Genomic DNA, 60,948 nt, shown 5'->3' with positions numbered 1-60,948 from the left:
GGACTTGGGAGCTGGTTCACGTTCTGGCTCCTACACTTACTACCTGCGTGAGCTTGGGCAAGACACATCATTTCTGAGCCTCAGTTTCTCCATCTGGAAAATGGGAATTAAAAAGTACCTCTTACCAACCAAGGAAAGGGCTTTGTCGTGCTTAAATTGCCCTAGAATTCTGGATCTGGTCCCGCTCAGGAAGTCTTTGGGGTGTCGCTGAGTTTTTAGAACTAGGGTCTCTTCTTGAATGTATCATGGAGGACTGGTGAGCAGGTACTAGTTTGGCTGCTAGCATCCCTATTTAGAGAAGAGGCTGCAGAGAGGGTTTCTAGAAAGGCACAAGTGCATGTAACAAAAGGGCCTTGCTCGCCAATTCGGAGGATGCACAGACATTCGGGTATGATGGCTCTGTGATTAAGAGAGGCTGGTGATTGGCTGCATAGCTGGAACTGTGGTTTATTCAGACAGCTCTAATAGGCCAGAGTTGGGCCCAGATCTTTCCTGTCTAGTTTCGGCAGACTGCTGAGGAGGAGAACGATGTAAATGTCCCCAAATGGAGAAATGGGTCTTGCCCCTTTTCTGTCCCCACCCCCTCCACCCCAAAGGGCTGCCTCAAGTGACACAGGAGCTCGTTGCTTCTGTTTCTTCAACGGTTTCTAAGTAGAAGAGTGTTGGAGATGGATATGAGCAAGAGCTCTTGAAAAGTGGGCTGCCAGGTCGTCATTGAGTCACTCCAAGTTTATGTTTTCTATACCAGTACTAATTCATCTTTTCTCTGATGATTATTAACCAGGCCTCTCCAAGTCTGTCCAGGGCCAAGGGAGCTGAAGGAGCACTGTCATGAAGACATCTTAATGTTTGTCTAGAGAATTCCCTCACTGTGTGGGTGGGCGAGGCATGGAAGTAGCAGAAGGGAGCCTAGGGAGGAAGTAGGTGTCAGTAGCCAAAGAAAAGGGAAGGCTTCTAAACATAGTGCTGACGTCTGAAGCCCTAGGTGCTGCTTCAGCACCCCATTCACCAAAAGAAAATGAATCAAACCACAGTTGTTCTCTGGGTAGGATGGCTGATTTGCCTCTTTGTATTGGGAAACAAACTTATTTACTGCAGCTTAATTTAATTTTGGCTTGGATTGGTTTAGAAATGACACTGAGTCTCAATTTCATACATATACACACACATATTCATATATACACACATATATATACATATATAATAAGCATTTATTATTAAAATAGTAATAAAAGTAAGTGATAGTACAAGTCTCAGTAAGTAAGCAATAATATTATAAGTCTCAATAGGTATCATAGGTCTCATTAAGTAAATCTCAAACAGTAGTTCTCAATCAATAATAACTTAAGTCTCAATTTGTATCAGATCTTACCACAGTTGATCATCACCATCTGGGAAATCATCTACATCTGTATCATGCAGCTGGCGAGTCCTGGGTTCAGTGTCCAGAGTCCCAACAAGAAACTCCTGGGCTAGGTGTCCATATCATAGGGGAGACTCTAAAGATGGCTCAGGACTACTGGCCTTTACTAATGCCTTCTAACAAAGAAGGCAGTTTACCAAATAAATTCATGATCAATGGGAAAGGAGCTGTTCTCAAAACATCCTTGAGAGCATTCTTGTTTATGAGTATTTGGTTCCTGGAAAGGTATCCAGCCCTTCCTGGGAGCAAATACCATAAACAGTCCTTCAACTTCTAGTTAGGAGTAAGGTTAACATGAAAAAAGTCAGGGTCAAATTGCTGGCATACTGAGCCAGGTCAGAAAGTCATTTTGAATTCATTCATCACACTCTTTGGCAGAAAATGCCAGTAGGTATGCCTGTGAGACCTAGCCAGGGAGCCTAGGCCTGTTGGGTATTATTTACACTCTGTCCTTCCAGCATTTTTCAAAATAATAGCTATAAAAGTTGGTTGTAAGTACATCTCTTGAAGGATTTCTCCCTCTCATCCATATGGTTGGCCTCTGTGACTTGTATAAGACCTGCTCCTGTGTGCCCAGAAGAACAGGGTTGTTTTCTGAGGCCTCACTGGAGTTTGACTGGGAAGTCTTATTCAGGTCTGGTCCTAAATTAGTTAAGCCACCATGAAACTGCCCTGGAATGAGAGTTGTCCAGTCTTTCCTTAAACTTCTGAGCTTCAGGATACTGAGTGTCTACATTAACCCACCAGTAGCGGGAGCAAAATGGGGTAAAACTAGCAGATTCCATGAAGGGAGAGGAAGGAGGGGACTATGGGCTAGAGTTGTGAGAAAACCTAGAACTTTTAGAATAGGAGCCTCAAATCCACAACATCAAGCTGCTTGATCCTCCCCTTCACCCCCATCCCACCCCCACGGCCTGCCATAGAGTTCTTTTTCCTGTTGCTCAGCTGACTCAGATGAACAAATCTATGGAAGCATACTAATCCCCTTCCCTTTCAGAAATAATAAATCATGCTTTTACTCAATATTGGTCTAAAAATCCTCCTCCTCAATTGAGTGAGAATCTAATTAGTTTTCCCTTGAATAAAATATTTAATGTCAAGTAAACAGTGTCCTGTTTTAAAGTTCACTTGTGTCTGACTCTTCGTGACCCCATTTGGGGTTGTCCTAGCAAAGATACCGGAGTAGTTTGCCATTTCTTTCTCTAGCTCACTTTTTAAATTATTTTTTTCCTCCAGCTCATTTTACAGATGAAGAACTGAGGTAAACAGAGTTAAGTGACTTGCCCAGAATAATACAGCTAGTGAGCATCTGAGGCCAGATTTGAACTCACATGAAATAAAAATACATTTGGATTCAGAACGCAGAACTGGTAACAGTGGATGGAAGTTTTTAAAAAACAAATTTAGGTTTGATATCAGGAAGAATGTTTACAATTAGACCTGTGATTATGTGATGCTTTAGTTCCCAGCTGACCTAAGTGGGCAGAGTTTCAGGCCTGGAGTCAGGAAGACTCATCTTCCTGAGTCCAAATCCAGCCTTGGAAGCTTACTAACTTTGTGACCCCAGGTAAGTCACAGGGCCCCGTTTGCCTCAGTTTCCTCATTTGTAAAATGAGCTGGAGAAAGAAATGGCAAACCAGGCCAGTATCTCTGCCAAGAAAACCCAAATGAGGTCACAAAGAGTTAGACGTGACTGAAAATGACTGAGCAACGACAAAAAGAAAAAGGGAAATCGGTCAAGCAGTGAGTACAACTTGGAATAATTTCCTGCATGTTCTTTGACACTCATGCCATAGGTTGTGAATCGCTTACATTGTCTTTATTTCAGAGTGTTGGGTGGTTTGCATGAACTCTACTTCTTGGATCCTGTTGTGACAGGAAAGGAGAATGAATACCATAACTCTTAGGCAGAGTTTAGACAGAGATCTCTTTAAAATACACCTGTAGACTCTAAGGATGATGAAAGAGAGGTATATGTTAGAAAAAGATGCAGAAATCTCACGGGATATAGCAGAGGCAGGTAAAGCCAAAATCATGTTCAATTTGGCTCGGAATTTAGGGGGTTTCTTTACTTCCTGTACTTCTAGTGGTAGCTGCTAGTCAGGTTTCATTTTTTATTTCCATAATCTGCCAAGCATCTGATGACATTTAATACTTCTCTCCCTCCCTATTGGAAGACATTTCAGTTAGTCATTTCCCCCAAGGAGGTGGAGGAGGGTCAGTTCTCAGGAGGTACAACCAGTTGGGAGTGGGGCAGGAGAATCTGAAGAGAGAAAGTGTTAATTAAGCCCTTCAGATGATCTTCCTTCTTCATCTCCTCATGACATCAGTCACTCAAGGAGGCGATGCCAGTGAGTACCCAAAAGTTAGGCTCTCCCTCGCCGCCCCCCCCCTAGCTTGGATTGGGCAGTCCAGCAACTACAAGTTTTCTTCTCAAAACATGTGATGAAATTGTGGGCTGGCTAGCCGGTGCCAAGCAAGGGTATTTTTGTTTTACCCAGTGTCTGAGGGAGGAATAGAACAGTTTTTCAGTTCTTTTGGGGGAGGATTTAAATTTCCTTTTGCTTCCGAGTGGGTGAAAATCACTCCAGGATGCCTTTCCCAGCACCTTTCTCCCTCCTACCTTGCTTCTTTTCCTTCCCTTCTTTCTGCTTTTCCTTCCTGCCCTTGGCTCCTTCTCTTATCTTCCCTTCTGGCTTGGTTGTATAGCTGGCATTAGGGGGAAGGAGAATCATCCCACTTCATTATTTTCCCCTCACTTTAAGCTGAATCTTAGACCAAAGGACACAGGGGGACACTAGGACATACAGAGAGGTTAGGAACATTGTGAGAGGCAGCAGAGAGTATTTTAAAGTGGGTGGAGGAGTGACCTCAGAGTCAAGAAACCCAGGTCCAGTCCTGCCTCTGACCCACACAGGCTAGGACCGGGGTGAGGAACTTTTGGCCTCGAGGCCACATGAGGCCCTCTAGGTCCTCAAGTGACTGAGTGAATCCAGATTCTGTGAAGTTTGGATTCAGTCAAAGGGCCGAACTTGAGGACCTAGAGGGCCACATGCGGCCTGAGACCTCAGGTTCCCCACCCCTGGGCTGGGTGATCATGGGAAACTCCTTCACCACTCCAAGGTTCAGATAAGTTGGGGAACCTGAATGGGTGGAGGGAGTTTCCCAATTCCACACTGGCATATCTTGTAGAAATGGAAATCACAGGTCTGTACCAAAAGGGAATGAGAATGTTTTGGAGGCAGAGATTTGCCTTCCTTTTTCTCTGGAAGAGATGAGGGCAAGGGAGTACATTCCAGGAAGCATAGAAGCATCCATGATTTGCTCCAAATATATGGAAGGTAGATTGAGCTTGCCCCTAAAAAATTAACGGCTTCTCAAACTGGTGTTAGGGATCTCAGGGAAGAAGTTGGGAGTTAGTTCTCCACATCTGCTGACTTTTTTTTTTTATGTCCCGGGCCTATGATTTCCAAGGGAAAGTCCCCGGTAGAAAATTCCAAGTTTGGAAACTGCCTCCCTGGATACTGATCTCAAAGTAATCTGTGCGTCTAATCTCAGAGAGTTTCATGGGAGTGCTGAGAATCTGTGACCTCTCCATCATCATGGTGACATTGCTGGAATGTGTCGGAGACTGGGTTTGAACCCCCAGTCTTCCTGGCTCCAAGGCCTAGACTCTTTCTGCTTTGTCAAACTGCCTCTCATTGCTAAGATTTGGGGTCATGAAAGAGAATTTCAGAGTGAGAAGGAGACTTAGAGGTCATTTGGCCTCTCCTGAATATTTTACAGATGAAGAAACTGAGGCCTACAGGATCGCAATGACTCCCTCAGACTGGTTAGTGGCAGAGCCATGCTTAGGATGCTAGTCTCCTGAATTTATTCATTGCCTTTTGAATTGCTTCTTTAAACTGCAGAATTCTTAACAGCATTTAGTGGTGAGGAAAATTAGGTCTTCAGCTGGGTGGGCAGGGATAGCAAAGGATTCTGGGCTCCTTCATCTCCTTGCATTTATTATCTTTCCTATAGCTTAAAGATACCAAGAGGGAAACTAGCTGTGGGCAGGAAAGGCAGGACTGAACTTGGAGTCAGGAGAGATCTGGGTTTGAATCTCCATTCCCATATTTACTAGATTGATATTTACTGATATCCAGAGAAGATAAGTGATGCGTCCATCATCAAACCCATATTAAAGTTTCCTTGTGCCTTGCGGCAGCTAAGTGGTACAGTGGATATAGTGCTTAGCCTAGAGTCAGGAAGATCTGAGTTCAAATCCTACCTTAGGCACTTACTAGCTGTATGACCCTGAGCAAGTCACTTCCCCTCTATCTGCCTCAGTTTCCTCAACTGCAAAATGGGAATAATAATGTCACCTATTTCAGACAATATTTGTAAAGCCCTTAGCACAGTACCTGGCACATAGTGGGGTAACTAATAAATGCTTGTTCCCCTGTCACCCCATTCTTAAAATGGGAGTCAATAAAATTTGTGCTACTTGGGTCCCAAGGTCCTTGTGAGGAAAGTGCTTTGTAAACCATAAAGTGCTATCTAAATGTGAGCTACTTCTACATAGAGGCGGGTAGGAGGCAAGAAGATAGCACAAGGGAACAGCTGCCCAAAGTACCTTCTCTACCAGCCTAAAATTTCTCATTAGAGTCACTAAAGAATTAATTGACAAAAGGTGGCTCAGTGGGTAGAGTGCCAGGCCTGGAGTCAAAAAGACTCATCTTCATGAGTTTAAATTTGGCTTTAGACACTTACTTACTGTGTGACCTTGGGCAAGTCACTTAATCCTGCTTGCCTCAGTTTCCCCATCTGTAAAATGAGCTAGAAAAGGAAGTGACAACCCACTGTAGTATCTCTGCCAAGAAAACCCCAAATGGGGTCATGAAGCGCTGGACATTACTGAAACAACCGAACAATGACGGAAGGGAAACATTGCTAGATCTCGACTTTGTTCCCTGGATGTGGCCTCTCAAAAACATTGCTCACCATTAATTTTTTGAATTATCTGCTTCATAGTTGGAGACCTAAAGGAAGGAATGGAGGGAATAAGCATTTATATGGTGCCTACTGTGTGCCTGTACTGTGCTCATTTCACCCTCACAACCACCCTGAGAGATAGGTGAGGTTACTATGCGTATTTTTACCTTTGATGAAACGGAGGCAGTCTTGGGTGGCAAGTCAAGTCAACAAGCATTTATTAAGCCTTTACTATGTGCCAGGCACTGTGCTAAATACTCCAGGTACAAATAGAACAAAAAAGAATGATAATCCCTGCCCTTAAGGAGCTTAAAGAGGACATACAAAAGGAAGCTGGAAGGATATGGAGGAATAGGAGGCACCCCTAGGGAACGAGGAAAAAAGTCTAGGAAGTAGGGAAGGAGGAGTGTAGGTTAGAGAAGGAAAGAGTGTGTACGGATAGCCTGGGCCTTTCAGGAGAAACTGCACTATCAGAGGAAGGGGCCCCGCGGGCAGAGGGCTCTTTGAAGGTGAGAAGGCTTGCGGAGAATGGTGTGGAAGCCAGGTGAAAGGGATATAGATAGGAGCTCTCAACACGGGTTTCATCTGCTTTAACAGCTTTCTTCAGGGCTGTTCTAATTGGGAGCTTCGAAGATTTTGGTAGCAGAGGTAATGCGGAGAGGAAGAGTCACCATGTGAACAAGCTTTGGGAGCGGTGGGAGTAAGCAAGGGGAGAGCTGGGCAGCCTGTACAGAAATCTCCGGTGCAGACTGGCACCTACCATTCCTTGTACCTGCAGAATTTTATATGAAGAAAAGTGGGTCAAACTTTTCACAGCTAACCTTGTTTCCTTGTTTCAGATTGCACAAAGTCATGCACAGTTGGTTAATCTAGGTCAACAGGCTGTACGCATACATGCAATTTTCTCCCCTGTAAGTACAGAGTATGGGCGTGTGTTCACTCTGTCACAGGCCATCCTAAGAAGCAGTCAGATGATGTGGTGGATAAAGCTTCTGGCCTGGAGTCAAGGAGACCTGAGTTCAAATCCAGCCCCAGAGACTTACTAGCTGTGTGACCTTGGGCAAGTCACTCAGCCTCCTAGGAGGTAACTAGATGGTTCAGTGGATGGAGTGCTGGGCCTAGAGTCAGGAAGATCTGATTTCCAATCCAGCCTTAGACACTTGCTAGCTGTGTGATCTTGGGCAAGTCTGCCTGCCTCACTTTCCCCAAGTATAAAATGGAGATAATAATAGCACCTATCTCCCAGGGTTGTCAAGAAGGTCAAATATTTGTACAGCATTTATCACAGTGCCTGGCACAGAGTAGGCACAACATGGTGCTAATTATTATGATCATCCTCATACAATGATAGTCTTTGGGGATGGAAAAGTGAATTTGCAATGGGTCAATGATCAATTAATCAACAAGCATCTATTATGTATTAGGGAGTGTGCCAAGCACTGGGAATATAAATAGGGAGACAGTTCCTGCCTTCAAAGAGGTTACATTTCTCTTGGGGGGAGGGTAGGGAGAGATGTATCATGAATGACACTGTTCTATCATGGCTTAGACTGATATCACAAACTACCTCCTAAGAGATGAGTTTGCCATCTGTCTACCTTCAATCATTCCTGAATTAGAAAGATTAACATTTTTTAAACGGGCCCTCATTACGCTATTCATTATATACTACATTATTTATTATATATTATATTATTACATGTTATACATGTGATAACTACTTTTAGCCATTATGACAATCTTTATCTGTTTCCGTGGAGCTAGTCAATGTTTGGAGGCTTGTCTCTTGAAAGAGAAATTCCCCCAGGATAGTATTCCTTCCCCAGGCCCTCTCCTTAGATATATGTGGCTATGGCTTAGTGTCTACGGAGCTGGCTTCAAAGCCAAGAAGACCTCAGTTTGGGTTTGCCTCTGGCACATACTGGCTGTGTGACCCTGGGCAAATCATCCTCTTGATGCCTTTAGGCAACTCTAAGACCAGAAGGCCACAAGCTACTTGTAGTTAGCTTCTCTAAAGCTCCCTATTCCAGTGAAATCACAGGGTCCATGCTGATCTTTGATTCCCCTGTATTTCCATCACCTACGTTTCTCACTGATGTCTTTCACTGTTTTTTTCCTTTGCATGCTTGTGGTTTTCATGACTATTGTTCTCTGAGTTCTCTTTTTTTACTCTATGCCGGGTTCCAATGAGCTTTCTATCTCATTTTTGTTATTTGCAATGGTGCAACATTATTCCATTAATTCGTATGCCACAATTTGTTCACCCATTCTCCAACTGATAGCCACTTGTTTCTTTTTTGGGGAGCAGGTGGCAGGTAGGCTACCACACACACAGCAAAGCAATACTATGAAGATTTTGGTCTATGTGGGCTATTTTCTTCTATGTTTGACTGGTTAGGGGCATATGCTCAGCAGAGGTAATAACACTAGGCCAAAGGATATGTACAATTTAACTCTCATTTTAGGGCACAAAGAAATTTAATGAAATGTCCAAAGACCTACGCTAGTTAGCGCTGTAAGTAGGGCTAAGACTCAAGTCTCATTCCCAGTCCAGACTTCTTTTCACCACATTCTTTTGTCTCAAAGAATCACAGAGGGAACACTTTTGGGATTAGGATGGTGAACTCATCAGACACAAGAAAAGAGGAAGCCTTCTTCTCTAAGGTCCCTAGGCCATGTTCTCACTCTCTTATCTGAGAGATTTTAGGAGGTCAAAGGGAGGTTGGGCCTATAAAGACTCCAGTCCACTTCTGGATATCTCTAGTAGTGAGCAGGAAGCAGTTTTTGCTTTAGGTGAAGGATAAAGAAACATGATTATCATTTTTGGTTTGTACAGTTACCTGCCATAGAATATTGTGGCTATATACATAGTATTGTTATATAGTGGCAAGAATACTGGAGTTGGGGTTCTCGACGTCATTTTTTACTTTTTATCTCCAGTGCCTAGCATAATGCCAAAGGCACTTAATAAAGGCTTGTTTGCTTAACTGATTGAGCTGGTTATGAGACCTGGGGTTGATATCTCTTTAGCTGCAAAATGAGAGTTAGATTAGCTGGGCTCTGAGGTCCCTTCCAGCTAGAACTGGAAGCTCTAGAGCTCTAGGGCAATGATCCTTTTTAAAATTTAATTTTGATTTAATTTTTTCTCAGTATATTTAGACAAACATTTTTAAAATTTGTTTTTAAAAATTTTGAGTTTCAAATTTTCTCCTTCCCTCCTTTCTTCTCTCCAGGAGAAAGCAAGCAATTTGATATAGATTATACATACATAGTCATCCAAAAAATTTCCATATTAACCATGTTGCCAAAGAAAGCACAGACCAAAAAACCCACAAGAATAACAAAGAAAGTTTAAAAAGTGTGCTTCAATGCATTCATATGCCATCTGTTCTTTCTCTGGAGATGAATAGCATTTTTCATCGTAGGTCCTTTGGAATTGTCTTGGATCATTGTATTGCTGAGAATAGCTAAGTCATTCATAGTTGATCATCTTACAATATTGTGTTACTATATACAGTTTCCTCCTGGTTCTGCTCATTTCAATTTGCATCAGTTCATGTAAGTCTTACCAGGTTTTTTTGAGAGCATCCTGCTCATTATTTCTTATACCACAATACTATTCCATTACATTCATATACCACCACTTGTTCAGCCATTCTCCAATTGATGGGCATCCCTTCAATTTCTAATTCTTTACTACCACAAAAAGAGCTGCTATAAATATTTTTGTACTGATAGGCCTTTTCCTTTTTCTTTAATCCCTTTGGGGTATAGATCTAGTAGTGGTATTGCTAGATCAGAGGGTATGCACAGTTTTATAGCCCTTTGGGCATAATTCCAAACTGTAGAGCTATGATCCTTTGACCTGCCTCTTCTATGTACTAGTTGAGTGACAAGCAGGCAAGTCATTTTACTTTCTCTGTTTCCTCTTCTGTAAAATGGGGTTAATAGAAGTTATACCATCTCCCTCAAAGGGCTATTGTGGGAATTCAATGCTGTAATCTGTAAAAGTGCTTTATAAACCTAAGGCCCTATACAAGTGTAAGTCATTAGTCATCTCCCTACCCCCCATCACCCCACCACCCACAACCCCTGCCTAACACTGCTGTCTTTGTTCTAGAATAAAGACTGAGGGAAGGTCATTGGATTTAGGTAACCTTTAAGAGAACAATGGGACGTGCAATGTATTATAGTAATTTTTCTTAAGAAAATAGGGTGAACCTGAAACTTGTAAAGTTTGGGGGTCAGAGGAGAAACCAATTACTTTCATTCAAAATAATTCCTCCCCAGGCCAGCAATAGTATCTGAAATTCTCAGTTATGTCTTTTGGAGCCATCGAGAATCATGGTTATCTTAATCATTAAATTAAAGTTTGCTTTTATGGTAGGGGACAACACATTCACTGGGATTCAATTTATTCTTATTAATACTCATTATCTCCTCCTGGAGAGCTGTAAGGGTATGGAAAGAAAGTGGAAAAAATACAGAACATTGTCAGAGTACCTGAATAGTCAAAGGCATTGGACACTTGGACATGTGAACTGACGATATCCATTACAGGTGAAATAAACCTAGAACTAAAGGATTGGTTTGAAGGGTACCAAGACCAAGTCTACACACTTCACATTTTTGCCTAGGCCAACACTTGACTGTGTGTAGGTATTTACGGGATCACGACTTGCTTTACAGCATAACTAAATTGGTGCAATAATGAGTTGTGTAATCATGGGATTTTTCTGTCTGTGATGTGGAGGAAGAAGAGACCTGGCATGTTTGAGGGGAATGCCAGCAGGTCTGGATCTGACTCTAGACACGAACAAGTTACTTGGTAGATCTTCCTGTACTGGCCATTTTATAAATCAATTTTCCTCTCCTATCTCCAGAAATCTTTAAATCCTACTTACTGCAGAGTCGGTAAGAATCAACCACATAGTCTACTCTACTCAATTCAACCAATATATCACTGTACCTCTCCTATACTAAGGGCTGAGGGGAATTCAAATAAATTTGACACACTGACCAAGCCTCCAGGAATTTACAGCTTACAAGGGAGGGGTGAGACAAGCTCACAAACAGGCATAGTACAAAGTAGTGAATGGCCATAAAAGATGTATTTTAAAGGTACTACAGGAGTTCAGAATAAGGCATCCTATCTGTTTGGGACTTATCTGGGAAGCCTTCATGAAAGAGGAGACATTTGAGGAAAGCTTTAAAAGGTGGGTATAATTTTGATAGGCATCTTGAGATATATTTACATTTGGTAGCTAGGTGGCAAAGTAGAGTATGGGGTACCTGGAATTCAAATCCAGCCTCAGACATTTATAGCTGTATGACCCTGAATAATTCACTTGATCTCTTTCAAACTCACATCCCTCCTCTATAATAATAATGACATCTATCTTTTAAGGTTGTCAAGAGGATAAAATGAGATAACATTTGTAAAGCTTTTTGCAAACCTTAGAGCACTATATACATGCTGGTTATTAATATTTAGAGATCAGGGAGGAAAAGGAAATGAGAGAACACTGATAGAGACAGGAGGAAAACCAGGATGATAATATAATAAAAGCCAATGGAGACACGAATTTCAAGAAAGAGTCCATGGTCAATATGGTTAAGGGCTGCAGAGAGGTTGAGGAGAATGTGGGCTGAGAAAAGGCTGTTGTTGATTTCTTTGTTCCAAGGGAGAGCTGGAGGGGGAGGGGTGCAGGGCTAGCGTATGTCATTAGGAAATGACAGTGATTTTTTTTTAAGAGCAGCAATAAAACACTTTGTTTCAAAAGAAAAAAAAAAGAAAGGCTATTGGATTTAGTGATTAAGAAAGAGGTTACAGCTAATTTTCAAAAACTCAGTTTCAATAGAGTGGTGGGAACAAAAATCAGTTCGCAAATATGGAATGAGTAGGTAGAGATGAAGTAGAAAGTACAGTATTACCAAATTACTAAATTACCAGTATTATCAAAATTATTTCATTAATTTTTTTTTGATAGAGTTACTAGTATGGTAGTTTACATAAATGATGTAGAGTAGTATATGCAACCTATGGCTAAGGATCTCTGTTCTGAGTACACATGGATGGATGGGGTTCAATCATGGAGGTTTCTCTGAGCAATGGCTCAGCCCCCAACAAGAGATTCACGTCCTGGGAACACCTAAGTTTGGCTCATGTCTCTCTCTCTAAGGACTATGCTTCTATGCTCCCCTGCAATCATTGAAACGAACAAAACATTTAACAAGAACAGGTTTTTCATGAAAATACGTTTTGCATGACTACACCTGTACAACCTATATCAAATTGCTTGCTTTCTCAGTGAAGGAGGGAGGGGTGGGAGAGAGAGAATTTGGAACTCAAAAAGTTTTTTAAATGAATGTTAAGAATTGTTTTTACTGGGGGCAGCTAGGTGGTGCAGTGGATAGAGCACCGGCCCTGGATTCAGGAGGACCTGAGTTCAAATCTGACCTCAGACATATAACACTTACTAGCTGTGTGACCCTGGGTAAGTCACTTAACCCCATTGCCTAGTCCCCTCCCAAAATTGTTTTTACATGTAATTGGGAAAAATAAAAAAATATTAAATTGAAAAACATAACAGGTTTTTAAAAGCAGGAATAACACAGAGAAAATAGAAATAGCTCCCTACTAAGAGTGAGCCTCCTTCCCCCTAGAATTTAGTACCATCCCCCCTGAAATTCACAATCAGCACTTACTCAATACATTTTAGGACTTCAGTGGAGAAGAAGCCTACTTCTCTTTGGAGTCCATTTACTTGCTTCTCTCTATGCTGGGCACCCTAACTTCCTCTGAAACTTAGTTTCTGAGGTCTGGCTCTCCTTTGCATTGTTGTCAGCTGTCAGCGTTATTGCAACTAAAGGCTGCTTCCTTTGGGGCTTTGTGGGCCCCTAGAAATTTTGTTCATTCAAAGCAAGTAGAAATGAGCCCCTCAAGACAGCTGACTGGTGGTGGAAAAAAACCTAAAACTTTTCCCCTTTTCTCAATAACACACATCAGGTGATGTTCAGATAAGCTGTCCTGGCTCCTCTGGAGATGTCCAAAGCACCTGCTCTGTGCATCCAGATGGCCACATGACATTTAGCAATCTCGCTCACTCATAATATCCTCATGGAGAAGATGAGAAGAGTGATGAGCCGGATGAGCTCCCTAACCATAGTGAGGCAGAGTCATGAGCAGTGGAATTACTGGTGCCTGGAATGATGTTCATTTGGAGGGAGGTCTCTAGTGAAATGTGAGTATGATGCTCAGTTCTTGGCAGTGCCTGCTAAGAGGAGTAATAACAAATTGGGGCCAATTTCGGAAGAAGGTAGTTAGGGTAGGGATAAATCTGGAGAGCAGGCTGTATAAGGATTCATTGAAGGAACTAAGAGTATTGAGAGGAAAAGATGCTGGGTGAAGGAGGGGGAGACATGGTAATTGTCTTAAAATATTTGAAAGGCTCTTGTCATCATTGGAACTTTTATTTAGCCCTTTCAGGGTTACAAAATGACGTTCCTCATAATTGTCCGATGACTGTTGTCCTCATTTTATAGGTGAGAAAACTGAGGCCCACAGAGATTGTGCCTTACTCATAATCACATAGTTAGTGAGTATCAGAATGAGAATTCTGACCCAAGTCTCCTACTTCAAATCCAGCATTCACTCTTTCTATGACACCAAAACACTCTCATGTTGGAGAAGCTATAGACTCACTGTGTTTTTCCTACAGAGAACAGAATCAATGTCAACGCGTGGAAGTTACGGAGATAAAGACTTGGGCTCAGTTTTACTTTTATGAACAAGGAGAGCTCCATTGTAATGAATGCTACAGGTGTCCAAACAGTGGTTGGATGACTTCATCTGTCAGGGATGTTTCATATATGTATAATATTTGTGTGTATAAATGTGTTTCAGCAGACTGCCAAAGGGGTCCATGACACACAAAAATGCTAAGAACCCCTGATCTACAGAGAAAAATTCTCAGTGGAGGCCAAGTCTGACAAGACTGCTTCAACCTTTAAAACTCCTTCCAACTCTAAGAGTCTAACTTTTCAAAGGACATTTGACAGTGAAGAGAAGGAGAGGGACCCTAGCTTGAGTGGTTGACAAAGCTGAGGGAAAGAATTTTGTTGTTGTTTTAGGATAGGGGAGACCTGAGCATATTTGTAGGGAAGGGGCCAGTAGAAAGGAAGAGACTGAAGTTACAAGAGACAAAAGGGATAATTAATAGAACGAGGTCCCAGAAGAGGTAAGGAGATAGGATCAAAACACAGGTGGAAGGATTAGCCTGGCCAAAGATGAATAACTTGTTATTCTGAGCCTGGAGTGAAAAAGATGAAGGAGGATGAAGATAAAAGAGATTCTTAGGTAGAAAGGGGAGAAGGAAAATTCTTTGTTGTAAAGGATGGCTCTCTGGGAGAAGAAAGGGAGGGGATACAGGGGGAAATTTAGATGATAGAAAAAAACTCCAAAACATCAATAAAATTTATTTAAAAAATACAAAGGAGTTTATAGTATCATGGGATTTAGGGCCAGAAAGAACCTCAGAGATGACTTAATACAGCCACCTCATTTCATTTGATAGTTATCATGGCAGAGTGGATAGAGTGTCGGAATTAGAATCAGGATTGGACCTGAGTTCAAGTCTAGACTCTTCCATTTTATGATTGGTATGGCTGTAGGCAAACCATTTTTCAAGGCCAGTTCAAAATCTATGAACCTGTAACTTTATTTTCCCCACCTGTAACATAAAGAGTTGGACTGGATGACCTCTAAGGTCCCTCCATCTCTAATATTCTATGATCCCTGTAGATGAGATTGTCTGCTCAAAGGGAGAAGGCCTTGAGAATAGAAAAGATTCAAAATAGCTCCTAACTAAATGAAACAAGGGCACCAGCCAGAGACAAATAAAAGGATTACTAAGCAAAGGAAAGGACCCTACTAAAATCCACTTTGTAGTGGACAGAGTCTAGAGAATTATCAAGGCAAAAGTTGCTGTTTGTCCATTTTCAAAGAGACCAGTGACATCATGGCTTGACTCCTATGTGAATGGAATTTAAGTGAGGCAAAGTTGCCCAAAGTTGTGAGCCTCACTCTCCCTTCCTGAGTCATCTAAGACCAGTGTCAAGACAAAGGTCAAGATGATGGCAATGGCCCAGGATGCAGTGGATGACCTTGGTGTCTTCAATGTCTGACCAAGCTCCGAGTGCTCCATAGCTGCCATTGGAACAAATTGGTCTTATCGGCTCATTCCACCAGTGGAAGTCTTCACAGGCTCGGGGTAGACACCCCTCTAGTGGCTTAAAGGCCAAGGAATAAGGGATTCCATTGTGGTGACAAGCATATCATTGAAATGGCTGGCTATGGGATGGCTTAAATAGGTAAGCGGAGCCAGAGGAGCGATAGTCTGGGAGAATAAGAAAGAGTTGAGGGATGAGATTGGGATGATAATCATAATAACTATTCATTTATAGAGTCACTATAAAAACACTTTGTAAGTAATGACTCACATTTATACAGAGAATCCTGAAAGTCTTAGTGCAGTTTTAAGTGTTAATAACCGTGTACAGTAACTGTATAAATGTGAGTCTTTACTTAAAAGGACTTTATTAAAAAATTAGAAACTGAGGGGGTGCCCATCAATTGGGAAATGGCTGAACAAGTTATGGCACATATATGTGATGGAATGCTATTATGCTATAAAAAATGGTGATGGGAATGGTTTAATAAAACCTGGGAAAACTTGTATGAACTGATTCAAAGTGAGGTGAGCAGAATGAGAACATTTTATACAACAACAGCCATATTATAAAGATAATCATCTTTGAACAACTTAAGAACTCTGAAAAACACAATGGAATCAATCCAAAAGCCTCATGATGAAACATAATACCTCCTTCCAGATAGAAAGCCAGTGAACTCAGAGTGTAGACTGAATCACATTTTTGGAGGACATGGCTAATGCAGGAATTTGTCTTACTTGACTATACATATTTGTAACAGGTTTTGTTTTTCTTGCTTTCTTGATGGGTAGAGGAGAGGAAGAAGATGGGGAGGGAGAATTTGGAACTGAAAATAAAATAAAATTGAATTGAGAAAAAACCCAAAGTACTTTGTTAGCAACAACTCTGTGACTTGATAACAAGAATTACGATATCTGTTTTCCAGATGAGGATATGCCTTTAGAAGGGTGAAATGACTTATCCAAAGTCACATTAGTAGAAAATGTCAGAGCCAGGATTCAAACCCTGATCCTCTAATTCCAGGGCTTGACCCTTGCTATAAGTTGGTCTCACTGCTCTACCATAAGATCTCTTTTTTAAATTTAACATTTTATTTTTCCCCAATTGCATGTAAAAACAGTTTTTAACATTCATTTTTATTTTATTAATTTTTTAAAAAATTATTTATTTGTTTCTAGTTTTCAACATTTACTTCTATAAGATTTTGAGTTCTAAATTTTTCCACCTCCCTCCACTCCCCTCTCCCCAAAATAGCGTGCAATCTGATATAGGTTATACATGTACAATCATATTAAACATATTTCTACATTAGGCATGTTGTAAAGAAGAATTAGAACCAAAAGGAAAAACCATGAGAAAGAAGAAACAAAAAAAGAGAGAGAGAGAGAAAATAGTATGCTTCAGTCTGCATTCAGACACCATACCTCTTTCTCTGGATATGGATAGCATTTTCCATCACAAGTCTTTTGGAATTGTCTTGGATACTTGTATTGCTGAGAAGGGTTGTCTGTCAAAGTTGATCACTGTACAATCAACATTCATTTTTAACACTGAGTTCCAAATTCTCTCCCTCCTTCCCCACCTCCCTCATTGAGAAGGCAAGCAATTTGATATAGGTTATACATGCGTACCCATGTAAAACATATTTCCATATTAGTCATGTTATAAAAGAAAACATAGACCAAAATAAAAACCCAAGAAAAATAAAGTTAAAAAAAGCATACTTCGATCTACATTCATATTCCATCAGTTCTTTTTCTGGAGATGGATGGCATTTTTCATGCTATGTCCTTCAGAGATGCATAAGACCTCTTAAGGAAGAAGAGAACCATACTTTGGAGCTCTGCCCTGGGATTGACTTGTTCTGACTGGTGAGTGGGTGGGTGAGTGAATGAAAATTCTATATCTAGGAAGCCCCAGACCAAGCTTCAAAACCTAACCCTCCATCTATCCATCGGGAAACCAGGTCCTATCCAGGCATCTTGCCACCTGTTCTGCTACAACCATATCTTTCTCCCCAACCCCAACCTTTCTCTTTTTCTGGCTCTGGGATAGTAATTGAATCAATACTATCTGTAAAGGGGAGGACAATCAGTTGCCCTGTGTGACAACTTAGAACAATCAACTGTTTACTAATAATTTCTGTGATTATTATTACTAAAATTCTCTGCTCTGATCACCATTCTGCTATATGTACTTGTTGAGTCATTTCAGTCATGTCTGACTCTTCATGACCCCATTTAGGGTTTCTTGGCAAAGATACTAGTATGGCTTGCTGTTTCCTTCTCTAGCTCATTTTACAGATGAGGAAACTGAGTTAAACAGGGTGAAGTGACTTACCAAGGGTCACACAGCTAGCAAGTATCTGAGGTCACATTTGAACTCAGGAAGATGAGTCTTCTTGACTCCAGGCCCAGCACTCCATCTATTCTACCACCTAGCTGCCAAATGTATTATAGTCCTTCTATTACAGTTCTTAGCCTTTATAATTCTTAGCCTGGGGTTTGCAAACTTATAAAAACTCTTTTGATAAATGTATTTCAATAACTGGTTTCTTTGTAATCCTACATATTTTATTTTATTCATTTGAAAACATTATTCAAAAAAGGGATTCCTAGGTTTCACCAGACTATCAGAAAAGCCTGTAGAGCACAAAAAAAGTTCAGGACAGGTTAAGGTTCAGGTTAAGTTCCCATTAGAATGTAAGCTCTTTGGGGGCAGGGACTGCCCACATTCTGTATTTGTATCTTAAGTGCTTAGCATAGTTCCTGGCACATAGCAAGCACTATGTAAATACCATTTCATTCATTCATGCTCCCTACAAGGTCTCAGCTACTTCCTTCCTACTAGTGGGTGACACTCACCAGAAGCCAATCCCTGCTCGAGTGTCCAACTCCTCTAAATAAAGTTCTTTGCCAGACCTCTGTTCCCTTCATCCCTGCTATGGGGGATTGCTCAGTGATGCTTTCTGAACATTCTTTTCCACTGGCAGGACGTGGTTCCTGCTCTTCCTTCAATTATCTTCCTCTTTTCTCTCACAGACTTCAAAGCAAGGAGATATGATGGAAACTTTCCATCCAAGTCTCCTTTCAAGTCATCAGTCTTTGTTACCCCTTTCCTTCTCCCTATGTGACAGGAATTTCTCTATTTTCACCCTACCACCAAAAATACTACTTTGTTAATGAAGGAATATTTTGTCCCTGAAATGTTAATTCATTTCTTCCTCCTGGTTCTTATCTTCCTTACATTATTTTGCTTTAGATTCTTCTCCCCATAGAGGGTCTCTCTCTCTCTCTCTCTCTCTCTCTCTCTCTCTCTCTCTCTCTCTCTCTCTTCTCTCTCTCTCTCTCTCTCTCTCTTTAATCTGTGTCTCTGACAGTGTAAGAGGATTTTTAAAAAAGAAAAAAAAATCCTCCCACATTTGCAGCCACGTATAGACATAAGGAAACATTTCATTTTTAAGCTGCTATCTGAACCTGTTTATCTTTCTTCTGTTTGATGAATTTGCGTGCTGAATATCCTACTCATCTCTAGTTTCCTTTGAAGTGGTACAGTGGAAAAAGTGATGGATTTTGAGTCAGGGAAACCAGGTTCAACTCAGGCTCTTTTACTTACTACTTGTGTGACCTTGGACTCTCTGGATCTTTGTCTGATGCTAAATTCCCATCATGCCTTAATCCTTCTAAGTGGATTCCTCATCTTCAACGTGCTCTCCATTCACTCCTCAGTGCCTTCCCAGACTTGTCTCTGGCTATACTTTCCTACCTTCTTAATCTCAATCCCTTAACGAACTAGTTAAACTCTGAACTAGTTCTCCCCTTGAATTCTTTTCTCTCTTGTCCTATTGCTAATTGTGCCTTGCCAAATCCTACGCCTGGATTATTCTTACCACGCACCTCCTCCACTCCTTCTCACATGTAGCTGATCAAAGCTGGGTATAAGTCATGCAAAGTTCTTACTGGGTACACTACAAACTTATGTTACTTAATCTCAACTGAGTTCCCACTGCAACAATTGTCTTTCTCTGGTTATTCCAATTCCTCTCTTCTCTCCTCAAATCTTCCACCACTGCCCCTTAGTAGAGGAGCTCACCTCATACTATGCTGAAAAAATTGAGGCCATCTGATGAAAGCTCCCTCTTTCCCCCCTTGTAATCTCACAACCCTTTCATATCATCCTCCACTAACTCTTCCCTTACTCTGTTTTCTGATGAAGAGGTGAGTCACAAACCCTTTTCCTGACCAAAGCCAGTCCCTCCATATGTACTCTTAATCCTACCCCCTCCTGTTTTATCCAGCAGATTGCCCCTCTATCCTCCAGTCTCTCCCCATCTACTGCTACCTTTCCTGCTGACCACAAATACCCCCAAGTTTCTCCCATCCTTTAAAAAAAACCCCTTTATTAGATCCTCTTATCCCTGCTAGCTCTCATGCTATATCTTTCTTCCCTTTCTCAGACAAATACATTGAAAAACTCTTTCATCTCATTGCCTCCACCTCCTCTCCTCTCAATCTCTTCTAAACCCTCTGCCATATGGCTTCCAACTTCATCATTCAACAACTAAAACTGCTCTCTAAATAAGTAGGCTTCCACAAGCAATATGGACAGTGGACCGAGCTTAACCATTTCACAGCTGAAAGATATAGAAAATATAAGACCCCACTAGTATTTATTGTTTGTTGATTAAGAAAAATACATTTAATTTGGTAGAACAAAATGCTACCTCACAGACTATTTTATGTGATGTTTCCTACCTGTACTTTGAGATATTCCAAGATTCCTTGGACCATGTATCAACACTGTTCAATGACTCTCAGAGAAATGCACGTTCACCAAAGGCATTCATCATGGTGATGGAGAAGATCTAGCACATTGTCCAGGTTGAAGAGGGATTTCCAATGGATGGTGAGGTTCTCTACCTGCTCCTGTTTGATTGCATCAATCCCTAGAACTTTGAAATTCCTAAATCAATCTAGAACTCCTAGAAGAGATCTGTGATATATCAAAAGTTATCTGTGATATCTTTTGATTGATTACTTAAAGAACCTTCCATCCACACAGGAAAGATCAGTTGGATAAAGACTATCTGTTGGCCAGATTTCAACATGTATCAGGATGATAAAGAGCTTGTTCAACAGTCTGTATACATGGGATAAATTATACAGATGGACAACGAGCTGGGTCCAGGATTGAATAGAAGGAAAGGGCTTTCAGGAAGCTATAACATGGCTTTTACTGACTCAAAGCACCCCATGAAAGCAAAGGTCCTTCTTTTTCAGTATTAACGTTTTTACTGGTGTTGCTGTATGACAGAGAAGCAGTATAGCCTAGTAGATAATACTAATAGCTGGTACTCATATAGTGCTGTAAGGTTTGCAAAGCAATTTCCACATGTTATCTCATTTCATCCTCACAACAATGCTGTGAGGTAGGTATTATTATTATCCTCATTTTACAAGTGAGGAAACAGAGACACATAGTAGGTACTTAATAAATGCTGGTTGACCCAGTGAGGCAGATAGAGGTTAAGTGACTTGTGTAGGGTCTAGTAAGTGTATGAGGCAGCATTTGAATTCAAGTATTCCTGAGTCCAAGTCTAACACTATCGTTGACCTTGTAGCAAGGAGGATGGGAATTCAAGTTTCATCTCTGACATATACAAACTTTGTGACCCTAGGCAAGTCACCGTTCCTTTCAATACTGCAAGCAGGTCTCTAAGACTAAACATTGCTGGGAAGGAGCCAGGCTGCATTGGTAGGAGGAGCTGCCTCACTGGGGAGTTCCCTCAACCAGTAAAGTCACAATCTAGTCCCTCTCCTTATCCTTTTGTTAGATGGTAGGGAGCACCACGCTCTCCAATGGGCTAAATACAGTTACCACATAGAGGGCAATGGAGATGGCCATGGTGGTGGTGGATGTGTTGTTGCAAACAGCCAGTGAGGGACATGATAGGAGTAAAGGAATTGTATTAATAAGAAAAGGAGATAGACATGAGCAGGAAGACAACAGGTAGACAGGCTCAGTGCTCCACAAGGACCCTGTGATGGGAATGGGAGAAAGGAAGGAAGGTCCCTTGCACACTGGGTGGACTTCCTTTGATGCCCTTTTGGGAGAAGGTGTACAAAGACATCACAGTATTTGCAAGCATGGATGGGTTGGGATCTACATCTTAGATGAAACTCCCAAATCAAGGAGATCATAAATCCACTTGAGTATTGAGTAATTCATTAATCTTGTCATCCTTCTCCCTACTCCTATTAGAATTTAAGATCTTCAAGGGCAGGAACCATTTTGCTTTTGTCCTGTATACCCAGAACCTAGCCTAGTGACTGGCAGGTAGTAGATGTTTATTAAATGTTTGTTGGTTGATTGATTGACTGTTCTTGAAAGGCTTAAAGAAAAATTATTAAAGCTATTTTTAAACATTTAAAAATCCATTAAAACAAAACTGCACTAAGACTTTTAGGATACCAGGTACAACTAAAGCATAAGCACTGCTTTTACTAACCTCAGTTGGTCTCAATCACCTATAAGTCTGTGCCATTTGGTCCCACCCCTTCCTAGTTTTGGATAGAACCAGCACATTCTGAATCTTTATTCATTTGTTTGGGATTTCTCAGTGATCCTAGCTAGCTAGCCTGATCATATCTATATTGAAAACTCTGCAGCCTTTTTTGTGCTTTAGGTTTCCATCTTCATTCTAGCAAAATATCCCTGACTACTTCTTGCTTACATCTTCTCAGGGCAAAGACCTTGCTTTTTCTTTTAGATCTCATATTTTCCCCCTTCCTCTCAAGGTTCGGGATAAAACAATAACAAAAAAAAAAACCCACCACACAGACACATAATATACTTGCCTTCAAGAAAGCCCCCAAATGGTCCTTTTCCAATCAGAAGGAAATTTCACAGACAACTTATTAATTTTCTGGAAACCTCCCCTTGGCTATCAGCCACTTAGAAATTTGCATACAATTAGTCCCTTTGCCTGTGGCACTGACAGACTTAGCAAACATGGGATGGACCTGTTCTAGCTAGCCTGCCTTACAGGAAAGGGAGGAAGCCACTGTAACAGAATTTAACTTTTAATGTATTTTTAAATGTCGCATAAAGAGTGTCATGGATTGTTCTATGGCCGCGAGACCTGGAACACAAGAGTCTTGAAGAACTGGCGATGAGTATCAGAGGGCGGTGGGGAAGCTCATGGTGGTTACAAGCAGGCTTACAAGAGAGGGATGTCAGAGGAGAAATGGATCCAGAGATGCCATAGAGGAAACAAGTGAGAGAAAAACAAGATGAACCAGTCCTGGCATCTAGGATCAGAGATGGCCTACTGACAGTCTGAGAGCACCAGTGGTATCCTCGGGCTATCAGGACGAAGGCAGGAAGGTGAAGTTCTGTGTGGCCTGGTGACACGGTGTGAATAAGAGGTGCCCAATGCAAGCAGACACGGATGGATTTCAGTTTGCATTCTTAGAAGGAACGTCCAAGGCAGTGAGACCACACATTCATAAAAGTGTAAAACAACAGGGTTTGCAAAAATATGTAAAGCAGTTTCTTTAAACACACATGGCTACTTTTCATTTTTTTTAAATTTTGTCAAATTATTCAATCAACAAGCATTTAAGGACCTACTATGTGCCAGGGTGCTGGGTTGGGGGCCAGTCTGTAGGCTTCTATTGGAAGCCTTTCCTAACCCTTCTTAATTCTAGTGTCTTTTCTCTCTTAATTATTTCTGATTTATCCTGTATATAGCTTATTTGTACATATTTGTTTGCTTGTTGTCTCCCATAGCAGTTTGAGCTGAGCTCCTTGAGGGCAAGGACTATCTTTTGCCTCTCTTTATAGCCCTAGTGCTTAGCACAGTGCCTGGCACATAGCAGGCTTTTAATAAATGCTTACTGATTGACCAATTTCTCCTGTTGTGCCAGCACCTCTCACCACCTCACAAAAAGCCAAAAATGAACCAGTCCCTGCTCATTAGAAGCTTACCTTCTATGGGAGAGGGACAATACGTGCACATATGTATATATAGAATCAGTACAAGATAATAGGGTCAGAGGAGGAGGCAGTAGCAAGGAAGGGAAGATCAGGAAAGGCTTCCTGTAGGAAGTGTTATTTGAAATGAACTCTGAAGGAAACTAAAGATTCTAAGAAGCAAGGGTGAGGAAGGAGTGCATTCCAGACCTGATGGGGTGCTTGGGTGCTTGTACTGGGAACCCAATTCCAAGACCATATTTCTCCCAAGCCTCAGAAACATTATCCCTGGCAGTTTCTCCCCAGCCCAAGGACACTATGCCTAGCAATTAATCATGAGTGGGCCTCAGCAACACACTTATCCCTCTCCCTGGTGCAGTTACAAACTGTACCTGAAGGAATTATTACTTTGAACTGGCTTTGTACTGGGTCATAAAGATATTCATACCCACTGGACTATCTATACCAACTCCCTACCTCATTATCTGCATCCTGGACTCCTCATTATGTGTATTCTAGACTTAAGACATATGTATACTCCCTACATATATCTTGTCAAACAAGACATTGACTGGTGGCAGACTGGACAACCCTCAGTTGGCCCTGACTGCTAAAACACCTTCGCGGGAGATACCAAAAGCACATGTTCCTTTAAGAATGGACCACTTATAAACCACTCCCTAATCCTGCTCCATATCACCTCTAGCACATTTGGCACATGTTTTCTGCAGTTTATCCTATATAAACTTTAACTGAACCCCTTTAAGGTCATAGGTTCCTTAAGAAGCCTTGCCCTCTGAAAAGTGTAACAGTAAATCTTTGCCAACTTGACTTAAAGAACACTTGAGTCTGTGAATTCATTCCAGACGACTTCATCCTGTACTCTGGTCTTTGAGGGGTCTCTGAACCTCTCAGACTGCAACATTTCCACTGGCATCTGATGAAGGATGGATTAAAAGAGGTACTGGAGGCTGAAAGACCAATTTATTTAAACACTTTAGGTAGGAGGTAAAGCAGACCTGGACTAGGATAACTGCGGTGTGTGGGGAAATAAGGCAAGGGCATGAGGAAAAGAATAGGAGAAGAGGAAAGGTCTTAAGTGACAAGAGGAGCTGACAATATAGGTGTCATAGAGGAAAAGAGAAGTGAAGAAGGTGAGAAAGAGGGATAGGTGATTATGTTGAGGTTTAGAGGCTTACGTGTATTGGCACCCCAAAATCATGACACTCGGGTAACTCTCCAAATGAATTCGACCCAAACCTTCTTTCAGTCAAAGACAAGATTTGTTAAGGATCTGCCATATTGGCCAGACTCTTAAGGAATCTGAACATTTGTGAGCTATTGGATAGATTATAAGAATCTGAGCCCTTGTCTAGGTTCTTAAGGAATCTGGAGACAAAATGGACCTTATATACAAAAAGACTGTGGGAGGGATCTAGGAGTAGCTGAGTAGTTTGGGGTGACTGAGGGAGGGGTCTAAGGAAGATCTGGATGGGAGTGGCCAGTAAACTGGGGTGAACAGAAAGCCAGGGACCTGGACCTGGCCAAGGGAGAATGGAGTCTACATAGGATTAAGAGTGGGAAGTGGAAAGGGGCAATTAGGAGGTAACGGACTATGGGGAGATAGGCTAAATTAAGGGTAACAAAGAACTGGGAGATTGGGTGTAGGTGATAAGTAAAGGCCCGTTGATAGGATTATAGACTCAAGCAAGCAATGTAGACTTCCTTGATCAAGTAGGAGAGTTCAAAGAAAGTCCCATAGACAAATAGGACCCAAATTCTTTTTTGGGGTGAAGGGCAAAGGTCTCAGCTTGGGCCTGTGCCCTGTCAATTGGAGGAAGAAAGGGAACAGGAAAGCTTATCTTGGTTCAAAACCTATGCTAGGTACTGCATTGAGCTAAATCCCCAAAAACTTTCTTCATAGCTAGCAGATCCCTTCTTCCTTCTTCCTGCCTCTGTTTTCTGGAAGTGAATGGGTTCTTGATCTTCTGACACCAGCCAGAAGCTGGTGAGGATCTTGGGGGCCAGAGACACAGATTGAGGTTTGGATTTCTGTCTGCCGCATTACGCCACAAGCTAACAAAAGTCTGGGGTTTTTTGTTTCTTTGTTTGTTTTGTTTTTTTGGTTTGTTTAATTTTTTCTAGCCTCAACCTGTAGTCCAAGACGCAGTACAACACAGTGAATAAGAGCTTCTGGTCTTTGTCTGGAAGACCAGGGTTCAAGTCTCACCTTTGACACATCCACTGTGTCACCATGGGCAAGTTATTTAATTTCTCTGTGTCTTAGGCTGCAAAGACTATGCATTACAGATGAGCTGGGCTTTTGGGTCAATAGATTCCACCTGGATGTTCCAGTGAACCGGTGAAATCACGGTTCCAATCTAACAATAATCTAATAGTGCCTGAAATTATTGTCTCTCATCCCTCGGTCTTATGGTTTATGAATATAGATGGGAAAGTAGGGGAATTTTAGATGATATCACATTAAAATCTATTTTATGGATATAGAGCATCTACAACTCCAAGTATATTTTGTTTTTAATAAGCATCTCCCAATCAGATTGGCAAAGTTGACAAAAAATGAAAATGACAAGTGTCGGGGAGGCTGAGGTGAAAAGGGTATACTGATCCACTATTGGTAGAACTGTGAAATTGGTCCAGATTGTAAGGTCCTCGAGGGCAGGGACTGGCTTTTACCTCTTTTTGTATCCGCAGCACTTAGCATAGTACCAGGCACATAACGCATGCCTAATAAATGTTTGACTGGGGCAGCTAGGTGGTGCAGATAGAGCACCGGCCCTGAAGTCAGGAGGACCTGAGTTCAAATCTGGCCCCAGACCAAACACTTGACACTTTCTAGCTGTGTGACCCTGGGCAAGTCACTTAACCCCAAATGCCTAAAAAAGAAAGAAAAGAAAAAATAAATAAATGTTTGACTATGATTAATTGGTTAGAAGCAATTTGGAACTGTGACAAAAAGGTACTAAATTATGCCCACCCTTTGATGGAGTAATAACATTACTAGGCCTATATCCCAAAGAGATAAAAGAAAGAGGAAAAGGTCAAGGTCTTATATGCACAAAAACATTTGTTAGCAGCTCTTTTTTGTGGTGGCAAAGACCTGGAAACTAAGGAGATACCCATCAATTGGGGAATATCTAAACAAATTATGGTACATAGATACAATGAATTACTATTGTGTTATAAGAAATGATGAAAGAGAAAGTTTCAGAGAAATCTAAGAATACTTGTATGAATTGATGCAGAATGAATTGAGCAGAATCAGGAGAATAATATACAATAATAGCGGTGACAACTTTGAAAGATTTGAGAACTTAAGATCAACACAGTGATGAACCATGATTCCACAGGACAGATGATAAATGTTACCCACTTCCTGACAGAGAAATGACAGACTAAATAACCCAGAATAAGCCACCCAATAGGTGTCTTATTCTGCATATTTAGTGAGAATTTGTTTAGACTACGTATATTTGTTACAAGCATTTCTTTTTCTTTTTTCTTTTTCCAGTGGAGAGGGAAAGGTGGGAGAGAAAGGGAAAAAAATGCCTGGTTAATTGAAAAATACAAATGAAAACATCTCTCTCTTTTTTGCTCCTTCAGGGACTCACTCTCTGCGATATTTTCGCCTGGGGGTCTCTGATTCCAGCCAAGGGATCCCTGAATTCATTTCAGTTGGCTATGTGGATTCTCATCCTATCACTTCATATGACAGTGATAGAAGACAGAAGATGCCCCAGGCCCCTTGGATGGAAGAGAACTTGGTATCTGATCACTGGGAGAAGTATACTCAGCTTTTGAGGGGCTGGCAGCAGACATTTAAAGTCGAACTGAGGGCCCTGCAGAATCATTACAATCATACTGGAGGTGAGTAGAGCAAAACTGATGCCTATGCCCCGGGAGAGCATTCTCCAACAGTGCCTTTATAAGGACGTGTAGTTACAGATTAGATATGCAAGGTAGGGGAAAGGAACACTTCCACCTAACATCAAGATTTCAAAAATAGGAGACTAAGTGAATGAAGGCACCACGGAGAGAAAAAGTAAAGTCAGAAGGAGAAGCATGTTTGGGGAGAAGCATAAGCTCATTTAAGGTGCCAACAGGTAAGCCAGGTGAAGCAGCCTCATGGGTGGACAGGTATGGGTCTGAAGTTCAGGAAAGATATAAGAACTGAAGATAGAGGACTGAGAATCATCTGTGCACAGGTGAGAGTTGAAGGGAGATCACCAAGGGGAAAGAACATTAATGCCCAGGACAAAACCTTGGATGGCATTTTTGTTGTCATTGTTGTTTATTTGTTTGCTGGAGGCAATCAGGGTTAAGTGACTTGCCCAGGGTCACAGAGCTAGTAAGTGTCTGAGGCTACATTTGAACTCAGGTCCTCCTGACTCTGGGGCTAGTGCTCTAATCACTGTGCCACCTAGCTACCCCTGTGTGTCTTGATCAGTATTTCACTGGTACGTGGGATGCCTGGTATAAAAACTCCTACCATTGCAATTTTTCTATACCTAATAATTCTAGAGCTCCTTGGGGCACACAGCTGTGAAAAGCATCGAAGGTAGGACTTGAACCCACGTCTTCCTGCCTTCATGGCTGGACTTTTATCTGTATGCCAGCCTGCCTCTCTCAAGGTCATGGGGGATTCAGATGATAATTTCTACACAAATTTTAAAATAATATACATATAGGTGTTAGTTACTTTTATCCTAGTTAATGATATATAACTTTTTGTTTGGTTTAACAAGGATTACTTATCAAAAAAATACCTTAACCCAAAGGAATAAATTAATATTTTCATTGATGGGAGTGGTACAACCCATAAGTCTTCCAATAGGTCAGGAAAGCCCTTGAGCCGTGCCCCTCGGACTATAGCCACGTTCTCATGTTCTCATGTTCCACCAGTCTTGACTACATTTGTGGATTTCAGGATTTCACACCTACCAGAGGATGATTGGCTGTGAGTTACTAGAGGATGGTAGTGCCACAGGATTTCTCCAGTATGCATATGATGGAAAGGATTTCATCATTTTCAATAAGGACTCTCTGTCTTGGATTGCTGTGGATAATGTGGCCAGACTCACCAAGCAGGTCTGGGAGACCAACCGGAATGAGTTACGGTATCAGAAGAATTGGCTGGAAACAGAATGCATTGTCTGGTTAAAGAAATTCCTGGAGTTTGGAAAAGATACCCTCCAACGGACAGGTAAGAATGAAGATTAGACTGGTTTTCCTTTACCTTCCCTTGGATTTATAATTTGCATATTTATAGAGCTTTGAAAGAAATAATGACCCTGTAAGATAGATAGTATAAGTGATAATAATTTCTTCTTTACAGATGAGGAAACTTGGGGCCAGAGGGGTGACTTGCCTAGCATAACCAGCCAGTGGCAGGTCTGGAACTCAAACCCAGGGCCCCTCTGTAACTTCCTCTAGCTTACCTCATGCTCAGTCCTAACGCCCCTCACTTCCTTCAGACTTTCACTATTATTTGTCACTTCCTATAAATACTTACTTTTGTTCTGAATCAGAGTCCTCTCATCCTGACTGAGTCATCATCCTCCAGGTAGGTTGCTTCCTCCTCTTTAGAGAAACAATGAATGAAATTCTTCCATTATCTCCAAGTCATGTAAGGGGACCCTTTGGAAGGCAGTTCATTTTTTCTGACCATTGGAGTATTGTTTAGTCACCAAGGAAATCTTACTTAAGTTTCCCAACAATGTGTAGATTCCACTTTTGATGATGAGGAAACTACGGGCTTGTGATTTTATTTGTATGGGGAACTCCCCTGTGGAAACGTCCTTCAGGGACACAGATCAGTAACTCCTTGTAACTTAGAATTATAATAGGGAATCTAGGTGGCGCAGTGGGTAGAGCACTGAGCTTGGGGTCAGGAAGACTCATCTTCATGAGTTCAAATCTGGTCTCAGACACTTACCAGCTGTGTGACACAGTCACAGGGGAGTCCTTCTCTTAGTCATTGCCAGCAAGATTCTTGCCAGAGTCCTCCTTAATAGGCTGGTCCTTCTTCTGGAAGATGGTCATCTACCTGAGAGCCAGTGTGGTCTCAGAAAGGGCCAAGGAATGGTCAATATCGTGTTTGGTGCTCAACAACCCCAGGAGAAATGCCAGGAGCAGAACACAGGTCTGTACACAATGTTTGTCAGTCTAATGAAGGCTTTTGATATTGTCAGTTGTGAGGGCTTGTGGAAGACCATGGCAAAGTTCAGTTGCCCAGAGAAGTTCATCAGTATTGTATGTCAGTTTCTTGATGGCATGCTTGCCCAGGTTCTAGATAATGGACAATGTTCACCAGCTTTCCCAGTCACCAATGGAGTGAAGCAGGGTTGTGTGCTTGCTCCCATGCTTTTTAACATGATGTTTTCTATGATGTTCAACAAGGATGAAAGCATTTCAACCTTCAGTGAGGATGAAAACAGCATCAAGGTCAGTTACGGCACTGATGACAAATTATTTAACTTAAAAGGCTACAAGCCAAGACTAAAGTGGAGGGAGAATTGGTGCATGACTTTTTGTTCACAGATGATTGTGCACCCAGTGTTGCCTCTGAGGCTGAGATGCAAGAGTATGGATAAATTCTATGCTTCTTTTGCTAGTTTTTGCCTGACAATTAACACTAAGAAAACAGAGACCCTACACCAACCATCACAACACTATCCATATGCGGAACCATCAGTTACAGCAAATGGAGAAATTCTGAATGCTGTGGACAATTTCACTTACTTTGGTGGTATTCTTTCTAGGGATATATACATAGATGATGAGGGATGAGGTTGATGCACACATTGCCAGAGCTAGCTCAGCATTTGAGAGGCTCCAAAAAGAATGTGTGGGAGAAAAAAAAGAAAGTGTGGCATAGAAGAGGTATTAGACTACCCACCAAACTGAAGGTCTACAGAACCATTGTGTGCTAACTTCATTGTTGCATGCCTGTGAAACCTGGACTGTATACCAGTGCCATGACTGGAAACTGAATCACTCCTACTTGAACTGTCTTAGAAGATTCTAAAGATCACCTGGCAAGATAAGGTACTGGACACTGAGGTCCTTTCTCAAGTTGAACTGCCAAGAGTTCAAACTCTACTGCAGAGAGTACAACTGTAATGGGCTGGTCAGGTGGTTTGAATGCCAAAAGTACATTTGCCTAAAAGACTATTTTATGGAGAACTCACACAAGGCAAGCGCTCACATAGAGATCAGAAGAAGTGATGCAAGGACATTCAAGGTCTCTCTGAAGAACTTTTGAATCAATTATGAGATATGGGAGACACTGGCACAGCACCGCCCCACATGGCAAGTCTGCATCAAAGAAGGCACCATGCTCTATGAGTACAGCAGAATTTCAGTAGCTCAAAAGAATTCTGAGATACGCAACCTTAGATGCAGCTCCACTCCAAATGTTACCCAACCTGTGGTAGACCCTTCCAATCTCATATTGGTCTGATCAGTCACAATTGGACCCTGGATAAGTCACTTAACCTTTTTTGCCTCAGTTCCTCATCTTTAAAATGGACTGGAGAAGGCAATGGCAAACCACTCTTGTATCTTTGCCAAATTGTGCCTTACAGTAATCATCACAATCCAATTTCTCTCTTTAAACCTTCCCTTTGCATCTCTCTTTCACTTGCAGGATATTAATGTGTTCTTCCTCCAGCCCTTTACTTGAACCTGCTTTAAGGAAAGCATTTACCAATGGCCATTTGCTAGTCCTGAGAATCAGTAGCAATGGATCTTCAGAGTGCAGATTGTGGTTTCTGTCAGCTGGAGTTTAGTGACAAGTTTAATGACCATTCCCTTTCTTAAAGGGATTCTCATTTTTAGCCTTATCTCTAACTGTGAACAAAAAGCCTCATCCCTTGTTAAGGACATCTGAGGCATCAGGAGGCAGGCACAGAAGAACTTTTTGTGGATAGGATGCTCTTCCTTGCTGCCCCAAATCTTACCATGTAGGTAGCCAACCAGTCAATCTCCTGGGGACCAGGACTCTGCCACTTAGTCTTGGCAATCAGCCATCAGCATTCCTGCCAGACTAGTAAGATGAAGTTCTGCATATTTGACATCTGGGTATTCCCTGGTTTCAAGGAAAGTATTTAGAGATGGCATATATGAAAGACACATGCTATCCATATGGGATGTCTATGGCCAGATGGGATGTCTAAAGGTATAGATAGGTATCATGAGGGAGGAGGCATTGGTAGATAACTCTAGAATCTTGCCTACCCTGACTTGAAGGGAGCCAGAGAGGGGTTACCAGGCTAGCTGTTCTTTTCTCGAGAGATGGGGTACTAGACTCGAATTTTATCTACTTAAATCCTGCTTTTCTGGGAGCATGATTGGTTCAGAATAAAAAGTCACTTACTTCCCCTGCTTGCCTCCCTTAAAGGGGGAGGGGACTCAAACACACTTCCTTGTCCCTTTCTGCCAAACTCTGATTGTATGAAAGACTGACAAAGAAGCAGACATCAAACAGAAATTGAAACTACTTGAAAACACACAGAATGCATGCGTTCTCTTGCTGCGAGAGCTCAATTAAGAGAGAGGCCCCAATCTTACCCAAAGAGAAATTCACAGGAGACTGTAAGGAGGCAAGCTGAAAATCAGAAACATCTTGACCAGCTAGCTTCCCCTATGTATCTGCAGTCAAAGGTTTGATGCGATTTTACCTTGGTTTGGAGTCCTTGCTGGTGATGGGTTCCCTCATATAATTGTCTAAAAGCTGATGGAGAATGGTTTGGGGATATTAGAACATTGTAGAATCAGCAAAGGAAAGAAAACTTTCTCCTTTTTCAGATTATTTCTTTTTTCTTTTCAGAAACCCCATTACTCAGTGGGAGCCGCAAAAAGTCATCTACTGGGATTACAACTCTTATCTGCAGAGCCTATGGTTTCTACCCCCCAGAGATTACCATGACCTGGATAAAAAATGGGGAACCAATAACCCAAGAAATTGAATATGGAGACATTCTTCCCAGTGGGGATGGAACCTATCAGACCTGGGTATCAATAGAGATTGATCCTCAAAGTAAAGATCATTATTCCTGCCAGGTGGAGCATAATGACACGCTGAAGGTCCTCCAAGTGCCGGTTGGTAAGGATATAGTGAACGGTTTTTAGAAGTTACTAGATTGCTAGAGGGAAAATGGAATATTGTTTTCAGGCCAATGCTCCGTAGGTTGTCTTCTAGTTTTATTGGCCTACAAGGGAAGCTGATGGTGAGAGAGTATCGTTAAAGGAATAGTCTTGATTTTTCTGATAGGTCATAAGAAAAACATTCCAAGTCTGTAAGGGAAGGAAAGGGATTGGGGATGTTCTTCTTTTGTTTTTTGTTTGTTTCATTTCAGAGTCAAAGACCAGCTCTCCATTTGTGGAAACTGTTTTTGGGTTGACTATTATTGTCTTATTTCTGATTGGTTTGGGAATTTTTGTTTACAGAAGAAAACAATCAGGTAAGTGGAGTGAGTTGTTCTAGTTATGACTAACTCTTCATGACCCCATTTAGGGTTTTCTTGGCAAAGATACTTGAGTAGTTTGACATTTCCTTCTCCAGATAATTTTGCAGAGGAGGAAACTGAGGCAAACTAGGTTAAGTGACTTGCCCAGGGTCACATAGCTATATCTTTCACTCACAGCTTTACCAAGAATCATATAATTTCAGAGCTGGAAGGGAATTTAGAGATCATTTAGCCCAACTCCCTCATTTTATAGATGAGAAAACAATGGTGTGGAGAATTTAAGTGACTTACTCAAGGTTTCACAGTGAGTTAGTGGCAGGGCTTGGAGTAGAATCTGGGTCTCTTAATTCTTAGTCCAATATTCTTTCTGCTCGATGGGCTTGTTGTGAGTTTCAGATCATTAAAGTTTCCTGGAGTTTTCTATTAGCACTTGTAGGAAATTCCTTCTTTCCCCATGGATGAAGCTTACAGATGCAGTTGCCTAGTAACTCAGTAGTGCCCAGAGCTGTATCATTCTCATCCGTCTATGCAGCAGATTGTCACTCCTATGGGTCTGGACTAGGAATGTCAGAGTAATTTTGTTACTCCCTTTTCCAAGCTCTCATCCCTGGTACTATCATTTATTGCTTGATTAGAATCGGTAAAGCTGTAAATCCCTGACCCTTCAGCCCAACGATTGTTTACTAAGGCCTGCCCCTCTCCCTTTCTCTTGACCCAATGAGATAATTATACTGTTTCTTTTTAAATGTAATGGCCATATAAGATTTTCTGTACTTTTGTCAAGTTTTGGGTTTGTTTGCTTTCAGTTCTAATATTTCTGCAGCTGGTTTGTTTGGTTAGTTAGAGAATACTACTTACAATTTCAGGATCATGGGTTTTGTCCCTAATACAGGTCAATGACTTGGGCTCTCTATGGCTGCAAACTGTGGACTCATCCCACCCAGCCATCCTGTGAATGTTTCTATTTAACCTCAAGGGATACTGGGTGAGAGAGCTGGGACGTTACCAGAAAAACATGTCCAAGAGCATACCCTCCATTGATGGTAGGTCAGCTGTGTCCTAGATAAAGGCCACACTGACTCTAGTTCATATGCTATAAGATGACTGACAAAACCATTTTAAAAATTGTCATGGCCTTCTTAAAGTCTTCCATTAATGGCTTTCATCTTTGTCTGTTGGCCCTTGAGGCAGCTAGGTGGTACAGTGAATGCTGAGCCTAGAGTCAGGAAGACCTGAGTTAATATGTGGACTCAGACACCAGCAGTGTGACCTGGGAAAGTCATTTAACTACCATCTGCCTCAGTTTCCTCAACTGTAAAATGGGGATGATAATAGTATCTATCTCCCTGAGTTGTTGTGAGGATCTAATAAGATATTTGTAAAGCGCTTAAAACTTAAAACAGTACCTAGTAGGTGCTTAATTAAATTAAGTAATTAATTAAATTTGAATGGAAAAGGAAGCACAAAAATTCACTGAAGAGAACTCCTTAAAAAGTAATATGGGCTAAATGGAAAAGTAGATACAAAATCTAATGGGAGAAAATTTCCTTAAAAATTAGAATTGGGCAAATGGAAGCTAATGATTCTATGAGAGAGCGAGAATCAGTCAAACAGAAACAAAAGAATGAAAAAACAAAAGAAAACATAAAATATCTCATTGGCAAAACAACTGACCTGGAAAATAGATCCAGGCGAGACATTGAAAGATTCCAAATTGAAAATATCAAGGAATACAGTAGCTAAATTCCAAAACTACCAGATGAAAGAGAAAATACTGCAAGCAGCCAGAAATAAGCAATTTGAATATCATGGAACCACAATCAGGATTACACAGGACCTTGCAGCTTCTACATTAAAAGATCAGAGGGCATGGAATACAATATTCCACAAGAGGAGCTTGGATTACAACCAATTTTTTAAAAATTTTGCCAATTGATTTAATACAAAATTAAACCATTTTAAAAATTTTAATTTCTTTACTTTTAGTTTTCTACATTCACTTCCATAAGATTTTGAGTTTTAAATCTTCTCCCCCTCCCAGAGGGAAAAAGACCCACATGTACAAAAATATTTATAGCAGCTTTTTTGTGGTGGCCAAGAATTGAAAATTGAGGGGATGCCCATCAACTGGGGAATGGCTGAACAAGTTGTGGTATATGAATGTAATGGAACACTAGTGTGCTATAAGAAATCATGAGCTGGCAGACTTCAAAAAAACCTGGACTTACATGAACCGACGCAGAGTGAAATGAGCTGAACCAGGAGAACATTGTGTGAAGTAACAGCCACATTGTTCAATGACTGACTTTGATAGACTTAGCTCTTCACAGCAATGCAAGAATCTGAGACATCTCCAAAAGATTCATGATGGAAATTGCTATCCACACCCAGAGAAAGAAACATGGAATCTGAATGCAGATGGAAACATACTATTTGCTCTCTCCTTTTCCTTTGTTGTTTTGTTTTATTGCTTCACTCTCATGGTTCCTCCCATTAGTTCTAGTTGTTCTTTACATCAGGACTAATGGGAAAATATGCTTAACATGAATGTATCCAATTGTATGCCATCGGGGGTAGGGGTGGGGCTAGAGGAAGTGGGAGGGGGAGAAAATTTAAAACTGAAAATCTTATGGAAGTGAATGTTGAAAACTAAAAATAGATTTTTTAAAAATTAATTAAATAGTAGGCTCTTGTTGCCTTTCCTTTCTCCCTTTCTTCCTTCATTCCTCCCTCTAAGAGTCTGAGATTGATATGATGGATATAATATTTAAAATTGGAGAATCTTAGACAAAACAGGATAAAAATTAGGTTATTTCCTTCTTTGAGGACTAAGACATCAAATGGATGAAAATACTGTTTCTGTAGAGCAAGGAAAGATACAGAATTGATGCCTGTCTGACTAAAACATTTTCTCTTTTCAGGTCTTAAAGAAGTCAGCTACATTTCTACGCCAGTTAACTAATTTAGATGCTACCTTCATATTTCTCTTTCCTTCCAATGGTCACAGCCCCTCTACATATGGCCTGGGGTACACTATCAGAAAATCTCTGATTAACCCCCCCCCCCAGAGAATATTGAAAAGAGGTGATATACTACAATGGATAGAGGACCAAAACTTAGAGTCAGGAAGACCTGTGTTCAAATATCACTTCAGATACTTGTTATGTGATTCTGGGCAAGTCACTTTAACCTCTTGGTGCCTCAGTTTCCCCATCTGAAAACTGAAAACTGAGAGGATTGGACTAAAAGTGTGTCTAAGAGACCTTCGTTGAGCTTAAACATCTATGACCTATGATGACAGAAATTTGAGGGGTACTGGAGTTGAAATTCTGTAATCATCTGATTATACCCCAAACTTACATCTCTGAAATACTGCCAGTTTAGGGTACATTGATTCACAATACATGACAGCTGGGATGAATCATATCTGATGAATGGATATAACATCTCCATAGATCTTATTTATCAGTGGATTTTGAACAATGTCATGAGAATCACCTCAGATGCCATGGTGAACTTGGAACTGATTCAGTAAGCAGTGTGGGAATACTCAGGATTTCCATTGCATGTTACAGCCTAAACCTGAACTTTGTATGTGTTCCCTGTGGCTGAGAAGAAGCTCCAGTAGCTGAATTTTCTTGGTAATGTTGGCCTGTACGCAAGCATTGGTGAGACTTTGCCTGGCTTTGTCAGTGGGCATTATCCCAGACTGATTTAAAGAAAAGTTGGGTAACGCTCAAAAACTCTATAATTACTTCCAATGGCAACATAGAGGCCTTGATACAAGAACCACATTTTGATGCCAAAATTATAACTATCTGTACATATACACCTATATATAAAATAGAGTCTCAAAAGGGTTCACAGTGGGGGGGAGTTTTCACATCTCTGACTCATGGCCTCCAGCCAGAAAATTCATTATCTGTTACCATCCAGGATACTTTCTCCTCACACATAGAGTGCACAAAATGAAAGAAGGGTTTTATTGAAGGATCAAAGAGAACACAAAACAGAATGCTTGGAAATCAAACCGCATATTTCAAGAAGTGGCCACCTCCCAAAGGTCTTTGTAGATTCTCCGTCGTAGAACACGATTTCAGGTCCCCTTACCGGCTAATCCCAGCAGCTGTAACCAAGCTTGATTCTTTCTGCTTTGTAGCTAGTGCCAAGCATTGCCCTAAAGCAAAACCAGAATCCTCTTCTGAGACAAAATTTCTTCTGTCTCTAAGTGCACTCCTCACCAGCTCTAAGAAGAAGCCTTCCAGCATGGCCCTGTCTGGCAGCTCTTCTATAGCAGTGTTATGATGCAGTGTTCCACTAGGACCTTCTACGCTGCTGTTATTTATTCCTCTTTGGCACTCACCACTCCTGCCAACCTCTGGCCTCAGAAGGGCTTGCCCAGGGAGCAGGTTTTGTTCTGTGCATAGAGTGAGTACCAGGCCTAAAGTCAAGAAGACCTGAGTTCAAACCCAGTCTCACACACTTACTAGCTATGTGACTCTGGGCAAGTCACTTACCCTCTGATTGCCTCAATGTCCTCAACTGTAAAATGTGATTAATAATAGCACCTCCCTCCCCTCCCTCCCAGGGTTGTTGTGAGGATCAAATGAAGTAAAATTTTAAAGCCTTGAGCACAGCGCCTGGCACGTTGTCACTGTTGTTCATTCACGTCTGATTCTTCCTAGTCTTTCTTGGCAAAGATGCTAGGATGGTTTGCCATTTCCTTCTCCAGCCTGGCACATGATAGGTACTCAATAAATGCTTGTTCCCTTTCCCCCTTTAATAGCCTACACCTGAAGGAGTACTACCCTCTTCAACTCAACAAGCATTTTTGAGTGCCTACTATGTGCCAGGCACTGTGCTAGGGGATGGGGATATAAAGACAATAGAACACTCCAACTTCTTCCTTAATTATCTCTCTCTAAATACTGAAGAGCTTCTGAGGCTATTAGGTGAGATTACCCAGACCACCCTAGATTGTCATCAGTCCCTGCTATTTGCCAGCCATGCCTAAGGATGTACGTAGTAGGGGAGGGGAAATTGAGTTCCCCAAATCCTTCAGCTTCCATTTCCTTAGGAACAGCCTGTGTTTGAGAGTGGGGCAGAGGGCGAGCTCCCAGCATGAGCTCCTTCATCTCATCCTGCTGGCCTCGAGGTCCTAGGCTGCTGAGTTCCTATGGCACATCTTTACAGCACCAGCAAGATGGCAAAGTCCAAAAGCACAAATCACTTTATTGCTAGTATGGCCATGGGTCTTTTCTCTCCTTTGCTTCAAATTGTCCCTCAAGTCTTTAATTCAATTTACCCTAAATCTGGATGTATATACGTTCACTGCTGAAGTGGTATTTTCTACTCCAGGTCTGACTTAACGCAGAGACTGTGGGGGAGATGCATGACCAGCATGGCACAGGTCCCCCCCCCCCAATCGGTCGTTTCATTAGTAACACAGATATTCTCTCCAGTTGTGCAGATTGTAGCACACCTTTTCACTCTGTGTGAATCAGGTTCATGTGTTCCTGTTAGTTCTTCACAGGAAATCCACCCAAAATTCTGGGGGCCTTCCCCTAGACCAGAGGTTCTTAGCCTTTTTTGGTGTCCTGGACCCCTTTGGCAGTCTAGTGAAACTTATGGACTCTTTCTTAAAATAATGATTTGTTGCCTACATTCACATTTGGAGGAAATGCTAAACTTTAGTTGGAAGTTAGTGAAAATGAAGATGTGATTCTTTTCCTGTCCAAGTTCATGAACCCACTGAAACCCATCCACAGATGCCTTAGGGGTCCATGGATCTCAGGCTAGGATCCTCAGCTCTAGAGTTCATGACATAGAAGATAGTGGAGGATGTGAGCTCCAGCGACAGATTACTGCTCACCTTAATTTTCTTTGACAAAGTCATCTCATGCTGCGCATAGCTCTTTGGGGATAATTTGCTACATCCTAATGTAAAGGGGGGTGGAGTCATTGAGTGTGTGGATCAATTACTCCATCCCACTTAAAGTGATCAGATGCTCTATACCCTGATACCTTAACCACATGAGAACATGTATCAACCAATCAAGCCTTTAGACTAAGGGCAAAAAGTCCTTGAAAACTAATTGTAAAGCACTTAGCACAGTGCCTGGCACACAGTGCGTGCTATACAAATGTTGGTTGTTTATTATTATTATTATTATTATTATTATTATTATTATTATAACTAGATGTTATAGAGGAAAGTATATTAGGATTGGTCAAAGAAACTTCGTCTCCTCCTGTGGGTTATCTATAAACATATAGATCTAATTCCAGAAAAGAGAGATCTAAGCAAGTGGCAAGCTGGCCAAACATCTGCTGAGTCACTTGGGGGGAGGGAGGAGAGCACAAATTTGGCCAAAGGAGTTTCACAGGGACCATGGGATTTTGGGTTTCCCATCATCCCCCTGGTGTCCTAGCATCCTCCCTTGGCACTGCATCCCTGGATCCAGATCCAGCCATCTGGACCTGAGCTGTGTGAATCACATGTGCTCTCTCCAAGCTTGAGCTCACTTTCCTCTGGACTATGCATAACATACATTGGTGGAAAAATATGGCACAGACTTTGGGGAGGATATTTTGTACCAACTGTTCTTACCACACTATCTTAGTAAAATGTCACTTTCTAAAAGCTAATTAAGCTTGGCTGTCTAATTGATATCAACTGATAATCATGGAAGTAAGGGTGATTGGTACTAGAAAGGACACCCCCCCCAACCTCTCAGGGTTAACTTCAGAGACCTAAGGGGGAGTAGTTATCATCACACACTGGGGATTGACTCCTCTGAGGGTGTGAGAGTTAGGCTAGTAGCCCATGGAGCATGGGCAGATCCTAAGTACAGTTTAGTAGCCTCACCTTCGATTTGAGTCCAGTGGGCTCATATCCCATGTGCCTTTTCATTGACCTTCAAGGGACCTGCAGCATATAGAATCTTTTGGGGACTGTGATATTCAGAGCTTCACAGTCATATTCTTTGTATATATTATGTATTTAATATTATATGTATTTTGTCTCCCCACAATAGTGTTTAAACTGATTTATCTTAATATTCCCAGGGCTTAGCAGAATATATTAAACAAAGTAGGTTTTAATACTTGCTGGACTGAATTTGATAGAGCGCTAATGGTAGATTGTTGGTTTTTAAGAAGATGAGTCTTTGGTGCAGGGAGAAGCTTGGGATCATTTTTTAAAATTATTTAGTATTTCATTTTTTCCCCAATTACACATTAAAAACAATTTTTAGCTTAAAAAAAAATTTGAGTTCCAAATTCCCTCTTCTCCCCCCTCATTGGGAAGGTAAGCAATTTGATACAGGTTATACATATGCAATCATACAAAACATATTTCCATAATAGTCATGTTGTAAAAGAAAATATAGACCGAAAAAGAAAACACCCAAGAAATTTTTTTAAAAGTATGTTTTGATCTGCATTCAGGCTCCATCAGTTTTCTTCTCTGGGGATGGGTAGCATTTATCATCATAAGTCCTTCAGGATTGTCTTGGATCATTGTATTGCTAAAAATAGCTAAGTCATTCACAGTTGATCATCCTTACAATGTTGCTGTTACTATGTACAATGTTCTCTTGGTTCTGCTAGCTTCACTTTTCATCAGTTCATCTAAGTTTTTCCAGGTTTTTCTAAGAGCATCCTGCTGTTCATTTCTTAGGTATTCTATCACAATCATACACCACAACTTCTTTAGCCATTTTCCATTCAGCCATTTCCCCACTGATGGGCATCCTCTAAATTTCCAATCCTTTGCCACCAGAAAAGAGCTGCTATAAATACTTTTCCTTTTCATTTTTTATCCCTTTGAGATACAGACCTAGTACTGGTATTGCTAGATCAAAGTGTATGCACAGTTTTATAGCCCTTTGGGCATAGTTCCAAATTTATCTACAGAGAAGCTTGGGTTCATTAAAAGCCATGTACAGTTCCCCATCCCGTCGTCTTCCTCCTATTCAATTCTAGATTCAGTTAATTGCCTGTCTGTGGCGTAATTGACATAGTAATGGACCAGCCCTATGGATTGGTCTTCCAATTTCATACCTGGACAATAAGAAATTTTTTCCTAAGTTTATACAGGATCATCAAGAGAACTTCATTATCCACAGGGGAACGTTTATGTGTTTAGATTCTCCACCTCAAATGCTAGGTTGTGTCGTGCCATAGTACATAGAACACTGGGCCTGGAGTCAGGAAGACCTGAGTTCAAATCCAGCCTCAGAGTCTTACTAGTATGATCCTGGGCAAGTCCCTTAACCTCTGTTTACCTCAGTTTCCTCATCTGTAAAATGGGGAAGTGATAATAGCATCTACCTTCCAGGGTTGTTGTGAGGATGAAATGAGATAACACATGTACCCTTAAAGCACTATATAAATTGTGTATACATACATATATTCATATGTATATATGCTATATATGCTACATATATAGATATTAGACATAATGTGCCACTAGATTATAAGCTCTTTGAAGGTTTTTTCCTGCCAAATCTTTGTATCCTCAGGGCCTAGAAAAATGTTTTCCACGTAATTGATAATTATGATGAAAAGACTAAGTAATTCTATAATTCACTTGTTGGAGTTAACTTTTCTAGTGGGTACTTTTATACTATAAAGTTCTAGGTTTCTTTGGGGGAGGCAGAGATTGGCTAGCATTTATATAGTGCTTTAAGATTTGCAAACATCTCATTTGATCCTCTTGACAACCCTGGGAAGTATAGAATATTATTATCCCCCACCTTCCAGGTAAGGAAACTGAGGCAGATAGAGGTTAAGTCAATCAATCAACAAACATTTATTAAATGCCTACTATGTGTCAGGCTCTGTGCTAAGTGCTGGGGATACAAAATGAAGCAAAAAATTCTTTCCTCAAGGAGCTTATATTCTAAATGACCCGTGGTCATATATTTAGTAAATACCTGAGGCAAGGTTTGAACTTGAGTTACACTGATTCCAGGTCCATCACTATATCCTCTATGCCACCTAACTCCTTCTAAATTTTCCTAGCTTCCAGACTTCAAGAAGTATTAAACATTCAAGGAATTACTACTCAGCTTGACTTAATTTTGTTTCTTGATCATGTTAGCCCTATCATCCATACACAAATTCATTCTAGTCAAAATGGAAGGTCTCTTGACATTATACACTGGTACATGGTGGGGTGGGGGAGGTCAAGGAATGGAATATCTTGGAACAAAAGATTCTAAGACAGTTGGAACTGGGTGTTGAGAATCTGGAAAAGGTGAATCTTTTACCTGATCTAAGTGAAAAATCCCCAGCCTTTTCTCAGTGATTCTTCAGCACAAATTTCTGTGGGTCCAGTACCACAATGACTTGGTGCAAGGACCCCAAAGCTACACTACCATTATTGAGGAGTTGAAGGGTATAAACAATAAAGATTACAAAGATCTGGAGTCACAACAATCACCTCCATTGAGTTCCTACACTTTAATGGATTTATTCAGGCCCTATTACCCTGTTATCCCTGGACTCTAGTCCAGTTCCATGAATAAATCCTCCATATTTGGGTCCACACAAAGGCTTGAGGTGTGGGTGGGTGGGTGGGGGGTGGAAGGCTCCCTCTAGTTCTCTGGACACTTAATTTTCTTCCAGTTAGTCATCTCTGATGATATCTCTTATGTAGCTCCCCCCGTGCAATTTTTGGTTGATAATGTATCTCCATTCAACTTAATTTATCTGAAATGGTAGTATTCTATGTCTCAGAGCTATAAACTATTCCCAGAAGAATATTATTGTTAAAACAAGGTTTTGTTTCAGGAAGAAGCTTTGGGTTATTAAAAGAAATGTGTAATTTTCCAAAGATAATTTGGCCCATTCTCTTCCTCCTATCCATTCTGTCACATCTAGTGCAGAATCCAAATGGCAGAGAATCTAGATGTTGGAGTACTTTCATTTGTGGATGACATTGTGATGATTGTATCAAGTCTGAGAACATATAAGGGCCTCCCAAATTATATCTATAAACCACTCAAAGGAGTTTAGCCTAGCTATCCACACAGGAAAACTAAGTGGACAAAGAATATCTATTATACAGCTCTCAACTATGTTAGAGCTAGTTCCTGGTGTGTGTGTGTTAGAAAATATGTGTGGACGATGACCCAGATCCATAATTGAGCTTTCACGTTACCGGAAGTATGTATTTCACATTAAATTGTGAACAAAATCCTGGTTCCACTTTTTTTATTTTCCATGGTTGAACATATGTGCTTTCTTTACATATTAGTCTTTAGTGACTGAATGAATCAGTGATCCCTGAGGACAAATGGAATTCAAGACTCAAAGCAGGTGCTCTGGTGAAAGTTGAGCTTTTGTAACATTAACTGGGATCAAATTTCAGAAGAATTTTAAATTGGTGAAGTTTTCATAGGGCTGCTATCAGCTTACAACAGGTCTGGCTTAAAGACTTGATGTTAAAACTTGCATGAATCATTCCCTGCTTTAAAGGATTATCAATAGCTTTGCACAGTATTGAGCAAGTTATATTTTCATTTAAGGCAGTAAGTCCTCAGGTAATATATAAGCATTAATGAGCATGAAGATGAATATTGACATTTGGCTCCCTAAATTTTCAAAATGATCAAATACAAATTACTTTCTTTAAAAAAGATAACAGATGTTAAAAAATCCTATGTAGCACCCACTTGGCCAGAAGCCACCTGAAGCTAGGATGTAGAGGGCAAATCCATACCAGATAGCATGAAGACCCTTTGGCTGTAGGGATATGTTTCAGGAAAAGCTGTTGCCAGAATAAGGGGTTGCCCTATAGCACCTCCCAATGTCAGAGGTAATGTTAGACTCAGACCCTTAGAATGGTATTGCTGGAAGGGATAACCCTTGCCCCTATCCCCAAGTAAAAATGCAGCATCCAATGACCACTCTGAAGGATCCGGTACTCACATTGAACAGAAAACTAAATATAAGAGTATAAGCCATTGACAAGAAGAAAGTCCCCATATACTCTAAAATATTTATAGCAGTACTTTTTGTGTTAGCTAAGAATTGGAAACAAAGTAGATAGATGCCCCTTGCTTGGGGAATGGCTAAACAAACTGTGGTAATGAATGTGATGAAATATTATTGTGCTCTAAGAAATAATGCATGTGATCAATAATACAGAGAAATGTGGAAAGATCTCTATGAACTGATGCAGAATGAAGCAGAACCAACAAAATAATACACACAGTAACTACAACAATATCAATGGAAAGAATGATACACTGAAAAAGTGAATACAACCAAGTTATTAAGATCAAATGGGACTCAAAGAGACATGAGAAGATGCCCTCAACCTACTCTTTGTGGAGGTGGGAGGCCCACAAGGGTCACATATTGCATGTTATGTTGACATTTTTTCTTCTCTTAAAAAATTACTATTTGTTAGATGGGATGGCTCTCTGGGAGGGACAATGGAGGGATAGATATGGTGATGTAAGAAACAGAAGATATCAATAAAATCTTATTTTAAAAAAAAGAATATTTCTGGAAAAGAAAACTTTGTCCCAAGTGCCTGTGAAAAAGCTATCAGACAACTGGAATGCGAATGATGATCTGTTGTGTTAATAATGAATTACAACTTTACTTCAGTTCTTTTCAGAGTGAAAAATAAATTGCATTAATTCACAAGATTTAATGTTATAGGCCATTTAATCCAACTCCCTCATTTTACAAATAAAGAAATTGAGTCTAAGGAAGATTAAATAACTTGCCCAAGGTCACACAAGGATCACAGGATCAAAGAAGCCCTCTAGTCCTCCCCCTACTCCCATTTTAAAGATGAGGATACTAAGGCTCAGATAGGTTAAATATCTTGCTCGACATCATAGGTGATAAGTGACAGAGGCAGCATTTGAACCCAGGTCCCCAAATCCAAAGCTTGTGTTCCCTCCACCGTACTGCACTACCTGGTACACCAGGACCAGGCCAACATTTCATAAACTGCCAGAGAGGGGAAAGAAGAACCAGGGAAACAGAAGCTGGAGAGAGCATCACTAAAACAGAGACACATGTTATCCCTGGCATATGATAGTCTGGTCCTGAACCCACCAGTTGCCATACTTGGTATCCCATTTTGTGGGGTTTTCCTTGGGGGAAATCTTGTGCCTTGGGCTCCGTTTTAAGTTGTCGGGAGCATCAAGCCCAGCATACACCAGAGGGCTGACCAGTGCTCAGGCAATTAGCAATCGTTTAATAGGCTGCTCTTATGTTCTAGGAAGTCTGCTGAGGATAGAAAGACAAAAGTGAGGCGGTCTTTGCTCTCCAGAAATTTATATTCTACTGGAAAGACCCAACTTGCTCACAGATCAGTGAACACAGGATAGATACAAAATAAATGTGGAATGACTGGTATGGGTGGCAAAGGTATGGGGACCAACACCTGGGAGTCAGGAAAGGCCTCTGGAAGGAGGTGGTGCTTGTGTTGTGTCTTAAAGGGGCTAGGGTAGGGGTGGGGAACCTGTGGCTTTCTAGGTCCTTGGGTGCGGCCTTTTGACAGATTCCAAGTTTTATAGAACAAATCCTTTTATTAGGAAGATTTGTTCTGTGAAGTTTGGATTCAGTCAAAGGGCTGCACTTGAGGACCTACAGGGCCACACATCACCTTGAGGCTATAGGTTCCCCACCCCTGGGCTATGGTTTCCACGAGATATAGGCACAGGCATGGAAGCAGGGGGAGGAAGTGAGCAGAACCAGGAGAACATTGTACACAGTAACAGCAACATTGTATGATAAAGAGTTGTGAATGACTTAGCTATTCTCAGCAATACAATGATCCAAGACAGTTCTGAAGGACACATGATGAAAAATACTATCCTCCTCCAGAGAAAGAAGTGATAATGCAGATTGAAGTATGCTACTTTTCACTTTCTCTTTCTTTTTCGTTTGCGTTTTCTTGCACAAAGTGACTAATACAGACGTGTTTTATATGATTGCACATGTATAACCTACATCAGCTTACTGTCCCAGGGAAGGGGGAGGAGCGGAAGGAAGGGATATAATTTGGAACTCAAAACTTTAAAAAATAAAACAAAGATTAAAGATTGTTTCACATACAATTGGGGGGAAAATAAAATATTATGGAAAGAAGGGAAGGAAAGAAAAAAGGAAGGAAGAAAGGAAGAGGAATGTTGTATCCAGGAAGCAGCAGGGGCAAGTTTAGCTGAAGCTAGGAGAGTATGAAGTAGAAGCAATAATGTGGAATCAGCCTAGAAAGAAAGGTTGGAGACACAGTGAAGGGCTTTAAACACCAGAGGGGTCTATAGTTCATTCTATAGGCAATAGGGAGCCACTGGAGTTTGAGCAGGGAATGACCCTGTCATACCTCTATGTATATTTAGAGAAAGGCATAGCTAGATGACACAGTGGATAGAGCATTGGGTCTGGGGTGAAGAAGCCCGAGTTCCTCAGAGACACTACCCTTGCAACCCTGGACGAGTCACATAATTTCTCTGCACCGCAGTTTCCTCAACTGTAAATGGTGACAATAATAATACCTACTTCCCAGGGTTATTGTGAAATATTTATAAAGCCCTTAGTACAGTGGCTCATACATAGTAGGTACTTAATAAATGCCTATTTATTTCCTTCCTACATTTTAGAAATATTAATTTTGTAGCTGTATGGAGGATCAACTGAAGAGAGGAAAAACCAGAAACCAATTAAGAGGCAATAGTCCAGGACCTAAATGCATGTGTTTGCAGCATGAGTAGAAAGAAGGAGATGTGTGAGAGATGTCCAGAAGGAGCTCATTGGTTGGCTTTGGAGATGGGAGTAAGAAAGATCTAGGATCACTTCAAGCTTATAAACCTATATAACCCGGAAAATGGTAGTATAGCGTCATTAGGAGGAAGGATGGATTTAAGGGGAAAGATACTGAGTTCTGTTTTGGATATATTGTATTTGAGATCATAAGGTCATAGATTTAGAGCTAGAGGGATTATAGAAGCTACCTGGTCCATTTTACATATGAAAAACTTGAGACTCAAAGAGGTTGAGTGATCTCCTTATGGTTGTACAACCAGTAAGTGTCAAAGGTGGGATTTAAACTCAGATCTTGCTGATGGCAAGTCTGGCACTCCATCCACTAGGCCATGCACCCAGTGAAGATGTCCTGAAGATAGGCAGAGAAGTAGTATTAGAACAGTAGAGGGAGAGGAGGATTCCATATATAAGTTTGGGAGTCATCTTCATGCAAATGATAGTGGAAACTATGAAAAGAGATGAGATCACGGAAAGACAGAGATGGAGAAAAAGAGCATATAAAAAGAAGAGAAGGCCCAGGATAGCGCACTAGCGTTTACCTCACATGAAAGAGCAGGACGTGGATGACGTTGATCATGCAAAGGAGACTCAGAAGGGTAGAGAAATGGGAGAAGAACCACAGTAGGACAATGTCCCCAGAAAACAAACCAACAAAAACCAGGGAGGAGAGAGTATGCAGAAGGAAGAGGTGGTCAACAGTGCTGAATGCTTCCCAGAGGTTGAGAAGGATGAGTGAGGAAAGGGCATTGCATTGATCAATTAATAAGATCATTGATGACCCTAAAGAGGATAGTTTTAGTTACAGTGATAAGGACAGATTACAAGGGATTGGGAAATGATTGGGAGATAAAAACATGGAGGCAGTAAATATAGTCAGGATCATTTTTTTTAAAGTTTTCTGTAAAGAGAAAATACAGGATGATGGCCTGAGGAAGTGATAGGGTCAAGTAAAGGACAGCAGAGATCTTGGCTTGCTCTTAAGTAAGAGAGAAAGCCCAGTAGATAAGGAAAAGCCAAATATTAGTAAGAAGTGGATGACTGATATGCAAGCTCCTGAAGAAAATGTGAAGGGATACATATTTACTTTTTTGTTAAGAAAGGGCACAAACTAAAGAGGCAGTGGGGCCTGGGAATGAGAAAGGCCTGAATTCAACTCCTGACACTGGGTAAGTCACCTACCCTCTCAGTAACAGTAGAACAAGTGTTAATCTGCTTTGGGAGAGAGTTTTCCTCATCAGGAGGTCCCTATATGAAATCCTAGGTCCAAAAAAAGAAAAGAAAGAAAAAAATAGTGAACTACAAGAGTGGAAAGTTATATGTGCTACAAATAACAATCAATATATTATTCATTTTCTTTAACATTTTTAAAGGGAAATATTATGAGGGAGAGAAGGCTATTTATTGGAAAGTTATTATTTTATTAAAACCATATGCATCAATTATAAAGAAAGTGTTATGGGGGCAGCTAGGTGGCACAGTAGATAGAGCACCGGCCCTGGATTCAGGAGGACCTGAGTTCAAATCTGGCCTCAGACATATAATACTTACTAGCTGTGTGACCCTGGGCAAGCCACTTAACCCCATTGCCCAACCAAAAGAAAAAAAAAAAGAAAGTGTTATGGTTTTTCCATAAAACAAAGTCAAGCTTATCACCCTTTGCAAACTCTCTCTTCTTTCCTTTTTTGAAAATTGGGATGATTATCCTTTTCCAGTCTCATATAGCACATCTCCCTTTCTCCAAAAACACTGACAACTGGTGGAGCTGTGAATTGGCACAATGATTCTGGAGAGCATTTTGAAATTTATGCTTTAAAAAATTGATAAAAATGTTGATACTCTTTGACCTAGAGCTTCCATTGCTAAGTATATTCTCCAAGAAGGTTAAAAAAACCCTAAAACTAAACAAATTGTGGTATATGAATATAATAGCATAACACTGTGCCATAAAGATTGATGACTACATGGAATTCAGAGAAATATGGGAAGATTTATATAGACTAATGCATAGTGAAGTAAGCAGGACCAGGAATATCATGTAAATGGAAATAACAATAACATGAAGTTGAAAGCTCTGTAATGATAATGCCCTGGAGAAGAGTTTAGAAAATGTACCTCCTTCCTTCATTAGGATGTGAGGGGATTGGGGTGGGGAACTATGGGTGTGGAATATTGCACACAGTGTCAGATATGGTTAACGTTTTGGTTAATTTTGCCCAACTTGCCTTTTCCCTGCTTTTACAATCTCTTGATGGCTCATTAAATAGGGGAGGAAAAGAGGGGTATCTTTGGAAATAAATGTGAGATAAAAACAAAAGGTTATCCCTAAAAGTGAAAACGTAAGTAAAAAAGATCACTGACAACAACTTGACCATCACATCTGCCAGTTATTACATTCCCAAGGATGTAGTTGTTTCATGTGTGATGATTTAGACGCATTTAGAGCAGATAGATGCTTTCTTCCCATCCCTTCATGTAGCTCAAGTTTCGACTTCTGTCCTTCAGCCCTAAGATCATTATTCTTGGCAGGGAAAACAGAAGTAAAATGAGCGAGTTCAGTAGCCCAGCCCCTCCCCTTTCTTTAGTTTGTTATCACCTCCTGCATCCAGAGAAGGGGTTTTCTTCCTTCTTTGATCTTCTGCTTTAAAATCCTTTTTGTTGTCAGCGCTCATCACCAGCCTCAGCTGATTCATATTCTTAGACAAGAGGGCTCTTTCCTACTCATCCTGTTATCTGCCTTTCCATTTTTTACACAAGACTTTAAAAAATATGAGTTAGTCAGTGTAGAGCCACATCAATTTATTTCTGCAGGACCCCTTTTTCTTCTTCTTCTTCATGACAATTGTTTCTTTTGGAGTTTGCAGAATTTCCTTCTCAAGAGCTTTCTCTGCCTGTTTGGATAACTGCCCTATTTAGGGCACTGGATCCTCTTTCTTTTCTTTGAATTTTCTGAAATCTGCTCTTCTACAATCTAAGATGTATATCAAATTATACATATCTCTCCTCTCCATCATGAATTCTAAGACGGAGTGGTTAGCTGCATCTAGGTTTCCCATCATCTCAACATCAAGATCCAAGCTTTGCCTAATTTGTTGCTCAGTTACACACAGAATGTGCTCTGAAAAATATAGTTTTAGTGCCCTTTATGGACAGCACGTGGCTGAGAGTATATGTGCTGCTAGAACTGAATCCAGGTACGCCTCACATCTTTACCACTGTCCTGACTGCTATCATCTTTTGAGCTGAGAAACTTCTATCTCTGGGACCCTTGGTAACTCCATTTCCCTCTCTACAGCTGCCAAATGGTTGAGGGCTGTGGCTCTCACATTCCTAGTTCCAGCAGGCGTTGACGGTTACCTCTTCTAAAAGGTAAAGCAGTTTGTCAGCTCCATTTTGCAGGTCATCGAAAAGAGGTGTCTGTCTCACAGGAATCTGAGCCAACTTCCCTTGGAGGTGGTTCCAGTCACTGAGATTTAAATGAGTTCTTAGGCCTTTCACTAAATGTTGATGGACATGTCCACATCCTCCACAGGAAGATGCTCCTTAACCTGTAAACACAACAAGCTGATCAGAAATTCCCTACATAAACTCCCTCCACATACACAACTGCTAGATCACCTCTAATCTCACCACCGTGATGCTAACTCAAACCTTGACTGACATATCCTCACTTAACTTCGTCTCCCCTCTGATTGGGGGGCTGGAGGCTGGAATACGAAACTCCTCCCAATGCCTTCCTTTACTGAGGGCACAAACCGGACTTGTTGGCTCACTCCACATGCTGTTTCCCATCCATCCCTTTTTCTCACTCGTTTTTTGTATTGCCTCTCCCCATTAGACTATAAGCTCCTTGATGGTGGGGCTTTCTTTTTATTAATTCTATCGACAATGGTTAACACAGTGACTAATATATAGTAGTGGCTTATTAAATATTTATTGAATTGGATTAGATTAGATGGTACTAGAAGAAACTCCAAACATATAGTGTAGTCTCTATAGAGCCCTGCCAACCCCTGCCTTGCTATCTGTCCTTCTTTAAGGTGAGGTCTTCAATCCTCTTTCATTCTTGTCAGCAGCTTTTGTGGTTAACTTTTTAAAAAATTTTAAATAGTATTTTATTTTTTCCCACAATTACATATCAAGAAAATTTTTAGCATTCATTTTTTACAAGATTTTGAGTTCTAAATTTTTCTCCCTCCCCTCCCTTCTTCTGAAAATGGTAGGCAGTTTGATATAGTTTATACATATGCTATCATGTAAAACATATTTCCATATTCATAACAGTTATGGAAAAAGAAACAGATCAAAAGGGGGGAAAAAAACAAGAAAGAATAAAGTAAGTGAAAAAAATATGCTTCAGTCTGCATTCAGAGTCCATCAGTTCCTTAGCTGGATGTGGACAGCATTTTCCTTTGTGAGTCCTTTGTATTTGTCTGGGATCATTGCGTTGCTCAGAAAAGCTGAGCCATTCATAGTGGATCATCACATGATGTTGCTATTACTATGTACAGTGTTTTCCTGGTTCTGCTTATTTCACTTTGCATCAGTTTGTACAAATCTTTCCAGGTTTCTCTGAAATGTGCCTGCTCATCGTTTCTTATTGCACAATAGTATTCCATTACATTTATATGCCACAGCTTGTTCAGTCATTCCCCAATTGATGGTATCCTCTCAGTTTCCAGTATCTTGCCACCACAAACAGAACTGCTATAAATATTTTTACACACATGGGTCCTTTTCTCTTTTTTAGGATCTCTTTGGGATACAGACCTGGTAGTGGTATTGCTGAATTAAATGGTATGCACGGTTTGGTTGCCCTTTGGGCCATGGTCAACTTCTGTGGCTTATTTGAATGGCTAAATGCTGTAGCAAGCTTCCGAGTTGTCATGCTCATACTCTGTTCTTTGGGCTCTTGAGTGGGGCTGACTTGCTTTGGCACTCTCTTTTTTACTTCTCTAACCGTATGCGGGTGCTATTCCATTCAATTGTCTTTGACAATCGTTGCATTCCTGCCAAGCCCTCATGCAAACAGAAGCTGTTGTTGCTATGTTCAAGGACAAGGCTCTACCTCAGTAAATCTCATTAAAATCTCTTTTCTCCTTTCATAATGGAGCCTCAGGTAATTCGTTGGACTTCTCTGCCCACTTCAGTTCCTATCTCTAATCTTTATATTTTTAATGATGATATGCTATATTGCACATCATTCCTTTGTTTCTTTAGCATCATACAAAAAAAAACTGTCTAGGGAAGTAATAGATGGAGAAAAACAAGTATCTTTCCAGTTTACTAGGAGATTGAATACATCCACAATCACCCTTGAGAGGGACTGTAATCCATGGACAGTTAACCTTCGATGATATAACTTAAATCTGAAAAAGCCTGGTGTATCATCAATTTTCTCATGAAAATATAAATGCAAAACAATCACTTTTTAATGTTTCAATAAATTTACAGAATTCCTTAAGATTTACAATTGTGTAGATATTAGCCAGTGAGGATATTTGATGCAGAATGTAAAATTAAAAGTCCTTCAGCATGTTACCATAGTCACCTCATACAAACTTATGGAATAGTAGAACTGAAAAGAACCATGGAGATCATCTTGCCTACTCCCTATTTTACAGATAAAGAAACCGAAGTCCAGAATTTAATTCAATTGTCTGAGGACACTCTGGAACATGTTACAAATGTTGTATCTGATTGATAGACTTCTGCTTCAGCTCCAGTTCTGTCATTAACTAGCTGTGTGACCTTAGGTAGATCACTAGATTTCCTCATTGGTAAAATAAGGGGCCTGGAATCTTGTCTCTAAGGTCTCTTCCATCCCCAAAGTCATATGATCCTAATTGATATGAAGGACATGGGTCAGCAACACATCCTGATGACACCAGACCTGGCCCAAATCCAACCTGTTGACTTACTTTTATAAGTCCATATCTGTCATGTAAAAGAAACATTTGAGGATTCCAACATATTGAAGTAGTCAGTAGCCTGTCTTTATATTCTTCATTTAGGGCAGCTAGGTAGCGCAGTGGATAGAGCACAGGGTCTGGAGTCAGGAAGACTCCTCTTTATGAGTTCAAATCTGATCTTAGACACTTATTGGCTGTATGACCCTGCGCAAGTCACTTCACCTTGTTTGCCTCAGTTTCCTCATCTGTAAAATGAGCTGGAGAAGGAAATGGCAAACCACTCCTGTATCTTTGCCAAGAAAACCTTAAGTGAGGTCACAATGAGTTGGATACAACTGAACAACAACAAATATCCTTCCTTTGCCCCTCTGGGCCTATGACTTAAAGGATAACTTGCTGCTCTTTTCTCATCTTAGGAAAGAAGCAAGTTTTAAAGTTTAGGTACTTAAAGGAATGCATTAACAATACAGAATAACAATGGCCTAAGCTTACAACCATACCTTACTTTGCTCTGATCGATGTTGTTTCTTAATACAATAGAACCAAATCCCTACTGTGAATTTGTGAAGCCCTGCTCCAGCTCTGACAGGCCTATCTGGTTCACTCTGCCAAAGCCCAGGGTGATGGGGCCAGCTGGCTTCTGAAAGGCATGTTCACTCACTGTGAATATGAACACAGCAAACATTCATCTCCCAATGTCCTGCCAGCTGCTCCAATCCAGTTGTTCCAATATTGGCTCCTGAGACTCTGTTCCATTCTCCCACAACATTACTCCATGATTACTCAGAACATCTCTCCAAGAATGAAACTACTCTCTCAGTTTCTCCTCTAGACATTGTTCTCTATCCTTTCCTACCATGCATCTTGCCAATGTATTTGGCAAGCTCAGGACCCTCTCTTGTCACTGTCCAAAGCCAACGTCATCCTTTATACTACATTTCCTAGGAGTCTTCCTCAGGAAGAATTTCCATTTACCTGCCATCTTTGTATCACCTCTCCATGTCTGGATCCTGTTCCCCGCGATGGCTTTGAAAGTGGGGATCTTCCTGGTTGTCATTCCTCTACCTATGTTGGTTTCCTCTATGCCACTGGTTAGGACCATTTGGCTGATCCTTCATCTATAATAGCTAGTTTTTATATGGTGCTTTAAGATTTGCAAAGTGCTTTATGTGCTATTTCAACTATTTGAGTTAGGGGCTATTATTATCCCCATTTCACAGCTGAGGAAACTGAGGCTCAGAGAGATTGAGTGACTTGCCCAGATCACCCAGCTGCTAAGTCCCTGAGGCAGGATATGAACTTGAGATCTTCCTGATTTTACACCCAGCACTCTATCTGCCACACAACCTAGCAGTCACATAGAATATTGTCTGGTTGGAAACCCAAATCTATTATTCTTTCTACCATATTGACTTTTAGTATATATATAAAGCCTTATTTTATTGGCAATTTAGTTATTAGGCAAGCATATAATAGACTTTTGTAATTTATGTGCTAATTGATTCCCTGACCCAAAGTTCCTAGGTATAATTTGGAAGGAGGTAGAACTCTCACACAAGTCACTGCGGCTCATCTCACACCCAGGTAAATTCTGGCAATGCCAGTACTTGACTCATTGTGTTTCACTCAAGAAAGAACCTCTGGTCCCTTGCATGCAAGCAGGCAAATAAGACATCAGAATAGTGAAAATTTACTTTCATCTGGAATACAGAATGGATTTGTTCCTAAGCCCTGTGGTTGACACAAAAACTTTTCGTATCCTTTCTGGAGGTTGATAAGCAACTTTCCCCTCAGGTCAGTTCTACTTTTTCTTGGGATCTCTATAGTTCATTTGGCTCACAGTATCACCAACTTGGTAGGCACCTTTCATTCCTTAATGCATGTTACTTCCTGATGTAATGACTCTCCTTCTTCTTCAGGACCATGAGGATGGTGTAGCCTGAATGACTCCAGGTCTCCTCAGTTAGTCAACAAGAATTTCTTGGGTGGTTCCTAAGGGCCAGGCATTCACTATGCCAAGCACCTTTCTTTGCCTACAAAGAAGAGCCAAAGAACAAAACAGTCCCTAGTCTCAAAAAGATTACATTCTAATGAGGAAGAGAATATGTGAGTAACTAAGTAGACACAAAATCTACAGAGCAGATGAGGGCAATCTGAAAGGGAAGACATTAATTGTTGGGGGACTGGGAAAGGCCTCCTTGAGAAGAAGGTAGGATTTGAGCTGAGTTGTGTAAGAAGGTAGGGTAGCAAACAGAAAGAGATGAGGGAGAAAGTGAGGCTGGGCATTTCTACTTCCTCCTTTACTTTTTCTCATTAAGACTCTGGGTCCCTTTACTCATTTAATCATCCAAGTTTCATATCCTTTGCCTCTTCCATCAAGGCACCATATTTGGCCTCTACCCAAGCGGTCTCTCTTGAGGTTTCATCTCCCTTTCTTCATCTGTCTAGCATTAGCCTTTCAGTGCATATGTTTGTTGGTTCATTGCAGAGGAGGTTCATTTGCAGAGAGCTGCAAAGAGGGCAACTGTCCCCCTTTAAAAACCAATCCTGAGGGCTGACATAGGTGAACACTCATTCAAGCAGGGGCACCTTACCTGTTCTCACTGCTCCTGCCCTAGTAATTTTAAAGCCCCAGTAAATGTGAAGAAGAGAACAGAAGGAAGGTTGGAAAGAAGCACAGACAAGCATTGAAACCTACAGGTTGAACTTATTATATGTCTCAAAAGAAAAGTAAGCTATACATAACAGAAGTCTTCAGTCTCATGTACATTCTTTTTTTCTGTTCTATTGTGTACATGGAAATGCCCATTTTATGTGTTGTTTATTAAGTTCAGGATGAAAATAACTTTAAAAAAACCAAACAAACAACTTTAGAGCCATGAGCTTGAGCCAATGTGAGAGCCAAGGCCAGGTCTGTGGGACAATTGTTGTTCATCCTTCGTTTTCAAAGAGGACCAATGACATCAGAATTTTTGGGTCAGGGTACAGTGTGTTTGGCTTCAGCTGATCAGACCAAGATGAACTAAGAAGGCTCTACCACAGGTCAAGCACAAATAGTCCATATGAACATTTGGGATGAAGATGTCTCTAAATTTGTACATCTCATGTTTCTTTTGAGCTACTGAAATTCTGCTTTGCTCAAAGAGCACAGCACCTTCTTTGGTGTGGGCACGCCATGCTAGGTAGTCCTGTGCCAGCATCTCCCATGTCTCACAACCAATACTAAAGTTCTTCAGAGAGACTTTGAGACTGTCCTTGTATCACTTCTGACCTTGGGATCTCTATAGTTCATTTGGCTTCCGACCTCATGTGAGTGCTTGCCTTGTGTAAGTTCTCCATGAAACAGTCTTTTAGGCAAATGTGACTTTGGCATTTGAACAACCTGGCCAGCCCATTGAGCTCTGTACAGTACAGTCTGAATGCTTGGCAGTTCAGCTCCAGAGAGGACCTCAGTGTCAAGTACCTTACCTTGCTAGGTGATCTTCAGAATCTTCCTAAGGCAATTCAAGTGGATGTGGTTCAGTTTTCTGGCATGGTGGCTGGTATACTGTCCCAGTTTCATAGGCAACAATGAGGTCAACCCAATGGCTCTGTCAACCTTCAGCTTGGTAGGCACCCTAATACTTCTTCTCTCCCACATTTTCCTTCAGAGCCTCCCAAACACTGAGATAACTCTGGCAATGCATGTGTCAACCTCATCATCTATGTGCATATCTCTGGAAATCATACTGCCAAGGTAAGTGAACTTATCCACATCATTCGAAATCTCTCCATTTACTGTGACTAGCTCCACATATATATGGTGTGGTGCTGGCTGGTGGAGAACCTATGTTTTCTTGGTGTTAATTATCAGAACAAAATGAGCACAAATGGCAGATAATTGATCCATACTCCGTTGCATCTCAGTCTCAGAGGCTTCATTAAGTGCACAACCATCTGTGAACAGAAAATTGAGCACCAACTCTCCCTCCACTTTGGTCTGTAGGACAATAAGGATCCAGTATAAGGAGAATGCATCTATTGACCAGGGAATAGTCGGTAGTGGGGTGAGGGGATGACTCAGCAGATTCCTCTTGTTGCAAGTTCAGGCATGCTTACTGTGCTCCAGTAACTTAAGGTTCTCTGATTCTATTGGCATGGGTTAAGCATGTTACAGTTAACAGTAAACACTGTCCCCTTTTTATATTTAGTATTACATTTCCATTGACCAGAGTCCAAGGAAGAAAAAAATCATAATCCTTACTTTGCCTGTGTCTATCACTGTCCTTTGTAGTTTGAAGATATTGCTACATATGGTGATTGCTCTCCCTGGCTGAAGAGAGGGCTGTGTGGTGAGCAGTCCTTTCTACAGCCCACATGTGTGAAGATTGTTCTTTTATCTGTGACTGGTTTCTATTTTCAAGTCTGGCAGCCTGAAAGCTCTTTATTTCTGACTTTGGCCACCAGGCTAGTTTCTCTGAGGCCACTTCTTAGCTGCCCACAGTTGTGTCTTGTATCTACAGGCAAACTATAACATCTAAATCATGTTGTCTCAGGACTAAGCTCTGACAGCAATGTTTTCAGCTTCTTCACTTTGAAGCCCAATCACACAGTACATTGAAATAACTCATTATTTTTCAGGTCCAGTTCAGCCTGGATCACAGATAAATATGGTTCCATTTTGCTAGGCAACAAATCACAGAATTTCAGAGATGGAAGGAGCCTCCAAGATTACCTAGACCAAGCCTAACCGACTGAATTCTTTCCATATCAGGCCAAATAAATAACCAGCCTTCCTTTGACTATGAGACTAGATAAAGTAGTTAAGATTTTTCCACATTATTGGGCTAAAATCTCTGTACTTATGGTGCTTGTTGCTTCCTCAACTTGGGAGACACTCATTTCCCTCAGGTGTTTTTTTCTGCCGCTTCTAATCTGGCAAATAAATGCTCACTACTGAAAGTCTGTCCAATTCCCCTTTACATAGAATTGTAAGAGTTTGAGAGGCATCTAGTCCCAACCTTGTCATGACTAAGTGGAGATTCACAGAGGTTAAATGACTAGCCATAGCTGGGTTGAGGGCAGAGCCAGGCCTAGAACCAAAGTGGTTTCCCCCACTGAGTCAGTGGACTTACCACCATACTGTGCTTCCTTTCACAAAAGAAGCCAGTCACCCTTTCACTCTCCCCACTCCCAACCATTTTTTTTTTGGCAGGGTAGGGTAGGAAATTGCATCCTTTGTTGATTCAAAGTGAATATTTTCAGAACAGCTGCCATGGTTGAAATACTGGTTGCTGTTATTGTGTGCTTACTAGGGAATCAAAGAACTGTGAAGATTCCCACATAATCCACAGGGCATCTAAGCAGGGAAGAAGTGTTTTGGGCACACACATAAATCTTTATTCCATCTTTATATCAGCTAAGATCTTGCTGTACAAATGACTTTTGATCCAGGAATCTTACTTGGAAATTCTAGCCAATATAATTTTTTATAGAACAACTTTCTGCCTTGCATATAGTAGGCACTTTATAAATGCTGGTTGAATTTAATTGAATTAAAAACTGTATTCCAGAAGGATTCAAGTTATTAGGAAACCCTAATCAGCAGATAGTAGACAGTAAACTAATGTGCTAATGAGGTGATAATACAGTTTTTCCCAGGATTATACACTGACAGAGGCTAGCAAATCAAATGCCCAATGATATTTTCCCCAGACATATTTACATATTTGGAATCCTGGAGACAATTTTTCTATTTGAATCTGAGATCTCTCCAGCCTCTTAGCTGGCTAAAGATGAATAAGTGAATTGCCACAGAGGTGGTTTGGCAAACAAATCATCATTCTTTTTTTCTGTTCTATTGTGTACATGGAAATGCCCATTTGATGTGTTGTTTATTAAGTTCAGTTATTAAGTCAGGCTAAAAACTGGTTCTTCTGTGTATTCAACCAGTCATTCATTCATTCAACAAGCATTTATTAAGTGAGCCTTAGATTTGAGGCAGTGTGTTAGCTACTTTATAAATGCTGGTTGAATTGAAAACTAAGGACACCAGGACGAAAAAAGGGAACAATTCCTGCTTTCTAGGGGCTCAGCCTGGCACAGTGGCAAAGGGCACTGGATTTGGGTTCAAAGAGCATTGAGAATTTGAGTTCAGATATTGGCTTGTGACCTTGGGCAAGTCACTAAACTTCTCTGATCCCTAGTTTTTAGATTTATATAATCATGGGGTTGAACTAGGTGACCCAAGTTCTGAAATGATGAAACATACTTCTGGGGGTTTTTTCAGCTTCTTAGCTTTATAACCTTTAATGCCCATTGGCTCAACCCAGTTTTCTAACCCCAGCTCTCCTCTATAGCTGGTAATAGTCTGTCACTACGGACTCCAAAAAATAATGTGAATGACCAGTGATGTACATATGAAGAGGGAGAATTTGTTGTTAGCTGAACAGTGAGGAAAGGCTTTAAGGAAGAGATTAGATTTGGCTCAGTCTTGAAGGATGGGCAGGATTTAGGTATAAAATGAAGAGGAAGGAAGAGTATTTATTGGAAAAGAGCAGATGAAGGAGCACAAAGGTCATTGGCAGAGATCCTTGATCATGGCAGCTGCAGCAGGGGACTCTTGTTGAGGAGCACTGGGAGACATGGTGGGATTGTTTCCTACCTTCACCTCTTTCAGATGTCTGGAAAATGGATACCTCAAGCTTTTGAAATTGTGTAACCTTAAGCAGCCTGTGGGTTCAGTCGCTCTGTCTACCTTGTTCTTCTAGACTATCATTTCCACTTACTCAAATAGCCATGGGGGAGATGAAGTATTCTAAACCAAATGTGGTGGGTCCAGGATCACTGAAGGAAACACTTTGATAGAAAAACACTGAAAAATCTGTTCCATTTTCTGTCTGTTACCCTTCTCATTTTACTTATCAATGTTCTTGACTAAGTTAATCTGACTTAGTTGGGTCACACATTCAATTTTTTGCAGACACATTTTCTTCCTCTTCATTGTTTGCTGTTTTATCAGATGATATTGCCCAGGGTTTTACCTTAAGTAGCATAGTCAGAAACCCAGGCTTTGTAGCTCCTTTTAATGCTCTTTCCAATGTATGATCTTGGAACTAGAGCTGGAAGTCAAGGGAGAGAAGGTTTCAAGCTCAGGCAAGTGGGAGAAACCCATAAATCAGGAGGACAACGCTTCTTTTGGGAAGAAGAGTGGTATCTTCAGTGTAAGAGTGATTTAAGAAAAGCTTTATGTGGAATCTCATTTAGGTCTCACAACAACCCTGAGTATAGCTTCAGTTATTATACTCATTTACAGAAAAAGAATTCTGGCTCAGAACAGGGAAATAGGTTGTAGATGTTGATACTACATCTCAGATAGACATTTGAACGGAGGCTCCCTGCTAGCTCCTCTACCCACTAATAAGTTCTTCCCAGAGCCTCCATTTTGGGGAAGGGCCATCTCTCAGCATTTTTCAGCCATGTCCCCTTACTTTTCACCTCCCCTTTTATGTGTCATCTTCCCTCATTAGAATGTAAACTCTTAAAAGATGGGACTGTCCTTTTTTTGGGAGGGGATATCCCTAAGCTTAGCATTATGCTTGGCATATAGTAAGGCTTAATGAAGATTTGTTAACCAACTTCCTGCCTCAAAAGCTAGCATTTTTTCACTATTCTTCCCCTTTGGTGCCAAAATAAGCTTTAATAGCTTTAAACTGCACTGACTTTTGGGATAAACCTGTATTTATTGATTTAACTTCATTGTAAAACAGACTTAAGTATTTTTAAAACTTGCCTGTGAATGTCCTAATGTCCATTCTAGAATGCTAGCATATGATAAACAAAATGCATAGATTCTTGAGTAAAGCACCATGCACCAAGGTTCTATCTAGTTGATGTGGTTTGTTCCAAAAATTAAAAACAAAACAAAACAAAAAACATGAAAATTAGCTGAGATGCCCTAAATAAAGCATACATTTTTGGCCATTATATGCCATAATTTCCCTGAGGAAGCTTGCTAGTTTTTAATCCTACATTCAGAAACATAAGAAGATAAAAATGCTCTTTGATTGTTCTGCCTTATTTCCCTGTGGCACCCCTCCCGCATCTTGGAATCAATGCGTTTAGCAGATATCAACTGAGAATGATAGAAATAAAAGATGATTCA

General features: G+C 40.8%; 1 protein-coding gene across 2 annotated transcripts; it reads left to right on the top strand.

Annotated features, from left to right (window-relative positions):
* Nucleotides 1-3,615: 3,615 nt before the first annotated feature.
* On the top strand, nt 3,616-37,730 carry LOC110206827 (major histocompatibility complex class I-related protein 1). 2 transcript variants are annotated; one of them, XM_020984354.2, is made up of 6 exons: nt 3,616-3,774; nt 27,233-27,496; nt 28,557-28,832; nt 32,460-32,735; nt 32,989-33,093; nt 36,021-37,730. In XM_020984354.2, the coding sequence occupies exons 1-6, from the start codon at nt 3,720-3,722 to the stop codon at nt 36,059-36,061; spliced, it is 1,017 nt and encodes a 338-aa protein (XP_020840013.1). In that variant the 5' UTR covers nt 3,616-3,719; the 3' UTR covers nt 36,062-37,730. The 2 variants fall into 2 exon arrangements, with proteins under 2 accessions (XP_020840013.1, XP_078012587.1); XM_078156461.1 differs by lacking the exon at nt 32,989-33,093 and having other exon boundaries at nt 3,622-3,774.
* The last annotated feature ends 23,218 nt before the right edge of the window (nt 37,731-60,948 follow it).

Source organism: Phascolarctos cinereus, unplaced genomic scaffold, assembly GCF_003287225.1.
Source record: "Phascolarctos cinereus isolate Bilbo 61053 unplaced genomic scaffold, phaCin_HiC Scaffold_5;HRSCAF=322, whole genome shotgun sequence".
NCBI lineage: Eukaryota > Metazoa > Chordata > Mammalia > Diprotodontia > Phascolarctidae > Phascolarctos > Phascolarctos cinereus.
The sequence above is the reverse complement of the archived record's forward strand: the minus strand, read 5'-3'. Positions and strand labels throughout refer to the sequence as shown.

Bases quoted from the DNA above. Each gene is read 5' to 3' on its own strand.
- LOC110206827 (XM_020984354.2), top strand. From the start codon at position 3,720: ATGATCTTCCTTCTTCATCTCCTCATGACATCAGTCACTCAAGGAGGC. The intron at 27,497-28,556 runs GTGAGTAGAGCA...TGTGGATTTCAG, and splicing joins TCATTACAATCATACTGGAG to GATTTCACACCTACCAGAGG. The intron at 28,833-32,459 runs GTAAGAATGAAG...TTTTCTTTTCAG, and splicing joins AGATACCCTCCAACGGACAG to AAACCCCATTACTCAGTGGG.